We start from the raw sequence: 72,089 nt of genomic DNA on the forward strand, positions 1-72,089 counted from the left end.
TTCACACTAAAATCAAATTAAATAAAAAGAGGATAACAGAAATATTTTTTGTTTCTTCAGTTCTTTCTTGAAAAATCAGAAGAGAATGTAAGGAAGTAATACAATTCATATTATGTATTTTCAATGATTTAGATACTAAAAGATGGTAGCTGGATACAGTGGCACACACCTGTCATCCCAATGAGTCAGGAAACTGAGGTAGGAGGATTGTAAATTCAAGGTCAGCCTCAGCAATTTTTCAAGAACCTGTCTCAAAAAATAAAAAGAACTGGGGATGTAGCGTAGAGGTAGAGTGTCCCCTGTGTTCAATCCCCTATACCAAAAAACTAACTAACTAACTAAACTAAAAGATGTCTCTATGATTGATTATTTGAGAAGGTAAGACTTCAAGGTCATAGAAAATGTTTGGATCAGCACAGCCTAACCGAAATATAAGCCCCACAAATGTGAACTACATATGTAATTTTAAATTTTCTGTTAGCCACAAATTAATAGTAAGAAGAAATAGGAGAAACTAATTTTAATGATGTATTTTATTTAACTCAGCATATCTAAAATATTATGATTTCAATGTGTGGTCAACATAAAATGTTTATAATGTATTTCACATTTCTATATTAAGTTTGATCTGGCACAGACTCTATCCCTAGCACGTGGACATATCAATTTGAACTATCACAATTCAAGTACTCAATAGTCACATAAGGGTTAAAGTACTGGTTAATAGTCACATAAGGGTTAAAGTACTGGTTAAAGATTTAGAGGTGTAGAGAGAGCAGGAGAGAGATACAAATAAGTTTAGAATGGAAATTTAGTGATGTCTTTTATTGTGGAACTAGGGATTTAACCCAGGGGTGCTTCACCACTAAGTTATAACCCCAGCCTTTACTTTATTTTTGAGACAGGGTCTGGCCAAGTTGCTGAGGCTGGCCTCCAATTTTAATCCTCCTGCTTCAGCATTCAATGTGGCTGAAATTATGAGCATGTGCCACTACACCTGGTTTATACATTATAATAGAATGATAGGAAAAGTTATCTTTTTCTGGAGATGTAGTTTCTTCAACTATAAAGTGGGGATGATATCTTATGTGGCTCTGTTTTAAGGATCACACAAAAGGAATAGAAAATAACTAATGAGGCCCTTTTCAGTAAGTAGTATATACATTGATTCTTTTATTTTAAAAAAATTATTTACTTTCTAATACCATGTTGGCCACTATTGAGGGGATAGTAAAATGAGTGTCCTGACTTAAGTGGGCTTTCTGTATTCCAAAATAGAGTTGACTAGGTAAGAAGGATATTGGACAATTTAATGAGCTAATAAAGAGAAAAATGTGGTCTGGAGAGTGGATTAACAACCCTTGGTTTCAAGAATCAACTTTGCCCTTTACTTGTTAGAAAATTTCAGCAGGTCCCTTATATTTTATGAATTTGCATCCTGATCTACAAATCTGGAGATAATGAAGAACTTAATTCTAAGGGCTATTCTACAGACTAAAGGAGGTCACGTGAGAAAAAGCACTTTATAAGCTGTAAAGATTCACAAGGATTCTAAATATTATTAAGAGTTTTAATACAGAAATTTCAATTTTGTTGTTTTTGAACGCTTACCCATAGTCCAAGCCAACAGCAAGAATGTTAAGTTTCCTGAGGTTGGGGTCATCCTCTATCCTATAACTTGCCACTTTTTCTCTGAGGCCATTTTCTCTGAGCCAAAAAAAGTTGTTTGGGTCAAGAAATTAAAAAAATCATAATAACCTTTGGATTCAGCTTATATATTTTGTGTGCCTTGGGGAGGAAATTAATTATGTAAAAGCAGCATTGGAATCTCTCTGTTTAAGCCTGGTTTGATATCTTTTTACTCTAAGACAAGCAAACCATATGCTTGAAGACGTATTCCACAAGTGACATGAAGTTCACCAGGGCCCCTGTCCTTGCTTTCACTAGCAGGGCATCTGTCCTTGCTCTCGGAAGCAGCGCCTCACCAAAACTCCTCTGGAGAGATTTTGCTGATCAATTAAATTATGCTCCAGTCTCAATTCTCGGCTTCTTTTTTATCCAAATCTTAAGAAGTAAGGTTGATGGTACCTGTGATGACCACACAAGAGGTCTGGGAAGGGTGGGGGAAGCATATTTCTCATGCAAGTCCCTTTTTTTCATTGTTCATCAAGAAAGAAGCAAGAACATTTCTCTTTCTTGTCTAATTAAACAGCTAGCACATCAGTGATTATTTAACCAAAAGAAACACAGACCTGTCAAACACTCTCTCCCTCCTTGTCCTTCAACGTGGATTGTTGGGATTTCTGAGAAATGGTGTCAGGAGCAGATGCTCGCGGGGCTAGGGGGTGGCACTGGCTCTTCTGAAAGGTTCCTCAGGGAGCCCCCCATTGCCGCCAGCACCTGTACCCGTTCCTCAGCAGCTCTGTGGGGTCTAAATTTGAGCTGAGTTATTGCCAATTCAGAAGGAGAGTTGTACTATTAAGTCTCTAACAAGGAGGGCAGGACTGGGGCTTCTGTGCTATGAACTTGGCTTAGTGGGAGAAAAGTTAAGTGGGTTTTACTTCTTTGCTGAATGTAACAGGTAACTGAAGTTAAAGATGTATTAATAAATATCCAGATTCTAAAGACAGTTCAAAAGGAGTCAGACAGCTGTGGTCACACATTCCCTCAGACTTTATTAAAATCCAGTGGAACTCTTACCTTACCCGCCCTTGGGACCTAGAAAAGAGAGGGCAAGCCCAGGAGGTGGGCATGGGTGAGTAGGGATCTCATGGGTGGTAACTTATGTCCTCTTCCCTTGGAATCAAGTGATGAGAGAAACTTACAAGAGTCTTTTATAGAAATCAGAGAGCTCCTGTAAGAAAGGGAAAATTGGCAGAATATCTTTTGGAGACAAGAACAGTATCTCACCTCTTTCTAGATGCCTGTTCTTGGAGAAGTTAATTAAATTATCTGAGACTCAGTTTCTCAGCTCTAAAATATTAATCAAAACACCTGCCCAAGAATTGTTATAAAGGCAAATGCAAGAAAAATGCAAGCAAGCATGGCTATGGGCACATGGACGAATTTAATAAGCATACAGCACTTAACCCTTTGAGAGGGCCCAGAAGATGTAGCTCAAGCTGTATTTCCACTAGGATAACTTCAGTTATTTCCCCTCCTATCGTTTTCCTTATATAGACTATTCCAGAATCCCATTAATTCTCATGTTCTAATATTGTTCTTATTTAAATGAATCAGGAATCTACATATTCAATTCCAGGGCTGGTTCTGCCACTACCTACCCAGGGAATTGGACTCGATGGACCTCTGTGATACCCAGTGTTGGATTAAACACTAATCAGTGCCTAGAGTAGCTTGCAGTGATATATGGACTGTAGAGAATGTGACAACGAAGGAAATGAAGAGAGGAAGCCGGCCACTTTGTTTACCTCCAGTCTTTAAGTGAGAATCAAAGCAGTGTGACTGTGGTTAGAAAGTAAAAGAAAACGCTCATCAAATAACAGAAGAAACCCAACTGTGCCCTGGACAGGCAATCTTTCCTGTATATTTCCACTGTTTGTGGAAGCAGCGTGGTCCTCCATTGTATTCCCAGCCTGCTGCCTCAAAGGAGTGTATAAATAATAAAATGCCCAAGATCTATCCATAGTGTCCTCCAAGTTCTTTCTTTGGGATCGGTAAATGCTATGCTTGGGAAATCTGTACCCCTGGGGCTGAACATCTGATCTATAATTTTGTATACTGTATTTTATTTGGGCATTTCTTTTAATTGTGCATCTTTTAGTTCTATTAAACAAACAAAATGGGACCACATCATCTTCCAACTCCCTTCACACAAAAAGAGAAATAGCGAAAAGGCAAAAAAAAAAATAATAACCCACACCACTGAGGACACTTGAAGCCAAGCATGCCAAATGTAATAAGGGGGTTGCTAATCACCACACTCTGGCATTTCCTAATCGGCAGTGTTCCTTGACCTTGCCCTTCTTAACGTGAAGAAAGATCCCTGAAGTCATTCAGAGCTATTGCCTCACTCTTTGTCCCAGAACTCATTCTGATTCTGGGATCAGCATCCTTAAGTGACTCCACAGGTGGGCATTAAAGGCTTGGGGACTTGGAACTCTGGGATCCTGTTGTCCTTTCCAGTCCTGGACCTGCACTTCCACTCATCATTCAGCTGGCTAATGATCCCTTTCCAGCAGGTGTAAATGAGTTTTCACACTCCAACCTGGCTTTTGTCTAGCCTTTAACATTAGGAGCTAATGAGTGCCATTGCTTTGAGTTTTCTCCCCGCACAAGAAGGGTCTGTCTAACTAATGCTATAATGACAAGTGCATGCTAATGTTATTCTGTTTGGTGGTGCTGAAGAGCACTGAGAATTTAAGAAAGATGAATCCCTCAAACAAAGACTGACTAAAAAACGTATTAAGCAGAGCTGTGCTGACAGCCTAATTCCATTACTTCTACACGATCCTGAATCCACTCAAGCATAGCGAAGATACCTCAGAGGCAAGGGGGAAGGAGGCAATACCCTCATTAAAAATGCGAGCGGAGCCTGGAGGCTGGCCCAGCATGGTAAATTGGCCCTGCTGGTGAGGAGAAGCCAAGAAGGCGAAAATTGATCCGACCAAACATTGAGACTTCAGCATTTCAGGGCACGGAATAGCTCACAGGTTTGACACCCTGCCAAATAGGACTGCAAATGAATAATCTTCTCTGGGACTCTTGATGTTCTTGCTGTTCACCTCTCCCTGAACAATGATAACCTCCCAGAGTTTTGGAAACTGCTAAGCTCCAACAAAACAGTTTTATTCTCTTTGCAGTTGGCATGTGAGAGCCGTGTTTCAAATGCGATGCCATGTATTTTAAACAATACAGGTAATAATTCTGGAAAGTAGCATTAAAAAAAAAATAGCTCTATTACAATTTTCCGTGATTGTTATAAATAGCTCACAACAGAAATCATCCCCGTGATGCAGTAATGGGTGTCAGGGATTGGATGCCACAGCATTTCTTTTTTCTTGTTAGGAAGTAAAGTTTCCCATCTGACTTACAGTTTCCCCTGTGGTTTTTGTTTTGTTTTGTTTTTAAACATCTCAAGTGTTAGTTTTCTGTGTTCTCGTGTCCTCTGTACAAGGAATATGCTTTGTTTATCTGTGTAGATACCATGGACTGCCTGGGACAGCATAGTAACTCACTGTTGAATAAGAATAAATAATGGATGAATTAAATGATTATTTAATCCCAAAGTGAGCTAAAGCAGAAAATCTTACTGATACCTAAACTTATTGCTTCATTTGAATCAAAAGGAGAGAAGTTTTCATTCATTTGCAAGTTCTTGGACATGGGGTCAAGGGCTTTTTTTTGAGTAAATTACACCCAACAGACTTCCTCTTTTTTTTTTTCTTGCATAAAGCATGCCAATAACACATCTTTCATAATGTACAGTTTTGGTATATTTGAAGGGGAATGAGGACTTAAAACACATGCAAAGCAACTGGAGTGTAGAATACTTTTAGATTTTCACCCCAAATGTTTTACAACTTCTTTCTTCTTATGATAATTCAACAACAGTTTGTAAGCTTTTTTATGTTTTTTTTTTGTCGTTGTTTCTTATTGTTGCTGTTAAATTACCACTAACTTAGTGACTTAAAGCAACACAAATCTGTGTTACAGTTTTTGAGGCTAGAAGTGTGAAAAGGGTCTCACTCAACTAAAATTAAACTTGGTGGCTGGATTGTATGCCCTTCTGGAGACTGGGGGGTAGAATGCACATGTCTTGGTTTTACCAGCTTCTAGAGGCTGCCTGTGTCCTTTGGCCTGCAGCTCCCTCTGTCATCAATGTTGATTCTTCTCACATTACATCAGGATGGCTGACTCTAAGGCCACCCTCTTTCATTCTAAGGAATCCAATTATTATATTGTGATTAACCTAATTCTGACCTCTTGTGAAATGAGAAAAATAATTCCCTAGGATTCTTTGTTTCTTGCAGGCGAACATGTTACCAATTGCTCTAACAGATGCAAAAGTGCATGGACACACCATAGAACTGCCTAGGAACTAAGAGTATTCAGTGCGTCATGAGATGGGTTAGTAGGCCTGATGGAGAGAATGGAAGGCAGGAGTTAACCAAGAGAGTTGTTTAGGTGAAGGGCACATAAGGACACAGGACTATATGTTTACAAACTGGTGCATAAGCACAGTTGCCTTTCATGTCAAGATGTGGTGAATGTGGCTGGAAAATGTCATTGAATTTAGTTAATGTTCAAAAGAGAACAGGGTGATTGGGTTAAATATACCGTTCATGAGACTTTTAGACATTCTGCACACTGCTACAGGCCTGCCTCTGTAATCTTACCTCCACATCATTGTTCTACCTCTTTGTTCAATGGTCTAGTGATACTGTACTGTATTGTCTACAGAATACCCTGTGGAAGCTCATAGCTATATTTCTTTGGATGCATTGTTTCCTCTGTCTAAATTTCCCCTTCTTCCTTGACCAGATGGAAAATGCCCATTTCTCTTTTCAAGTGATACCTTTCTGCAAAGTACTTCTTCATTTCAAGATCCAGCACTCTCAGCTCTCCTCCTGAAAAAGTGAGTCAATGAATCACTGCTAAACTAACTTCAAATCTGGCCCATGCTTTTACTATGACCTTTGGACAAACCTCTTTCCCTGCTCATCTCCTCTACTTCCCAAGCCTTGAGATCCTATCTGTTCCTTCACATCTGCAACCTGGAATTTAAAACAAATCTGCATATTTAATATCTCCCTGATGAAGTTTTAACCATATTAAATTATGATCCAAACATTATTTGAAAAAAATAGATTTTCAAATAAGGTAAATTAAGTAGTAATTGATAATTAGTCACATATATTTCCCATTTTATAGCAAACATTCTTTCTCTCCTTCCCTCCTTCCCTCCCTTCTTTAATAGCAATTAAGTACTTTATATCAGAACTTGCTCAGAAGACCACCTGCTTGATATGAGCCCTTCCTGAACTATTTGCACATTTAGACCATGGGAAAATTATTTAACCTTAGGTTTCACATCTGCATAATGGAGATTAAAACGATCTACTCCATAGAGATCCTCAGAGGTTATAAAAGATGGCCCATTTACAGGTGTACATACATATGTAGCACAGTGACTGTTAAGCAGAGTCAGTATCCTGAGACAGCTAATGTTAAATTCCCCTAATCCCACCCCAAAGAATTTCTTGTTTATTTGGAAGTCTCCCATACCCAGAAATCATCTGCTCTTATCTCAAGCCCAGTGATTTATCTATATCCTGACAGTTATACTGTCTTAGCAAGTGTATTTATCTGTGCATATATGTTATTTCCCCTAGCAATATAAAGTAGTTGGTAAGGGCAGGGACTTTGGATGCATCCTATCTTCTTGTGCCACTTAAAAGATATGTGATGGGCTGGGGATGTAACTCAGTGGTAAAGCATTTGGTTAGTTTGTGTGAGGCCCTGGGTTTATTCCCTAGCACCAAAAAAACAAAAAACTACATGATGTTGGGAAAGTTAATTAATCTCTTTGTAGCTCAGTTTTTTTAATAAAACAAAGATAAAAATAGTATCTATTCATAAGTTTGTTGAAGTGATTAACTATGTTATCATATGTATCCTGTCTGGCGTGATACATGCATTCATTAAATGTTAGCATTGTTGTTATTACTAATAATGTAAATCCTAACATTGTGGATGGCATAGCCTCTATCTGGCATGTGCTTGGGTCTCCCACCATTTCTAGTGCTTGCTCGGTACATATTTGAATGTGAACACATGGATGGATGAATGAATGTCCTGGCTGCGTCAGTTAAACGCCTACCTGCCTCCACATCTGGGGCATAGCTCTGAACTCAGGTGTTTGTACCAAAACAGTTTTCCTTGCATCATGTGATACTGAAGATGCAGAACTGTAAGAGAGTGTGAAATCATCATGTAATTAAGGAGAAGGTATGTTTTCAGGATTAGTCTTAATGCTAATAAAATCTCACTTAACTTGAATTCATACGCCTTAGAGAAGAATAATGACATGCGGTGTCTCCTGAGGCCTTGTGAGAAGTCTTTAGCAGGTACCGTGCCTTTACTAACTAAAAAGACAATTAGGAAAGCTAAAGAAGTTGACTCTTGGTTTTTGAAACTGGGGGTCAAGGTGCTTTGTAGCTGCATAATATTTTTTTTCTGGGGATTATTCTTCACTTGCATAAATCTGAAGTAAGCCTTTTGGTTGGCTAATTTAAGGACTCCCTCAGCATGACAAAGAGAGTCTTCCATACCCAAGAGAACTTTGCAGTTACTGATTATCTGTTGCCTGGGCTCTGATCATATTGATCCCTGAAAATGTTACGTTCTTTTTTTTTTTTTTTTTGTGGTGTGTGTGTGTGTGTGTGTGTGTGTGTGTGTGTGTGTGTGTGTTTTGCTGGAGATTGAACCCAGGGCCTTATGCCTGCAAGGCAAGCACTCTACCAACTGAGCTATATTTCTCAGCTCAACAATGTCATGTTTTGTCAACCTTTTTATCTGTCCTAATGACCTTCTACTTGTCTTTCAAAACTCTACTCAGTGTACCTCTTCTGTCACTCTCCATTTCTCCCTACCTCTGCAATTCAGGGTCTCTCTCTCCTCCCTCCCCCCCCCCTCTCTGTCCCTCTGTCCCTCTCTCCCCCTCTGTCCCCTCTCTCCCCCTCTGTCCCTCTCTCCCTATGCTCCTCTGCCCCTCTGCCCCTCTGCCCCTCTGCCCCTCTCCCCCTCTCCCCCTCTCCCCCTCTCCCCCTCTCCCCCTCTCTCCCCCTCTCCCCCTCTCTCCCCCTCTCCCCCTCTCTCCCCCTCTGTCCCCTCTCTCCCCTCTCTCCCCCTCTCCCCCTCTCCCCCTCTCCCCCTCTCCCCCTCTCCCCCTCTCCCCCTCTCCCCCTCTCCCCCTCTCCCCCTCTCCCCCTCTCCTGGGAGCATGATGTTAATGATTTATTCATGTGTTGTCTCCTGGTAAGGCACGAGGCTCACTTCCCTCCCTTCCCTAGGACCTCTCCCACATTCTCTGGTGGTCCCTAAGGGAACATTAAGGACACTTACACTCTGTGGATCTTAGTGTTTGCCCAGATTCACAGAACAAGTGAACAGAGTAGCAGTTTTGGCAAACAGCATTTTCTTTGAGTCAGGGACCTTGGTAGAAGGTTTATGGTGGCACTTATTTGAGCAATGGGCCTGAGTGCAGTTGGGTAGCTGGCCCAGGTCTAGGGAGTGTGTGCCCAGTGCAGTGACCGGGATAAGAATCTGGACTTGGAGCTCCGTCATGTTCCTCTTGATACCACAGGGCTGCCCTCTCCTTCTCGCATCCCATTCTCTTCTGTGTCCTCCTTTATAGCCCCTGATTCATTGTGAATCAGGGTACTAAATATGTTGATCAATCGAATAGCTAATGCCTGCACATCCCCAATAAGCTTTTATCAATACCTCATTTAATACTATATTTCTCATAGGAGATATGAGGTTTGTGGTTCATTTGTAAACAATATAAATATCTACAAGTGAAAATTAGATGGAATTAAATATTGCCTTTACAATGATATTAACATAAGCCCTAATGTAACATGGGGAAAATATTATGCTATCATTTCCAGGGAAAGGAGGAGGATAAACACAAACACACACACACACACACACACACACACACACACACAAGATTTAAAACAGTGTGTATAATTTTACCTGCATTTATTTAAATTATACTACTACATTAAAAGTTATTAATTCTGGGTGTAGGGATTATAATGATTATTCTTTCTATATATGTGCACACACATATGTGCATATATACTTTTCTAAGCAGCTGTAAAACTTGATTTTAATGAGGTATGCATGAAGGAAATAGTCTCTGTAAAATTCTAATGATGTCTTTAAAAATGTAATGGATAACAGTCTCTTATCAATGCCTAATTGCAGAGGAAAAGACTGGTTAATTTTATTGATCTCTAGCTAAGTCAGAAAGTTTAAAAATCCTTTAAGGATTTTATAACAGAATAACAACCACAGCTTTTTGGGACACTGAAAATTAGGTCACATGGAGATGCATGATACTCAGATATGGTTTCTGACTATGCATGATTAAAGTCTTTATTTATACTCTTAACAACTGATTTTTCCAACCAGTATTTCAGCCTTGCTTACCCTTTTGCAGAAGAAAGATTACAGTTTTTGCTGACAGAGAAATAAACAAATCTGGTGACTTTTTCTGGAATTTACTTGTATTTATGTCATTTTTAAGCCTCTGGTTGGAATATTTACATAAAAGTGTTATGCCCATTTAGCAGATAGGGGCTCTACTTATCTCTTTGGGGGGGAATTTAAATAACTTATGTCAAAATAGTGTTTTTATCTCTTGAAATTTTTATACATGTTTGTAAGAACTTCTACAGCATACCATAAAGAGCTTCGGTTTCAGAGTTAGAATTCAGCTATCATACTATTCTCTTCATGAAGCCCAGGGGTTAAATGTGCCTATGGGACAGAAACAGACATAATGATACACAGTGTTTGTATTGTTAGCAAGATGTGGACATATTGGTTTCTAAATATAATTATCAACTTTATGTAAGACTCCAGAGGATGGAAGGAATTTTAACTCTTCAGGTACTAAAATTTAATTTTTAATGTAAAAAAAATGATTTCAATTAGTATGAACCTCCTTGCTGAATAAAGAATATTAAATATAATTTGTCCTTTCTGGGTGATGCGCAGTCCTCAGAAACTGTGTGGTATATGAATAGACTCAATCTCTCAGGGACTTCTGAATACCTACCACCCTTTGGTGCAAAGGGTCACAACTACTGCAGTTTTCTTGTTATTTGTGTCTGAGTTTTGAGGACTCTTTTGCCTCATCCCACATCTGTGCATGAACTGTTGATATCACTTTCTGCTGACAATTTATCTCATGCTAGCCACCTCTATCCCTGTTAATCTGTTGTTGACTAGGGAACCCAAGGGGATAGTAATTGAGATCTGAATGAAGAATGGCATTCACCATAGTAAGCTGCATGAAGTTAAATATATGGACTCTAGGACATTTATTATTCTGTGTGTGGATGTGTATTTATATGTGCCTAATACTTGGTTCTTGGATTTGTTGCAATTAGATAAAGTTGTTCATTAATGTGATTATCTGATGCATGATACTTTGTTACATATATTTTCATGAGAATAATTCTTTGAAGTAATTTTTAAATGTTTTCAAAGGGTTTTGAAAGTAGTGAAATGTATTTGCAATATAGTATTCAATATTTTGACTCCAATGGAACGAGTCTCGCATATATATGTGAGGACACACACACATATATAAATGCACAAACATGCATATATATGATTGTTCTACATAATTTCTTTAAAGAACAGAAAAAAGTAAAAATCTACTTAGTTATTTGCATATATATATATATGTATATATATATATAAAACAAAGGATACTGGTGACTTCATGGTGTAAAACAGTGCTTCTTAGAATGGCCACAGATGACACTCATAACTCAATAAACTGTCACTTGCACTCTGAGATTCTGCTTACCAGTGATTCATGCCCCCCCCCATATTTATATATTAGCAGATAGGATATATATATAGTACTAGGAATTGAACTCAGGGGCTCTTGGCCACTAAGCCACATCCCCAGCCCTATTTTGTATTTTATTTAGAGACAGGGTCTCACTGAGTTACTTAGCACCTTGCTTTTGCTGAGGCTGGCTTTGAAATCACAATCCTCCTACCTCAGCCTCCCGAGCTGCTGGGATTAAAGGCATGCAGCATTGTGCCCAGCAGTTATTCACTTATTCAGAGCTAGGTGTTATGGTTTAGATATGAGGCATATCCAAAAAGCTCACGTGAGACACAATGCAAGAAGACAATGCCAGACAATGTTAGAGGTGAAATGATTGAATTATGAGAGCCTCAACCTAACCAGTTGATCAATCCATTGATACGGATTAATAGGGTGGTAACTGTAGGCAGGAAGGATGAGGCTGGAGGAAGTAGGTCACTGGAAGCGTGCCTTCGGGGTATGTATTTTGTCTCTGGTGAGCAGAGCTCTCTCTGCTTCATGGTTGCCATGTCCTGAGCTGCCTTCCTCCTATGTGTTCTTCCCCCATAATGTTGTGCCTTACCTCTGGATCATTGCTATGGAGTCTGCTGACCATGGACTGAACCTCTGAAGTCGTGAGCCCCTAAATAAACCTTTCCTCCTCTAGGTTGCTCTTGTCAGGTCTTTTGGTCACAGCAATGAAAAACTAACTTAAACACTGAGGTAGAAATGTAACGAAGGGAGCTGCCATCTTGGAGAGCTGATGTAATGATCCCTGTTTTCTACTGATCTCAGCTCATTCAACTATGGAACAGGTGATTCCAGGCTGGTATTTGCCTGCGTCTCACAGACAGATCGCTCAGGCTCGGGACAGGAGAACCTGAGGAGAATACTCTTCGGGGCTCGCTCTTGGCAAGGTGGGCGCCGGACTTTTAGCGGCCGGATTCTGGTTCCCCGGGCTGCTTTAGCCCAGGGCGGGGGAACCTGCGGGGACTGCGTGCCGACGCCAGTTCCAAGTGGAACGTGCGCTGAGGGGCGGCGGGGCTCTGACTCCCGGAACAGTTTTGACCCGGGGCTGGGGAGCCCGCGGGGACTGCGTCTTTGACCCTGCTCCTAGCGGAGCGTGCACCGAGCCAGGAGAGTTTGGAGCGACTGGGCTTGGGCTTCCGGGGCTGCTTTGGCCTGGGGCTCGAGAACCCGCGGGGGTCGCTCTGTGGAGCCTGCTCCTAGCGGAGCGTGGCCGGGATCGGAGAGGCCAGGTTCTGGCTCCCGAAACTGCTTTAGCCCAGGGCTGGGGAACCTGCGGGGACTGCGAGCTGACGCCAACTCCAGGTGGAACGTGCGCTGAGGGGCAGCGGCGCTCTGACTCCCGGAACAGTTTTGGCCCAGGGCTGGGGAGCCCGCGGGGACTGTGTCTTTGACCCTGCTCCTAGCGGAGCGTGCACTGAGCTGGGAGAGTTTGGAGTGGCCAGGCTCGGTGTCCCGGGGCTGCTTTGGCCTGGGGCTTGGGAATCCACGGCGGTTACTCTGTGGAGCCTGCTCCTAGCAGAGCGTGGCTGGGGTCGGAGAGGCCAGGTTCTGGCTTCCGAAGCTGCTTTGGCCCAGTGCTGGGGAACCTACAGGGTCTGCTTCTCGGTCCGGGTCCTGCTGGGTGCTGTGGGGGCCTGGGGGGCAGAGTGGAACTGCCACCTGCGCCTAGAGCAGGCCAAGTGACCCGCTGGCGTGGTATCACGACACCCCAACTGTAGCTGGGGCCGAGGAGAGTAGCCGCCCACGCCTGGAACAGGACCAGCGACCCGACTGCGCGGTAGCCAAGTCACCCCATTTGGAGTGGGGGCTGTGAAGAGCTGCCGTATGAGCCTGCAAGGTAAGCAGACCTGCGACCCACTGGCAGGACAGGCCCGGCAGCCTGCCAGTGTGGTGGACAAGTAGCATCGAGGCAGTCACGTCACACTGGTTGGAGTGGGAGTTGAGCAGAGCCGCCGCCCGTATCCGGAAAAGGCCCAGCGACCCGTTGGAGAGGCAGTTAGGTACCCCCACTGGGAGTGGGGGTTGAGCAGAACTGCCGCCCGAGCCCGCAAGGTAGGCAGATCTGCGACCCACCGGCGGAACAGGCTTAGAGGCCGACCAGCGTGGTAGACACGTCACACCAATTGGAGTAGGGGCGGAGCAGAGCTGCCGCCCACATCCGGATCAGGTCCAACGACCCGAGGGCGTGGTAGTTAAGTCACCACAATTAGAGTGGGGGCAGAGTAGAGCCACCACCCGCGCCCGCAGGGTGGGCAGACCTGCGACCAACCAGCGTGGTAGATAGATCACCCTAATTAGAGGAGGAGCATAGCCACTACCCGCCCTGCAAGAGAGATCTCCCAACTATACAAGAGCAATATAAATAAATAGGGGGAAAATTTCAAAAACACAACAGTTTCACCAAGCAGAAAGAAACGCGAGCAGTATGAAACGACAAGGAAAGAAACGACCACAAGCAATGCAGGTCAACTCAACTTTAGAAGAGGTAATAGCTGCAGCAGATGGAATGTCAGATAAAGAGTTCAGGATATACACGCTTCAGATGATCTGGAGTCTCAAGGAAGACATGAGACAGCAAAACCAGACAATGAAAGATCACTTTGACAAGGAACTACATAAACAAATCCAGGAAGTAAAAGACCAATTTCACAGGGAGATAGATGTAATAAAAAACAAACAAATAGAAATCCTAGAAATGCAGGAAGCAATAAACCAACTTAAAACCTCAATTGACCATACTACCAGCAGAGTAGATCACTTAGAAGATAGAACATCAGACAATGAAGACAAAGTATTTCAACTTGAAAAGAACATAGACCACTCAGCAAGTCTGCTAAGAAACCATGAACAGAACATCCAAGAAATATGGGATAACATTAAAAGACCAAACTTAAGAGTCATTGGGATTCAGGAAGGCACAGAGCTCCAAACCAAAGGAATAAACAATCTATTCAATGAAATAATACGAGAAAACTTCCCAGACTTGAAGAATGAAACAGAATCCCAAATCCTAGAAGCCCACAGGACGCCGAAAATGCAAAATCATAAGAGATCCACACCTAGACACATTATAATGAAGATGCCCAACATACAGAATAAGGAGAGAATTTTAAAAGCTACAAGAGAAAGAAAGCAGATTACATTTAGGGGTAAACCAATCAGGATAACAGCTGATCTCTCAACACAGACTCTGAAAGCTAGAAGATCCTGGAATAACATATTTCAAACACTGAAAGAAAATGGGTTCCAACCAAGAATCGTGTATCCAGCGAAATTAAGCTTCAGGATGGAAGATGAAATTAAAATCTTCCACGATAAACAAAAGTTAAAAGAATTCGCAGCTAGAAAACCATCTCTTCAAAAAATCCTTGGCAAAACATTACAGGAAGAGGAAATCGAAAACAACATTGAAAACCATCAGTGGGAGGTAGGACACTAAAGGGGGGAAGAGGAAAGAGGAAAACAAATCAGGTTTAGTAACATTAATAAACAAATATGGCTGGAGGAACAAACCATATCTCAATAATAACCCTAAATGTTAATGGCTTAAACTCACCAATTAAGAGACACAGGCTAGTTGAATGGATCACAAAACAAGACCCAACAATATGTTGCCTACAGGAGACGCATTTGATAGGAAAAGATATACATAGACTGAAGGTGAAAGGCTGGGAAAAATCATTCCACTCATATGGACTGCGGAAACAAGCAGGAGTGTCCGTACTCATATCAAACAAAATAGATTTCAAGCCAAAGTTAATAAAAAGGGATAAAGAAGGACACTGCATACTGCTCAAGGGAACCATACACCAACAAGACATAACAATCATAAATATATATGCCCCAAACAATGGTGCAGCTACGTTCATCAAGCAAACTCTTCTCAAGTTCAAGAGTCTAATAGACCACCATACAATAATCATTGGAGACTTCAACACACCTCTCTCACCACTGGACAGATCTTCCAAACAAAAGTTGAATAAGGAAACTATAGAACTCAACAACACAATTAACAACCTAGACTTAATTGACATATATAGAATATACCACCCAACATCAAGTAGTTGCACAATTTTCTCAGCAGCACATGGATCCTTCTCAAAAATAGATCATATATTATGTCACAGGGCAACTCTTAGACAATATAAAGGAGTAGAGATAATACCATGCATCTTATCTGATCATAATGGAATGAAACTGAAAATCAAGATAAAAGAAGGAAGGAAAAATCATGCATCACTTGGAGAATGAACAATAGGTTACTGAATGATCAATGGGTTATAGAAGACATTAAGGAGGAAATTAAAAACTTCTTAGAGTTAAATGAAAACACAGACACAACATATCAGAATCTATAGGACACATTGAAAGCAGTTCTAAGAGGAAAATTCATTGCTTGGAGCTCATTCCTTAAAAAAAGAAAAAACCAACAAATAAATGATCTCATATTTCATCTCAAAATCCTAGAAAAAGAAGAGCAAAACAATAGCAAAAGAAGTAGAAGGCAAGAAATAATTAAAATCAGAGCTGAAATTAATGAAATTGAAATGAAAGAAACAATTGAAAAAATTGACAAAACCAAAAGTTGGTTCTTTGAAAAAATAAATAAAATTGACAGACCCTTAGCCATGCTAACGAAGAGAAGAAGAGAGAGAACCCAAATTACTAGCATACGGGATGAAAAAGGCAATATCACAACAGACACTTCAGAAATACAGAAGATAATCAGAAATTATTTTGAATCCTTATACTCCAATAAAATAGAAGATAGTGAAGGCATCGATAAATTTCTTAAGTCATATGATCTGCCCAGATTGAGTCAGGAAGATACAGACGACCTAAACAGACCAATAACAATAGAGGAAATAGAAGAAATCATCAAAAGACTACCAACTAAGAAAAGCCCAGGACCGGATGGGTATACAGCAGAGTTTTACAAAACCTTTAAAGAGGAACTAACACCAATACTTTTCAAGCTATTCCAGGAAGTAGAAAAAGAGGGAGAACTTCCAAATACATTCTACGAGGCCAACATCACCCTGAGGCCTAAACCAGACAGAGACACTTCAAAGAAAGAAAACTACAGACCAATATCTCTAATGAACCTAGATGCAAAAATCCTCAATAAAATTCTGGCGAATCAGATTCAAAATCATATCAAAAAAATTATACACCATGATCAAGTAGGATTCATCCCTGGGATGCAAGGATGTTTCAATATACGGAAATCAATAAATGTTATTCACCACATCAATAGACTTAAAAATAAGAACCATATGATCATCTCAATAGATGCAGAAAAAGCATTTGACAAAGTACAGCATCCCTTTATGTTCAAAACTCTAGAAAAATTAGGGATAACAGGATCATACCTCAACATTGTAAAAGCAATCTATGATAAGCCACAGGCCAGCATCATTCTGAATGGAGAAAAATTGAAGGCATTCCCTCTAAGATCTGGTACAAGACAGAGATGCCCTCTCTCACCATTTCTGTTCAACATAGTCCTCGAAACACTGGCCAGAGCAATTAGACGAAAGAAATTAAAGGCATAAAAATAGGAAAAGAAGAACTTAAATTATCACTATTTGCAGATGATATGATTCTATACCTAATAGACCCAAAAGGGTCTACAAAGAAACTATTAGAGCTAATAAATGAATTCAGCAAAGTGGCAGGATATAAAATCAACACGCATAAATCAAATGCATTCTTGTATATCAGCGACAAATCCTCTGAAACGGAAATGAGGACAACTACTCCATTCACAATATCCCCCCAAAAAATAAAATACTTGGGAATTAACCTAACAAAAGAGGTGAAAGACCTATACAATGAAAACTACAGAACCCTAAAGAGAGATATAGAAGAAGACCTCAGAAGATGGAAAAATATTCCTTGTTCATGGATAGGCAGAACTAACATCATCAAAATGGCGATATTACCAAAAGTTCTCTATAAGTTCAATGCTATCCCAATCAAAATCCCAACAGCATTTCTTGTAGAAATAGATAAAACAATCATGAAATTCATATGGAATAATAAAAGACCCAGAATAGCAAAAACAATGCTAAGCAGGAAGTGTGAATCAGGCTGTATAGCGATACCAGACTTCAAACTATACTACGAGCAATAGTAACAAAAACAGCATGGTACTGGTACCAAAACAGGCGGGTGGACCAGTGGTACAGAATAGAGGACACAGTAACCAATCCACAAAACTACAACTATCTTATATTTGATAAAGGGGCTAAAAGCATGCAATGGAGGAAGGATAGCATCTTCAACAAATGGTGCTGGGAAAACTGGAAATCCATTTGCATCAAAATGAAACTGAATCCCTTTCTCTCGCCATGCACAAAAGTTAACTCAAAATGGATTAAGGAGCTCGATATTAAATCAGAGACACGGCGTCTGATAGAAGAAAAAGTTGGCTATGATCTACATACTGTGGGGTCGGGCTCCAAATTCCTCAATAGGACACCCATAGCGCAAGAGTTAACAACTAGAATCAACAAATGGGACTTACTCAAACTAAAGTTTTTTCTCAGCAAAAGAAACAATAAGACACATAAACAGGGAGCCTACATCCTGGGAACAAATCTTTACTCCACACACTTCAGATAGAGCCCTAATATCCAGAGTATACAAGGAACTCAAAAAATTAGATAATAAGATAACAAACAACCCAATCAACAAATGGGCCAAGGACCTGAACAGACACTTCTCAGAGGAGGACATACAATCAATTAACAAGTACATGAAAAAATGCTCACCATCGCTAGCAGTCAGAGAAATGCAAATCAAAACCACCCTAAGATACCATCTCACTCCAGTAAGATTGGCAGCCATTAGGAAGTCCAACAACAACAAGTGCTGGTGAGGATGCGGGGAAAAGGGTACACTTGTTCATTGTTGGTGGGACTGCAAATTGGTACAGCCAATTTGGAAAGCAGTATGGAGATTTCTTGGAAAGCTGGGAATGGAACTACCATTTGACCCAGCTATTCCCCTTCTCAGTCTATTCCCTAAAGACCTAATAAGAGCATGCTACAGGGACACTGCTACATCGATGTTCATAGCAGCACAATTCACGATAGCAAGATTGTGGAACCAACCTAGTTGCCCTTCAATAGATGAATGGATAAAAAAATGTGGCATTTATACATAATGGAGTATTATTCTGCATTAAGGAATGACAAAATCATAGAGTTTGGAGGGAAATGGATGGCATTAGAGCAGATTATGCTAAGCGAAGCTAGCCAATCCTTAAAAAACAAATGCCAAATGACTGCTTTGATATAAGGGGAGTAACCAAGGACAGGGTAGGGACGAAGAGCTTGAGAAGAAGATTAACATTAAACAGGGATGATAGGTGGGAGGGAAAGGGAGAGAGAAGGGAAATCGCATGGAATTGGAAGGTGAGCCTCAGGGTCATACTCAATTACATATAAGAGGAAAGGAGGGGTAAGAGAAAAATAATACAAGTGAAGAAATGATTTACAGTAGAGGGGGTAGAGAGAGAAGAGGGGAGGGGAGGGGAGGGGAGGGGAGGGGAAGGGGGATAGTAGAGAATAGGATAAACAGCAGAATACATCAGTCACTAGAATGGCAATATGTAAATCAATGGAAGTGTAACTGATGTGATACAGCAATCGGTATACGGGGTAAAAATGGGAGTTAATAACCCACTTGAATCAAATTGTGAAATATGATATATTAAGAACTTTGTAATGTTTTGAACGAACAACAATAAATTAAAAAATAAATAAATAAAAAGTAAACTAAAGCATAAAAAAAAAAAATGTAACGAAGGACCTGAGGACATTCAGGTACTTTCCAAGACTAAGCAATCAAGAAAATCAAAGGGGCAAACACAAATATTACATTAACATTTTTTAATAGGAAAACTTATAATTTGAGAAGATTTGGGTTCAAAGCCTTTTCTTGCTGATAGATGTCACCTTTGTGTTTAACTCAGTGTGGTTTTGAAGTGGGCAGTTTCAATTAAACTTTCCAAATTAAGCTTCCCCAAACTATTTTTTTGAAACCTAGTTTTCTTTTGATAACTTAAAATTTAGGCAACAGCCACTCTGGACGTGCCTCCTGTTTCTCAGGTTCGTTGGCATACAATATTTTATTCCTTTGAGCTGGATGCCATTATGTGTATTTTAACATGGAGGAAAAAGGGGCCCTCCAAGGTCTGCAGACCTGTTCAAAGTCTCACTGCGAGGAAGGAGGCCCATGTGATTTTGACTCCTGTTTTTGGTTTATATCTCAGTTCTCTTTCTGTTGCATAACAGCCTTAGGCCAAAAGTCTGATAACAGAAAACCAAAGGTGTACTGAGTACCATCTAGACAACCAGTCTTATAGTATGAGGCAGTGTCTGACAGCCGTGATTATAGATCTTCTGGGGAAGATTGATGTTGGCCTGAAGGAAGGTATTATGAGATGGGAGAGATGGGCAACATATTGAATAGCAGGTATAGAATGGTTTTGGAATGGCTGCCTTTGAGATGATACAGTCATTGTAGAAAAGTCTGGCTCTGTTGGCTAGGATGTGGGGCTAATGGGGGTTTGGATCTTTGAAAGTCACTAAGGACTGCAGAATTACACTTCCGATAACTGTTTCTCAAACTTCAGGATGCAGAGAAGTCATCTGGGCAGTTACTGATGAAAGATAGATTACTGGGCTCCATCCTGGTCACTGAGATTTAGTACTCAGGCAGTTGAGAACTTAACCAGGTAATAACAAATAAAGAATACTAGTGACTTCATGGTATAAAACAGTGCTTCTTAGAATGGCCACGGATGACACTCATAACTCAATAAACTGCCACTGGCACTCTGAGATTCCGCTTGCCAGTGATTCATGCCACACAGATAGAAGAGAGCTTGATACATAAGAATTATGCATTTTAGATTTAAATTCAAAGATGCAGAAACTAAACTTCAAATATGTGAGATTGGACAAGGTGACGCTCCAAGTTCAAATAACCAGTATTAATTTATGTTTTACTCCTATTTCTTACAGTTTTATGCTCCTAAAGTTTACTCTCTATTTAGCAGAGAATAAATGAGAAGTGTGTAAGTGGGAATAATAATGGAACTTTTTCCCAATTTGCACATATTATATTTTTTTTCTTAGATTTAGTCATTTCATTTCTTGGGTAGGTACCACATGAAATACGACTGTAAAAAGTAATGATTTAAACTAAGCTCTTTGGCACACAGTCAGGCACTTAAATAATGGTGAACCATATGCAGACAGTGACTGGGGCATCAAACACTCCAAATTCCTGGAAACCTGGAAAGATGACTTTGAATATACTCTCTGACAAGTCATCTTTGAGCTGCAACAGGACAATTTACTGCTTTTACTTGTAAATCATCATAGAAGGGAAGAGAACAGGGGCATAATCTTCCATAAAGAAGAAGACAATTTATTTCTTGGAGAACAGGAAGAGGGCCAGACTACCAGGCTACTGCTAGGAGTTTTTTTTTTTTTCCAATTCAGAGGATGGCTGTATCTAGGTTTATAATGAATTTTTCAGGGAAGCAGCATAGAGCTACTCTCTGGAACTTTGCAATATTAGTCTAGCCCTCAACCAGCTTTAAAAATGATAAATCTTTGTCCCTGAAATAGCATCTTTTATGTTTAATTTATTTTCTTTAGCTTGAACAAAGCCTCCCTATTTATTTTCTGTGGCCCCCAGGGTTAATAATTTATTTTCTTCAGCCTCAAGAAGGTCATCTTCATTTATTTTGCACAGATCAAGAGAGAAACTTTGTAAATGCGGATCAAATGGTAGACCTGATCATATGAGCTGGGGGACAGAGCAAGTAGGGAAGTTTTTCCTCAGTCCCATGAATTTTTCTACCTCTGGCAGGTGCATATTAGGGTTAATGTGTAGTGATAGAGACAGCTGAGGTTACAGACACCTGTGACAAATTGTCACTTGTTTTGAAGATGCCATGATGGTTTGCTAGAGCTGGTTTGCATGGGCCTGTGAGGGCAGATTGTGTACAACCAAATCTAACTCTGCACTCAGTGACAACATGCTGATAGTGTGAAATTGGTCATCATGGGAGAATTTATACCTTAGGAATTGGCAAAAGTCATGAATCAGATCTTTTTCTCATTGAAAGAGATGATTGGGTTTTTGTTTGATTATTTTTAGTTATACATGACAATAGAATCCATTTTGATATAATTATTCAAGCATGGAATATACCTTATTCCAATTAGGACCCCCTTCTTGTGGACGTACACCATGGTGAGATATGATATGGTTGTTAAACAAGTTCTAGCATGCTACTATCTCTACACATGTGCATGTGTGTGTGTGTGTGTGTGTCTAATGTAATTGAACACACACATTGTTTCTATATGCAGCAGACATTAAAATCATAGCTGTCTTCACAGTGATTTTGTTTTTTAATATAGTCAGTTACCAAGAACTATTAATTTGGGAACTGATAACTCAGTTATAAAGTTTCTAGACTGTATTCCTCCCACAGGCTTTTAAGTAGTCAAATTTACCATTGCTTTTAGTTGCTAAGACTTAAGAAACTTCTGAATGGTAGGCATAAAGAATTATCATTTTATCTTAATGTCCTATTTTCTAGCACAAATGTCTTCAAATATGCATTCAGTAGAGAATCTCCAAATCAGATTTTCCTATTCTTCAATCTCTGTACCTTCTCTCCCTCCTGACCACCACCACAGCTTCCACCACAACTTCAGGCAGAAAGATAAAGTCTTTGGCCAATAAACAATATTTGTAGTTATTGCTAAAACAGAATAGTTTAACGTGATTTCATTAGGGAAAAAAAAAAAAAAAACAACTAAGGCATCCAAACAATAGTATTTGCATTGAAGATGTATCTAGAATAACATCTTAAATTTAATTTCCAATTGACATATTCAGAAGAGAGGGACCAAGTTTAATAACTGACTGATAATCATGTCATATGAGGGAAATTTGAACCAAAGGAAATGAGAACCCACATGTTCTGCAGTAGATGCCAGCAATAGGTTGGATACGAGAAACATCCAAACATGGTGTGGATCATTCTGGGAAACAGAGATAACAGGAATGTTTATCTACCTTTTCTAAATGAAGAGAAAGTTGATATTATTCAATTCTTGCTAATTATGAGCAATGACAGAAATAAAAATTAATAGTAAATAGGGAACAGTAATAGTAAAAAGAGAAAAATATCTTCTTAACAAATGTAACGTTAAAATTGAACATTTGTATTCTATTTTTTAAAAAAATAATTTTCCATGGCAATATATTTTTTAAATAATTCTTTTAGTTGTACACAATGCCTTTATTTTTATTTATTTATTTTTATGTAGTGCTGAGAATTGAACCCAGGGCCTTACACGCACCAGGCAAGCGCTCTACCGCTGAGCCACAACCCCAGCCCCTGGATTCTGGTTTTAAAGAGGGAATGCTACCCAATGTTGATAATTTTAGTGAGGGCTAGGGATGTGCTTCAGAGATAGAGCACTTGGTTTTAAAGAGGGAATGCTACCCAATGTTGATAATTTTAATGAGGGCTAGGGATGTGCTTCAGAGATAGAGCACTTGTCTTGTATGCATGAGGCCCTGGGTTTGATCCCCAGCAATGGGGGGGGGGAGAATTCACATGAATGGATATCTTCATGTGTTGCTGGTGAAGGAAACTGAGAAATATTTTGGCAATGCACACCAAAATCTTAAATATTGGCATGCTTTTAGATTTCATTCTATGGCTTTTGTCCTGTATGTGAGCAAGTAGGGTTGGTATATACAAAGATTTAGATGCAGAGGTATTGATTAAAGCATTTCATGACATCAAAGGTTAGAATAACAAAGGTGTCCAAAAACTGATCACCATTCAAATAAAGATACAACTATTAATTGGTACAATGCTACTTAAGTAGCTTTTGAACTTGTACAACTCAGGTCCTACTGATTCTGTCTCTACTTAGTATATATTAGAAGCTAATATCCATATAGAGTTGTGTGAGGCCACTGTTCTAGTATTTTACATATATTAACTCATACAGCAGCATTATGGAAGAGTGCTAATGATTTGAAGCCCCTAGAGATCTAGAGACTCAGTGACTTACCTAGATGACATAGCTGGCTAGTGTCATAGACAGGCTTCTGTCCAAGATCACTTGCCTCTACCTCCTCCTTATGTTGCCTATCTTTCCCATTTATCTCACAGAACTGGAAGGAGTATGTGAGATATGAATTCAGCATTTCCAGGTACTCAACATTATTTTCAATTAAAAAATAAAGGTAGTTTGAACTAATTAAGAACTTGGTCAAGTCTAAACAGATCAGAAGCAACACAATTGCAAAGGGAACTTGAATCAATTGGAAAGTTTCTCTAGGAATTGTGTGTGATTTAGATGTGTAAATGGCTCCTGGGTAGCACTGCTGGACAGATTTGGAATCGTCCTAAAGCTACTGTAAAGCCTTGATGTGGCTCCTGTACAGTAGAACCTTTGAGGAATAGAAAGCAGGAACAGAAATTACTGAAATACCAGAAGAAGGAAGCAACCCTAAGGAATCACGGCAGGCAGTTAGGAAGCGCTGTTCAGCCAAGGCAGGAAGTGGGGAAACTGCTAACAGAGCCATTGATATTTATTGGCAATGAGAAACAACATCAGGCTGGGAGGTAAAGAGAAGCTAACCACTTACAGGGTAGGGATTGCTGGATGCTGGGGGTTCATTCCAGGCCGAGCAAGAAGTTCCAGAGCAGAATTGGGAAATTTGTTATCAGGTATCGATTTCTTTCTATCTCAACACCACAACTGTTTGGTAGAGTGTTGATATTCAATAAGCACCCATAGTAAAAAATAAGTCCAAAACAATTATGTTGCCAAGCTATTCTTAGTTGAAGCTTTACTAATATATGAATTTTGAGGTCTTTCAGTTAATACTTGACCAACATTAAATTTATAGTTTAACTTTTGTATCCAATAGAAACTCTTCAAATAAGTCTTCACTTATTAGGGTCCTTTGGTCCTGGGTTGAAATTATTGAACTTGACTTTTATTTGAAAGTTTTGTTGTGCACCCACACAAATGCATTTTATACATTCACATAGATTTTTTTTTGGGGGGGGATATAATGAAGCCCTAGCAAAACATAAGCCTGCTTTTCTCGTGGCCTTAAGTATCAATGTGTTTTTACCCTCTTTCATAATGTGTATTTTATCAGTAATATTAATCCATTTCTACTAAAAATCTAGCTGTATTCACACCAAAATGTATTGTTATATGCTGAGAGCCATAGCGGAGTCTGAATGATGCATGCCATTTTTGCCAGAATGGAGTGGTTGAGAGGTGATGCCAGCAAGCCATTGAGATGATGATGGTTATGTTAAGCTGTGTATATTAGATCCCTGCTGTCGGCATTGGCCTGCTACTTTGGAGTTCTTGCAGGGATTCCCTGAGAGTTCGCATTGGTTGGGGAAGTGCCAGAGGTGGGATTTCCGGTTGGTGGTTCCTGGAGGAGAAAGTTCCCAGGGAGCGTGTGTGGAGTGTGCTGGTGGAGTTCAGAAATAAAGTTTGTTCCTGCTTCAGTGGCTCATGATTTGTGCCCAGCCAGACTGCGGCAGTTATATTTTCTTTATTTTTAAAATTTAACCACATCATGAATGTATGCTTATCAATTAAAAAATCAAATGATGCAAGTGTTTTTTAGGTTTTATACTTGACCATGCATATATCAACCTTGTACTTGGTATTTCAAAGTAAGTCCTGACTCTCTCAGTTAAATTTGCTGAACCAATAAGTTTACATACTTATATGTGAACATTTACATTTTAAAATATTTACTTACAAATGTGTTTTATATTAAAATTATGGAGGCATTTGCAAGAGTACAAAATATTTTACTATTTAAGAGCCAACAGTGGCTTCTAGTTAAAGACGATGATTTGAATGCATGCTTCATTTGGTGTCTTCTGAAATTCCATCACAATGATGACTTGTAAAAAAGCATCAGCACACAAGTGTAAAGAACAAGACAGGAAACAATAGCAATAAGCTTTGGAAACTGGAAAATAGATGGACCAGTGGTGACTGAATTAACCTACTCAAGGAAACCAAAATCTAATTTGGAATTGCTAGTAGCTCACTAGCAAGTTAATTTGTTTTTCAAAACCTCACAACAGAAATTAAAGTCATGGAGTACCTCTGAAAGTGGTGGTGAAGATGAATTTTCGGTTCTACTTGAAAGATTCCTTTAAGTTGTTAACTCCCATATTCCTTGTTATGACTTAGATATGAGGTGTCCCCCAAAAGCTCACCTGTGAGACAATGCAAGAATTTTCAGAAGTGAATTAATTAGATTATGAGAGGCATAACATAGTGGATTAATCCACTGATGTGGATTAATTTGGGGGTAACCATAAGCAGATAGAGTGTGTCTGAAAAGAGTAGGTTACTGTGAGGGGTGGTGCATGCCTTTGGGGTAATATTTTGTGCCTGGTAAATGAAGCTCTCAACTCTCTGCTTCATGTTGCCATGACCTGGGTTGCTTTCCTCCACCATGCCCTTCCACCATGATGTTCTGCCTTGCTTTGAATCCACAGCTCTGGAGTTGGCTGTCCATGGACTGAGACCTCTGAAACTGAGAATAAATAAACGTTTTTTCCCCTAATTGCTTTTATCAGGTCTTTTGGTGACAACAATGAAAAAGCTGACTGAAATATTCCTTCCTCCTTCTTGGCCCTCATCCATGCTAGTGGAAGACTAAGTGGGAAGGAAGGTCACTTTCTGGAAAATTTCAGATTCTCGTGGTCATGGAAATCTGAGCACAACTGAGGATGAGAATAAAGTACTAAATTCCAGGGATTTTCATAATGCTATCAGCTAAAATTACTTCCGCAGGTAGCAAATTGATCTTTCCTAAGGATTCTCCTGTATCCAGAAAATCTTACCTGAAGATCACTTCTACAAGGAAACCTCCTGTCAACAAGTCCTAGTCATATTCAAAGAATGCCCAAAGATCTTTTTATTGTCATATTATTCAATTTGATTAGGCAACCAAAAATCAGACTGTTAGAGATCTGAAGAAAGTCTTTAATGTGAAAGACAGGAACCAGTATGAATAAAGTTACAATAAAACTTAGAGAACTCTAAGGTCATGCAGGGAGATTAAAAACAAGAATTTGAAAAACTATTAAGATCTTCAAAAAGATAAAATATTTTACTTTCATAATGCAAACAAAGTATGCCTCAGAAAATGTCTTTAAGAAAGAGAGCATGTGTTATGGTTTAGATGAGGTGTCTCCCAAAAGCTCATGTGTAAGACAATGCAAACATTTTCAGAGGTAAGATGATTAGATTATAAGAAGTGTTACCTTGTCAGTGGATTAATCCACTGGTATGGATTAACTGGGTGGCAACTGAAGGCAGGGAGGGTGTGATTAGAGGAGGTAGGTCACCGGGGCATGCCTTGGGGGTTTATATTTTGTTCCTGGTGAACAGAGCTCGCTCTCTCTCTCTGCTTCTTGTCATTATGTCCTGAGCCACTTATGTCTAACATACTCTTCCACCATGATGTTCTGTCTCACCTGGAGCCCCAAGGAATGGAGCCAGCTTTTTATAGACTGAGATCTCTGAAACCTTGAGTCCCCAAATAAACTTTTTCTCCTCTAATTGTTATTGTCAGGTCTTTTGTCATAGCAGTGAAAAAGCTGATTTAAAACTAAGTAAATTTAAAATATGAGCAACAATGAAGAGTTAATGGAAATTTTAGAAGATAAAGAGGAAAATATCCTAGAAAAGGAGAGCTTAAAAAATAGATAATATAAAAGGAAAAATAAAGCAAGAGATCAATCCAAGTGAATCCATGCTCAGATACGAGAACTTTAAAAAGGGAAAACAATAAAAATGGAATGGAAAAAATCATGAATAAATAATTTAAACAATACTTTTTTTAACATAGAAGAATATTAGACCCTTGATTAAAATGCCGTTGAATGATCACAACAAAAAATGAAAAGAAAATTCTCCAAAGTACATAATCTTGAAATAAAACTGGCAACCCACTTCTCCCAAAAATAGTTAAAAGGAAACATCCAGAAATTAAAATAGGAGCACAGTAATGCAATATGAACAAATGACAAGGAGAATTAGAACTGAATGGAAACTCTCAACAGTAAAGTCTTTAATCTCCTGTTGGCAAGTTATCTCTAATCTGAAAATCAAGATAAAGCCAAACCAGCTATTGAAATGTGAGGGGTTAATTTCTAGAAAAAAAAAATGGCTTGTATCAAATTCATCTTTCTGCTAAGAACAAGGAGAACATTTGGATAAGATACTTATTTATGAGTTATTATTTTATTCATTTTTTATTAGTTCATATTAACTCTATATAACATTAAGATTTATTTTGATATAATTATAAACACTTGGAATATGATTTCCTCCAATTCAATCCCCAGTAATTAACCTCACCCAACTCTCTCTCCCTTATCCCTTTACTGATTCTTCTGTTTGGGTAAGAAGATGCTTTTTAAAAACTTGTAAGAAGGCATTGGAAGCTACTAAGGCAGTTGGTGTTCAAAGGACCAAGACCCTGGAGGGAGGGGAAATCCAAGGAAGTATGACTGCCATTATCTCTCTTTCCCTTTACATCCTTAAGAATTCTAAAGAGTGCGATGAGAGACTAAAAATGTAAATTAAAACCACAAAAAGGAGAATGAGAAGCTGAGCAAGTAGTAAGTACTTTCGTGGGGGATAAGAAAAAAAATGGATTTTGGTCCCTTCAAGGAGAAGGAGTCAAGATAAACACATGAAGTTTTAGTTGATACACCTACAAGGTCACCACTTAAAAAGGGGAATAAATAACAAATAGACAAAGAAATCACAATGAATGGATACCGACTGAATCAACTCAATCTCACTATATTAATATGATCAGTTCCTATCCTAATTGTCTGCCATTAATAAAAGTAATTGCTGTCTGGAGGCAGCAGTATCATTCATAAGTTCAAACTGTCTCCTTAATTTTCATGTTAAACATATTGTGCTCTATAAAGGAAAAAATAGGAATATAAAAGACAAGAATAAACTAAAAATTTACAGAGAAAAAAAACAGAAAACAGTAACCAATTCATAGGAAATTCAGATATTGGTGGTATTAGACACATATTTTAATAGCTATGATTAATATGGACAAGAAATTAATGATACCATAATTTCAACAGAGAACTTCAGACAATACTCTAATCAAATATATATTCTGGAAGTGGAAAATAAATACAAGTAATTATTGAATAGTAGAATCAACTTGGAAGTGAGCATAGAAGACATTATCTGTGTTGAAGCAAGAAAAATGTAAAGAATAAAACCCTGGTACCACTCCCTCCCCACCCCCCCACCTCCCCCCCCCAAAAAAAAGAAAAAAGAAAATAACAGATATACGGAACATAGTGAAATAATCTAACACACCTATAATTGGAGTTACAGGAGGAGAGGAGAAAGAAAATGGAACAGATCTATTATTTTGCAGTCTTGAAGATATAATGATCTAGCATTTCCCCAAACAGAAAAAAATGTGTCAAATAGTGTTTTGTAAACTACAATTAAGATAAATACAAAGAAAACCAAATACAGTTATATCCTAGAATGTTTCTGAAAACCTAAGACAAAGAGACCGTCTTTAAAAATAAGCAGAGTTAAAACGATTATCTTAAGAACAACATTAAGGCATGTGAAGAAGTCAACCAAGAAATGGGAGGACTTGGAATTCAAGGGAAATGTGCTGCAGCCCTGGAGATTGATGAAGGCTATTCTGAGATTGTTACTGACAATCAGTAAATCAGCTGTGCTCTGACCTAGAAATGAACGTCCCCAGATTAGGGAAGAGGAAGGACAATGGACATCCAACACATTGCCAACTTTCCATGGCATGTCTTCTATAATTAACATATGCCAATAGGAGATACTGCAGTGGAATTGGACTTTTCTTTCTTTTTTTTTTTTCCATTTTCAATGGGAAGGAACAGAAGCCATGAACAGCAGAGGCCAAGTAAATGGTGGTATGTAAATATTCAATATAGGAAGGAAGCAATATTTAACACAATAAATTCTGGAAATACAGTGTCTCAACATGCAGAGGTCTTAGCAATGATTAATTTAACATAACATAGACTAATTTAACAATGAGTAATTTAACATATTAAATTGAGAAATTTAGCAGCTGGACCTATCAATGTGCTATTTGACAGATTAAACAACAAGTTTTGTTTTTTTTTTTAACTTGAGTAAGTGGAAACCTGGCTGGAATCAACCCAAAGTAAATTAATGGCCTTCTATCCACTATGAAAGTCGTTTTCTCAAGGAAATTGATCTCCTTGTCAGATGCATTTTGTTTCTGTGACCTGCTTATTTCTTGATCACATGAAAAAAGTGAGTGGCTCAAACAACAAATATTTATCTCCCAGATCTGGTGGTAGCTGGACCTCCAGGGTGCTGGCATGGTCTGGTCATTGGTGAGGGCCCTTTGGCTTCAGATGTCCTCACATGACTTTCTTAGTAAGTGTGTGCTCAGAGTGAGTTAGCTTTAGTCTCTTTATTTCCTTAGAAGAACACTAATCGTATCATGGATGACCCACTTTCCTTCTTTAATTTTACCCTAAGAGGCCCATCTCCTAATACTATATCCCATTGGGGCTTAGAATTTCAACGTATGACTTTTGGGGTATTACAAACATGAGTCCACAATAGCATACATCACAGGTATATAAGCAATTCTCCATTCAGGCCCTTTCCATAGGGAGATCTAGAGCATTAGAATACCTTGCCATCTAAATTGACTAAACTACCCTGGGTGTTATCTACTGGATTATAAAAATCATAATTCAGAGCTGCATTCTATCACTGAATACATATGGGACTTAAGCCTGAACAGGTCTAGGCAAAGAATAAGAGGGGATGCTAACATGCAAAAGGGCTACACAAATATGAAAAATTTCTACCTGCCCTTCCAAATCCTCTTTCCATAACCATCTACCTCCATACCCTGGAATTATCTGGCTTGCAGCTGGGTTTGCCAACAGGAGGCACCAGCAGAGGATCAGGTAAAGAAGGAAGGAGAATGATGTTTAGCTGTTCCTTGGGCTCCCGCCCTGTTGATCAGCTGATTGGCAAAGGTTCTTTCTCTTTTAAAGGCCACACTTCCTACCTGCAAGCCCACTCCTACAATTGCTAAAGGTATGGTTCTATTCTTTGTTTCCATAGTCTTCCCTTGGCCCTTCAGACTAGGATGGTAAAGGACCACACTGTTTCTAACAAAATGGTGCTTTTCTAACCCTCCTAATTCTCCTTAACCCCACTCATACCCTTGAAAATAGTCCCTTTATTAAAATTTCTTCAATTATCTCATTTGGCAGTGCCATCTGCTTCCTGTCAGGACCCTGCCTGATGTAATTTCTAATTTAAAATGAAAACTTTATCATAGTATTTAATTATCATATATATGAGTCTATTTCTGGACTCTATTCTCTTCATTGACATGCTTAAATGTTCTCATACCTATTGGTACAATAATTAGTATTATAGGGTAGTTTTATATCTGATGGAACAGCAGTTCCTAAACTTTTTGACCTCAGGACTCCCTTGCACTCTTAAAATCATTCAAAGAGAAGTCCAAAGAGCTTTTGTTTATGAGAGACAAAACTATAAAAAAAATTTAATAATAGAATTAAGCTGGAGGCATTGAAGAATAATTGGTAATGCAAGCAATAATAATAATAAATCCATTATGTGTTAATATGTTATAGAAAAATAACTGTAGTTTCTAAAAATTTTAATAAGTATTTTATTGTTTTAATTTTTCAAATATTTTTAATAGCTGGCTAACAAAAATTCATAGCATCTCATCTGCATGTACATTGATTGGTTGCAGATTCTTGTTTTATTTGCACCTTACACATATATGTAGTTGGAAAAAGAAAGAATATTTTAATAGACTTTTTATTTTATTTTTTAATTGGTTGTTTACAACATTACAAAGCTCTTGACATATCATATTTCATACATTAGATTGAAGTGGGTTATGAACTCCCAATTTTTACCCTAAATGCAGATTGCAGAATCACGTCGGTTACACATCCACAATTTTACATAATGCCCTATTAGTAACTGTTGTATTCTGCTACCCTTCCTATCCACTACTATCCCCCCTCCCCTTCCCTCACATCTTCTTTCTCTACCCCCCATCTACTGTAATTCATTTCTCTCCTTGTTTATTTTCCCATTCCCCTCACAACCTCTTATATGTAATTTTGTATAGCAATGAGGGTCTCCCTTCATTTCCATGCAATTTCCCATTTCTCTCCCTTTCTCTCCCATCTCAAGTCTCTGTTTAATGTTAATCTTTTCTTCCTGCTCTTCCTCCCTGCTCTGTTCATAGTTGCTCTCATTATATCAAAGAAGACATTTGGTATTTGTTTTTTAGGGATTGGCTAGCTTCACTAAGCATAATCTGCTCTAGTGCCATCCATTTCCCTGCAAATTCCATGATTTTGTCATTTTTTAATGCTGCATAATACTCCATGGTGTATAAATGCCACATTTTTTTTATCCATTCATCTATTGAAGGGCATCAGGGTTGGTTCCACAGTCTAGCTATTGTGAATTGTGCTGCTATGAACATCGATGTGGCAGTATACCTGTAGCATGCTCTTTTAAGGTCTTCAGGGAATAGTCCGAGAAGGGCAATAGCTGGGTCAAATGGTGGTTCCATTCCCAGCTTTCCCAGGAATCTCCATACTGCTTTCCAAATTGGCCGCACCAATTTGCAGTCCCACCAGCAATGTACAAGTGTACCCTTTTCTCCACATCCTTGCCAGCACTTGTTGTTTGACTTCATAGTGGCTGCCAATCTTACTGGAGTGAGATGGTATCTTAGGGTGGTTTTGATTTGCATTTCTTTGACTGCTAGAGATGGTGAGCATTTTTTCATGTACTTGTTGATTGATAGTATGTCCTCCTCTGAGAAGTGTCTGTTCAGGTCCTTGGCCCATTTGTTGATTGGGTGATTTGTTATCTTATTGTCTAATTTTTTGAGTTCTATGTATACTCTGGATATTAGGGCTATATCTGAAGTGTGAGGAGTAAAAATTTGTTCCCATGATGTAGGCTCCCTATTTACCTCTCTTATTGTTTCTCTTGCTGAGAAAAAACTTTTTAGTTTAAGTAAGTCCCATTTGTTCATTCTTGTTATTAACTCTTGTGCTATGGGTGTCCTATTAAGGAATTTGGAGACCGACCCCACAGTATGTAGATCGTAGTCAACTTTTTCTTCTATCAAACACCATGTCTCTGATTTGATATCAAGCTCCTTAATCCATTTTGAGTTAACTTTTGTGCATGGCAAGAGAAAGGGATTCAGTTTCATTTTGTTGCATATGGATTTCCAGTTTTCCCAACACCATTTATTGAAGATGCTATCCTTCCTACATTGCATGCTTTTAGCCCCTTTATCAAATATAAGATAGTTGTAACTTTGTGGATTAGTCTCTGTGTCCTCTATTCTATACCATTGGTCCACCCGCCTGTTTTGGTACCAGTGCCATGCTGTTTTTGTCACTATTGCTCTGTAATATAGTTTGAAATCTGGTATCGCTATACCGCCTGATTCACACTTCCTGCTTAGAATTGCTTTTGCTATTCTGGGTCTTTTATTTTTCCATATGAATTTCATGATTGCTTTCTCTATTTCTATAAGAAATGCCATTGGGATTTTGATTGGCATTGCATTAAACCTATAGAGAACTTTTGGTAATCTCGCCATTTTGATAATGTTAGTTCTGCCTATCCATGAACAGGGTATATTTTTCCATCTTCTAAGATCTTCTTCTACTTCTCTCTTTAGGGTTCTGTAGTTTTCATTGTATAAATCTTTCACCTCTTTTGTTAGGTTGATTCCCAAGTATTTTATTTTTTATTGAGGATATTGTGAATGGAGTGTTTTTCCTCATTTCCGTTTCAGAAGTTTTGTCGCTGATATGCAGAAATTCCTTTGATTTATGCGTGTTGATTTTATATCCTGCAACTTTGCTGAATTCATTTATTAGTTCTAGTAGTTTTTTTGTAGACCCTTTTGGGTCTTCTAGGTATAGGATTATGTCGTCCGCAAATAGTGATAATTTAAGTTCTTCTTTTCCTATTTTTATGCCTTTAATTTCTTTTTCTGTCTAATTGCTCTGGCCAGTGTTTCGAGAACTATATTGAATAGAAGTGGTGATAGAGGGCATCCCTGTCTTGTTCCGGATTTTAGAGGGAATGCCTTCAACTTTTGTCCATTCAGAATGATGCTAGCCTGAGGCTTAGCATAGATAGCTTTTACAATGTCAAGGTAAGTTCCTGTTATCCCTAGTTTTTCTAATGTTTTGAACATAAAGGCATGCTGTACTTTGTCGAATGCTTTCTCTGCATCTATCGAGATGATCATATGGTTCTTATCTTTAAGTCTATTGATGTGGTGAATAACATTTATTGATTTCCGTATGTTGAAACATCCTTGCATCCCAGGGATGAATCCTACTTGATCATGGTGCACAATTTTTTTGATGTGTTTTTGTATTCGATTCACCAGAATTTTATTGAGGATTTTTGCATCTAGGTTCATTAGAGATATTGGTCTGTAGTTTTCTTTCTTTGAGGTGTCTTTATCTGGTTTCGGAATCAGGGTGATGTTGGCCTCATAGAATGAATTTGGAAGAGTTCCCTCTTTTTCTATTTCCTGAAATAACTTGAAAAGTATTGGTATTAATTCTTCTTTAAAGGTTTTGTAAAACTCCGCTGTATACCCATCCGGTCCTGGGCTTTTCTTGGTTGTTAGTCTTTTGATGGCTTCTTCAATTTCATCCATTGATATTGGTCTGTTCAAATTGTGTGTATCCTCCTGACTCAGTATGGGCAAATCATATGACTTAAGAAATTTATCGATGTCTTCACTATCTTCTATTTTATTGGAATATAGGTTTTCAAAATAATTTCTAATTGTCTTCTGTATTTCTGTATTATCTGTTGTGATATTGCCTTTTTCATCCCGTATATTAGTAATTTGAGTTCTCTCTCTTCTTCTCTTCGTTAGCATGGCTAAAGGTCTGTCGATCTTATTTATTTTTTCGAAGAACCAACTTTTAGTTTTGTTAATTTTTTCAATAGTTTCTTTTGTTTCAATTTCATTGATTTCCACTCTGATTTTAATTATTTCTTGCCTTCTACTACATTTGCTGTTGTTTTGCTCTTCCTTTTCTAGGGCTTTGAGATGAAGTGTGAGCTCATTTATTTGTTGGTCTTTTCTTTTTTTTGAGGAATGACTTCCAAGCGATGAATTTTCCTCTTAAAACTGCTTTCATTGTGTCCCATAGATTCCGATATGTTGTGTCTGTATTTTCATTTATCTCTAAGAATTTTTTGATTTCCTCCTTTATGTCTTCTGTAACCCATTGATCATTCAGTAACATATTGTTCATTTTCCATGTGATGTAGGATTTTTCCTTCCTTCTTTTATCATTGATTTCCAGTTTCATTCCATTATGATCAGATAAAATGCATGGTATTATCTCCACCCCTTTATATTTACTGAGGGTTGCCCTATGGCATAATATATGGTATAATTTTGAGAAGGATCCATGTGCTGCTGAGAAAAAAGTATATCCATTTGATGATGGTTGATATATTCTATATATGTCAGTTAAGTCTAGGTTATTGATTGTGATATTGAGTTCTATAGTTTCTTTATTCAACTTTTGTTTGGAGGATCTGTCCAATGGTGAGAGAGGTGTGTTGAAGTCACCCATAATTATTGTGTTGTGGTCTATTTGATTCTTGAACTTGAGTTGAATTTGTTTTATGAATGTCGCAGCACCATTATTTGGTGCATAAATATTGATAATTGTTATGTCTTCTTGGTGAATGGTTCCTTTTAACAGTATATAATGACCTTCTTTATCCCTTTTGATTAACTTAGTCTTGAAGTCGATTTTATTCAATATGAGGATGGCCACCCCTGCTTGCTTACGAGGACCGTGTGCGTGGTATATTTTTTCCCATCCTTTCACCTTCAGCCTGTGTATGTCTTTTCCAATCAGATGTGTCTCCTGGAGGCAGCATATTGTTGGATTTGTTTTTTTAATCCATGATACCAGCCTATGTAGCTTTATTGGAGAGTTTAAGCCATTCACATTTAGAGTTACTATTGATATATGGTTTGTACTTCCATCCATGTTTGAATGTTTATCCTTTTTTAAAAAAATTTAGTTTGTTTCTCCATGATTATCTTTCCCCTCACCCTCTGTCTTTACTGAGGCACTTCCCACTGATGGTTTTAGTTATTGTTTTTCATTTCTTCCTCGTGTAGTGTTTTGCTCAAAATGCTTTGCAATGCTGGTTTTCTGGCTGCAAATTCTTTTAACTTTTGTTTATCATGAATGATTTTTATTTCGTTGTCATACCTGAAGCTTAATTTTGCTGGATACAGAATTCTTGGTTGGCATCCATTGTCTTTCAGTGTTTGAAATACATGTTCCATGACCTTCTTGCTTTCAGTGTCTGGGATGAAAAATCCATTGTTAACCTTATTGGTTTACCCCTGAATGTAATCTGTCTCCTTTCTCTTGTAGCTTTTAATATTTTCTCTTTGTTCTGTATATTGGATATCTTCATAACAATGTGTCTTGGCGTTGGTCTACTGTGATTTTGTGTGCTCGGTGTCCTGTATGCGTCTTCAATTTGTATATCTGTTTAATTTTTTATTTCTGGAAAGTTTTCTGTAATTATTTCATTCAGCAGGTTACTCATTCCCTTGGTTTGAATCTCTGTACCTTCTTCTATCCCGATGACTCGTAAGTTTGGTTTTTTTATGTTATCCCATATCTCTTGGATGTTTTTCTCGTGATTATTTACCAGCCTTTGTGAGTTGGCTAGACTCTTTTCAAGATGATATATTTTGTCTTCATTATCTGACGTTCTGGCTTCTACTTTCATCTATTGAAGGGCATCTGGGTTGGTTCCACAGTCTAGCTATTGTGAATTGTGCTGCTATGAACATCGATTGGCAGTATCCTTGTGGTACGCTCTTTTAAGATCGTCAGGGAATAGTCCAAGAAGGGCATAGCTGGGTCAAATGGTGGTTCCATTCCCAGCTTTCCCAGGAATCTCCATACTGCTTTCCAAATTGGCCATACCAGTTTGCAGTCCCACCACCAATGTACAAGAGTACCCTTTTCCCCACATTCTCGCCAGCACTTGTTGTTGTTTGACTTCATAATGGCTGCCAATCTTACTGGAGTGAGATGGTATCTTAGGGTGGTTTTCATTTGCATTTCCCTGACTGCTAGAGATGGTGAGCATTTTTTCATGTACTTGTTGATTGATTGTATGTCCTCCTCTGTGAAGTGTTTGTTCAGGCCCTTGGCCCATTTGTTAATCGGGTTATTTGTTATCTTATTGTCTAATTTTTTGAGTTCTTTATATACTCTGGATATTAGGGCTATATCTGAAGTGTGAGGAGTAAAAATTAGTTCCCATGATGTAGGCTCCCTATTTACCTCTCTTATTGTTTCTCTTGCTGAGAAAAAACTTTTCAGTTTAAGAAAGTCCCATTTGTTGATTCTTGTTGTTAACTCTTGTGGTATGAGTGTCCTATTAAGGAATTTGGAGCCTGACCCCAAAATATGTGGATCGAAGCCAACTTTTTCTTCTATCAGACGCAGAGTCTCTGATTTGATATCTAGTTCCTTGATCCACTTTGAGTTACCTTTTGTGCATGGCGAGAGGAGTGGATTCAGTTTCATTTTGTTGCATATGGATTTCCAGTTTTCCCAACACCATTTGTTGAAGATGCTATCCTTCCTACATTGCATGCTTTTAGCCCCTTCATCAAATATAAGATAGTTGTAACTTTGTGGATTAGTCTCTGTGTCCTCTATTCTATACCATTGGTCCACCCGCCTGTTTTGGTACCAGTGCCATGCTGTTTTTGTTACTATTGCTCTGTAATATAGTTTGAAATCTGGTATCGCTATACCTCCTGATTCACACTTCCTGCTTAGAATTGCTTTTGCTATTCTGGGTCTTTTATTTTTCCATATGAATTTAATGATTGCTTTCTCTATTTCTACAAGAAATGCCATTGGGATTTTGATTGGCATTGCATTAAACCTATAGAGAACTTTTGGTAATATCACCATTTTGATGATGTTAGTTCTGCCTATCCATGAACAGGGTATATTTTTCCATCTTCTAAGATCTTCTTCTACTTCTCTCTTAAGGGTTCTGTAGTTTTCATTGTATAAATCTTTCACCTCTTTTGTTAGGTTGATTCCCAAGTATTTTATTTTTTTTGAGGATATTGTGAATGGAGTGTTTTTCCTCATTTACGTTTCAGAAGTTTTGTCGCTGATATACAGAAATACGTTTGATGTATGTGTGTTAATTTTATATCCTGCCACTTAGCCGAATTCATTTATTAGTTCTAGTAGTTTTTTTGTAGACCCTTTTGGGTCTTCTATGTATAGAATCCTGTCATCCACAAATAGTGATAATTTAACTTCTTCTTTTCCTACTTTATGCCTTTAATTTCTTTCCTCTAATTGCTCTGGCAGTGTTTCGAGAACTATATTGAATAGAAGTGGTGATATAAGGCATCCCTGTCTTGTTCCATATTTTAGAGGGAATGCCTTCAATTTTTCTCCATTCAGAATGATGCTAGCCTGAGGCTTAGCATAGATAGCTTTTACAATGTCAAGGTAAGTTCCTGTTATCCCTAGTTTTTCTAATGTTTTGAACATAAAGGGATGCTGTACTTTGTCGAATGCTTTCTCTGCATCTATCGAGATGATCATATGGTTCTTATCTTTAAGTCTATTGATGTGGTGAATAACATTTATTGATTTCCGTATGTTGAACAATACTTGCATCCCAGGGATGAATCCTACTTGATCATGGTACACAATTTTTTTGATGTGTTTTTGTATTCGATTCGCCAGAATTTTATTGAGGATTTTTGCATCTAGGTTCATTAGAGATATTGGTCTGTAGTTTTCTTTCTTTGAGGTGTCTTTATCTGGTTTCGGAATCAGGGTGATGTTGGCCTCATAGAATGAATTTGGAAGAGTTCCCTCTTTTTCTATTTCCTGAAATAACTTGAAAAGTATTGGTATTAATTCTTCTTTAAAGGTTTTGTAAAACTCCGCTGTATACCCATCCGGTCCTGGGCTTTTCTTGGTTGTTAGTCTTTTGATGGCTTCTTCAATTTCATCCATTGATATTGGTCTGTTCAAATTGTGTGTATCCTCCTGACTCAGTATGGGCAAATCATATGACTTAAGAAATTTATCGATGTCTTCACTATCTTCTATTTTATTGGAATATAGGTTTTCAAAATAATTTCTAATTGTCTTCTGTATTTCTGTATTATCTGTTGTGATATTGCCTTTTTCATCCCGTATATTAGTAATTTGAGTTCTCTCTCTTCTTCTCTTCGTTAGCATGGCTAAAGGTCTGTCGATCTTATTTTTTTTTTTCGAAGAACCAACTTTTAGTTTTGTTAATTTTTTCAATAGTTTCTTTTGTTTCAATGTCATTGATTTCCGCTCTAATTTTAATTATTTCTTGCCTTCTGCTACATTTGCTGTTGTTTTGCTCTTCCTTTTCTAGGGCTTTGAGATGAAGTGTGAGCTCATTTATTTGTTGGTTTTTTCTTTTTTTGAGGAATGACCTCCAGGCGATGAATTTCCCTCTTAAAACTGCTTTCATTGTGTCCCATAGATTCCGATATGTTGTGTCTGTATTTTCATTTATCTCTAAGAATTTTTTGATTTCCTCCTTTATGTCTTCTGTAACCCATTGATCATTCAGTAACATATTGTTCATTTTCCATGTGATGTAGGATTTTTCCTTCCTTCTATTATCATTGATTTCCAGTTTCATTCCATTATGAACAGATAAAATGCATGGTATTATCTCCACCCCTTTATATTTACTGAGTGTTGCCCTATGGCATAATATATTGTCTATTTTTGAGAAGGATCCATGTGCTGCTGAGAAAGAAGTATATCCATTTGATGATGGTTGATATATTCTATATATGTCAGTTAAGTCTAGGTTATTGATTGTGGTATTGAGTTCTATAGTTTCTTTATTCAACTTTTGTTTGGAGGATCTGTCCAATGGTGAGAGAGGTGTGTTGAAGTCACCCATAATTATTGTGTTGTGGTCTATTTGATTCTTGAACTTGAGGAGAATTTGTTTTATGAATGTCGCAGCACCATTATTTGGTGCATAAATATTGATAATTGTTATGTCTTGTTGTTGAATGGTTCCTTTTAACAGTATATAATGACCTTCTTTATCCCTTAGTCTTGAAGTGTTTTTTATTTGATATGAGGATGGCCACCCCTGCTTGCTTACGAGGACCCTGGGCGTGGTATATTTTTTTCCCATCCTTTCACCTTCAGCCTGTGTATGTCTTTTCCAATCAGATGTGTCTCCTGGAGGCAGCATATTGTTGGATTTGTTTTTTTAATCCATGATACCAGCCTATGTCGCTTTATTGGAGAGTTTAAGCCATTCACATTTAGAGTTACTATTGATATATGGTTTGTACTGCCAGCCATGCTTGATTATTTATCCTTTTTTTTTAAGTTTAGTTTGTTTCTCCATGATTATCTCCCCCCCCCGCCCTCTGTCTTTACTGAGGCACTTCCCACTGATGGTTTTGGTTATTGTTTTTCATTTCTTCCTCGTGTAGTGTTTTGCTCAAGATGCTTTGCAATGCTGGTTTTCTGGCTGCAAATTCTTTTAGCTTTTGTTTATCATGAAAGATTTTTATTTCGTTGTCATACCTGAAGCTTAATTTTGCTGGATACAGAATTCTTGGTTGGCATCCATTGTCTTTCAGTGTTTGAAATACATTGTTCCATGACCTTCTTGCTTTCAGCGTCTATGATGAAAAATCCGTTGTTAACCTTATTGGTTTACCCCTGAATGTAATCTGCCTCCTTTCTCTTGTAGCTTTTAATATTTTCTCTTTGTTCTGTATATTGGATATCTTCATAACAATGTGTCTTGACATTGGTCTACTGTGATTTTGTGTGCTCGGTGTCCTGTATGCATCTACAATATGTATATTATTTCCTTTTTTATTTCTGGAAAGTTTTCTGTAATTATTTCATTCAGCAGGTTACTCATTCCCTTGGTTTGAATCTCTGTACCTTCCTCTATCCCGATGACTCGTAAGTTTGGTTTTTTTATTTTATCCCATATCTCTTGGATGTTTTCCTCGTGATTTTTTACCAGCCTTTCTGAGTTGGCTAGACTCTTTTCAAGATGATATATTTTGTCTTCATTATCTGATGTTCTGGCTTCTACTTGCTCCACTCTGTTAGTGATACTCTCAATTAAGTTTTTAATTTGGTTTGTTGTTTCCTTCATTTCTAGAATTATTGTTTGATTTTTTTAATAATCTCTATCTCCTGATAAAGATGCTTAACTTCTTCTTTTATCTGTTTATGTAATTCGTTTTCAATGTGTTCTTTCACTGTTTGAATTTGCTCTCTCATATCCTCTTTTTTTTTTTAAGAGAGTGAGAGATGTAGAGAGGAGAGAGAGAGAATTTCAATATTTATTTTTCAGTTATCGGCGGACACAACATCTTTGTTTTGTATGTGGTGCTGAGGATCGAACCCGGGCCGCATGCACACCAGGCAAGCGTGCTACTGCTTGAGCCACATCCCCAGCCCCTCATATCCTCTTCAAGTTTCCATTCCATCTGTCTAAGGTGTTCCTTGAGTTCTTTATATAACCATTTTTCTGATGACTCTAGGTCCTCCTGAATATTTAGGCTGTCCTGCATTGTTTGTACTCCTTTTCTTCCTTGCTTTTTCATGCTGCTCATGTTACTTCTTGTTCTGTTTGACTGCTGAGTTACTGTTTACTCCTATAAATTTATTTGATGCTTGGGAGGAAAGGTATTAGAAGGGAAGGGAAGAAGTCACTAAAGAGAATGAGAGTAAGCAGGTAGAATTCAAGGAAGGGGGAATAAGAAAATTGAAAAGAAATGAAAAGTCAAAAGAAGAAAAAAATAGGAAATAAAAAAAGAAAAAAAAAAGTTTAAGAAAAAAATAATAATAAAAATAAAAATTAAAATTAGAAGAAAAAAAATAAAAAAAATTAAAAAATTTAAAAAAAAAAACAAGAAAGAAAAATGATAATGAAAAAAAGAGAAAAAAAACCCAAATCAAAAAAAAAGAAAAAAAAAACTAATAAATTCAGTCTTAGAGTTTGATTAACTGTTCTTCCAGTAGGTGGAGCTGTGCACACCAGGCCAAGCTTCTCCTGTCAATATGTGGGAACCAATCACTGTGCAGCAGTTCCTCCTCCCAGACTGGGCAAGTCTCCAATCCTGAGTGCCTAGGGCCTCCTCTTGTGTCTAGTCACTTCCCACTTTTCCTCTAGCCAGGCCCCTCTCACGGGTGCCGCTCACCACAATACTGGCTACACCCCAGGTCTGCTGCTCCCGGGAGCCCTATTTTCATGAACGACTGGGCACACTCTCCCTGTTTGCCATTCCCTCAGACCCTAAGTTTGTAGAGCTTGGGGGTGAGAATCCTCAGCGAATTTTACTTGCCCTCCGGTAGCCACGCCCCCAGTAGCTGGTGCAAGAGACCTCAGTTGTCAGCACTGGTGGGAACGGTAGCCGAGAGTTCCGAGCCACTTCTGATTACCTCCATCTGGCTATCGCGCTCACGGGAGAGCTGGGAGGGGCCCTAAAGGTTTCCCCGATGTGTGGAGAGGGAAGGCTAGGGAATTACACACCTGTAGCCACAGGTTTCAATGAAGTTATCTCATCCGCCACAGTCTGGTGACATCAGTTCTCTGCCGTGGTGGTATCTCTTGCAAATGGCGACAGTTCATTTCCCTTTGCCGGGTGACCAATTCAACAGGTGGTTCCTTACTGTCTCTCCCAAGCCCTGTTTCAAACCTGTGGCCACTACCTATGAAGGCTCGGTAGGCATTTACCTCCATAGGATCAGAAGGGCTGACCAGTTGTTTCAGCCGGATGGATTAGTGCTGAGTCACAGCTGTTTGTCTGCAGGAAGCAGGCAAACGGGAGCTTGAATTCAGCCAATCTAGGCTCAGTGTGTGTTCTGAGAGGCCCAGACTGTTTGCCCCAGATCCACATCAGCTCAGCATTGTCTAGTGATCCTGAGAAAACAGAAATTAGAGTGTTTATGACTCCCTATGCCCGCATAGCTGAAGAGGTCAGAGACTTGATCTCTCCGCGCCCGCCACCATGTTGGAATCTAGAGTTTTTAGATAATTGTGGATATCCTTGAATCCTCTACCAATTTTGACATACAGTAGTCACTTAGAGATTCTTTGTGATGTGAGTTCTAAAACCACATAAATTAATTTCTTATATTTAAAATCTACTCTTCTATCTTTCACTCAACATGGATCTTAGTACACAAATATGATTTTTTAACATTATACATTGGCCATGTGGAAAATATTGATTTCCTAAGGTATGTAAATCCAAATATAAAAACCAAAACACAGTCCATGTCACCTTGGGTGTAACCAGAAAAGTTCTGAATGTTGGGAAGCTTTCCAAGCTCATGGTGGCAGAAACAAGCTTTCCAAAATTTTTAATTTTCACTTGGAAGTTTAAATTATATCATTTTCAATAAATAATAGCAGTTGTTTGCCTTGATGTGACAGGTTTACTTCATTTATTTTTTGAGGAAAATATCTGTTAAATTACCCAGGCCTGAATAAGTATTCTTGTTCACTTTTAGAGAAAAAAAAGTGTGACTAGTTCAGTTCACAGCTCAACCATCCCATAAGCCATGTTCCTCAAGACTGTGTTATTTTACTTCAAAGGTCAAGATTGACTCAAATGTCAAGACTTAATAAAATTAATGGTATATACTAATTTACTCTGGACATTCTTAAGCAAAACTGGCTTTTGGAGGGGTAAATGTGTAATGTGAAGAATGTAGCTTCTATTTAGTGTGTTTGTGTGTGTGTGTGTGTGTGTGTATATATATATATTTAAATATTTATTTTAAATATATATATTTTATATTTTAATATATATTTTTAAATATATATTTTTAAAAATATATATTTTTAACCTCCTTTTATTGCTCGATGTGCCCACCATGTTTCTGCATCTTCAGGGTGAAGAGTACCACAGTGAAGATGGAAAATAGAATCTTTACATTTTTATGAAAAGAGGTTTGACTTTATAGACTCTAAAAAGGATTATAGAGAACCTCAGAGTAACTGTTCTGTGCCATGCTATAAGACAATAGATAATGTAATATGAAGAACCAAATTCTGAATTTACTACTTATTTTGGACATGTAAATAACTCCTGGCCACTCCTACCCTGCAGGATACAATAAATCTGACACCTTTGAATCCTGCAAGCAGGTGCCTGATAAACTTTCATTGAACCGACTGTATTAATGACTAACTAAGGGCAAAATGTTTTTATGTCTCTATAGTCAACTATACACCAAAGGGTCCAGTATTCTTAAGGCAAGATAAAATATACTTCTGGGGCATTTTCTTGAGTCTTCCTTTCACTTCAAGGTATAACTGTTTTCCAATATGTCTGAAGTATTCTGCATGTGTGTCTACTCCAACAGTTTTGGACATGGTTATATTTTGATTCATAGTATTTATTTTTTCCCTGACTGAAGTCGAAGCTCCTTGTAACCAGGAATAAGTGGTTTTTTGATTCCTTTGTTTTGCTTTTGTTTTTTCCTTTGTTTTACTATTTGCAATTGGGATTCAAAAGTTGTTGAAGTGGGCATTCAATGAGTGGTAGCTGCATGAAAGATAGAATGAAAGAGAAGAGTTGTCCTTGGGATCCCTTTCTGATTCATTTTATGTATCATGGAGAAGATAGAATAGAATTGTTTCTTAAAGACACACTTTAATGTGGTGAGAAGATTACAGTGGTATCTGTTCTCCTGTGTGCTGAACACTTTCAGTATATACATATGGATCTGAAAGAAGACTCTTTTTGAATGCTTTGTAAAAAATCACATTTTTAAAACTTTTACCAAAGATTGAACAACAAATAATATATAGCATCTTTCTAAAGAAAGATAGTCAAATGTCCAGGGGAGGAATAAAATTATTTCTTCTGGTTGCCATTTTCCTAAAGAACAACTATTTTTTTTCTTTTTGCTTTTTTTCAAATAACACAGGAGATATTTAAATGAGAGTGTCTGAAATTATCTTCTGAAATCCAAGAGTAAGAAGTGTTCTATGTGCTATTTCCATCTGTCCTTTAGTGTTAATTGGGTCCCGATAAGAACAATACCACACGAAAGTGTTTTTGCAGGAAACTATGCTCCATAGAGATGGATTTGAAGAGGTATGTCTTCCTTGCTATTATAATGGAGTGTAGGGTGACTGAGTGGAAGGCTGCAGGGATTTCTAAATTATCATTTTTCTTTCTCTATTCTTTTCTTTTAAGAATAAAGCATATAAAGCCCAGTCACCATGACACTGGTCTATAATCCCAGGTACTCAGGGAGACCAAGGCAGCAAAATCACAAGTTCAAGTTCAAGTCCAAATCAAGCAACTTAGTGAGGCCCTATCTCAAATAAATAATAAAAAAAATAAGTAAAGCAGGGGATGTGGTTCAGTGGAATAGTGTTTTGGGGTTGAATCCCCAGTATGGACTAAAAATTAATAGAAGAGGCAGATATCTAAACAAGGTAAGTAAGGTTTTTTTTTTTTTTTTTTTTTTTTTTTTTGTAGAATCAGCACATGGTGAGCTGGTGAGTCCACCTGGGAAATATCTCCCTTTAACCATCTGCCATCTTGTCTGAGGGAGGCCTGATGCTGCAGAATATAAGATATAACATTGCTACTTCCAGCTTTTAATTTTTGTGAGCTTTCAAGTTAAAGCCAATGCCAATTGATATTCATTCCTCCAATTTAGAAAAAGCAATTTCAAAACTCCAGTGACTGAAAGGACATATTTCACTTCTTTTTGGCATGCCCATCTTATTGGATTTATAGTATTCAAATCAAAATATAATATCTTCTCCAGTCTGTGTCCCCTAAGTGTTCTTGGAAATCTCATTCAATCAGGAAACAGTTTCATATTTCAATCATATAAATCCAACTTTTTGTTGTTAAAAATAAAAGTGAGCTCTGAGTTCTGAATAAAAGGAAGTGTAAACATAAGTTAAACTTTTAAAATGTCAGACATGGAAGGATTTTAGAGATTGTTCGAAAAGTTCAGTTCCCTCGATTTGACAAATGAGAAAACTTTCTGAAGAGAGGTGAATGAGTAGTTCCTCTGAAGAGAGGAACTACTTTTATTGTCTACTTTTGGGGAGCCAACAATTATGTTAAACACTGTGCATTCATTTTATCCTGTAATTCTAAAAATAACCTTTATGGAGAGGTGAATATCTGTCTTATAGAAGTGGAATCTAAGGCCCAAGGAGCCTAAATATTTGGCCCATGTATCACATCTGGTAAAAAAAAAAAAAAAAAAAAAAAGTCAGGATCAGAATTTGATTCCAAGTCTGTCCACTTGACATTCTAACCCATGTCAGAACTCTGAGATGAAGTTCTGGGGAACATCAGAAGAAGGTCATTAGCTGAATAGAGTGTGTGCTTTTAAGTTTATCTCTTAGTTGCTGGAAATTGGTAGAGATTTATGATGTCAACTAATGAGGTGATAATTGTATTTTTGGCTTGAGTCACAATGACTGGGAGAAGGTGATTTATTTTTCAGTACCTGTGTCAACTTAAAAATTTGATGTTGGGCAGCAGTCTCAGCACATCTCCTTGACCTAGTATAGGTTGAGCAGTTCGGGAAAGAACAGGATTGTTCCAGACATCTCCCATTCTCATGGGGTATTGGGGATGACATGTGCTCCCACATGCATAGGCTGTCTCTGTATGATTTGGGTACATAATTCACCTTCCTATCTGTATCTGAACGGTAGGTACAAAATTGTGATTAGAGTTTGACGAGAAGATATTACACTGTAATTTTTTGAAAATCTCTTTTGGAGAAATAATAAAAACTAAAGCCATCTGTAACACATACCATGCTTTTTCTCCTCTCTATTTCCAGGATATCTTGACTAATAATTTGGAAGCCTAGAGAGATTGTCCAGATAGACTCCAAATCTCTTTCCATGACATAGCAAAAGCATACAAGCTGCAATAGTCTCATCTATTTTTTCCATCTTGTTTATCTTATGTATAATTTTTTTTATAAGCTAACATCACCTTTTTCAAAAGTGAATTGAAATATAAATAAAACAGTAAAATACATTTTATCATAATATATCGGTAATTGGAAGATTATAAAATTTTGTGCTGAAAGGATCAAGTAGCAGAATCAATGCCTAAAACTTAAGTACCTTTAAAATCAAACCATAGTCTTTCCATCACAACCCCCTCAAAACCTCAAATTTCATCATTAATTGCCTTCTAGATTTTGTACACACTTGTGCATTAGAAAGAAAATCACTGCCTTGGGCCAAGACAATTGGATCCTGGTGTGGGAACAGATACTACCTTTTTGTATGAACATGTAAACCAGTCTTTATTTGGATTTTGGAATATATGCTAATGTTCCAAATCCTTTCTGGGCTTTTGTTTTCTCATGGATCAGATGATGAGCTTGGATTAACTGGTTTTTAATGTTCCTGCATTTGTAGCAATGTGTAATTCAGTACAGCTAAGACCAGTGGGAATTTGAAAACCAGAAATTCAGTTGTAAAATCCTATCAGACAAAATTTTGTTTGTTGTTTACATTCTAGAATATAATACATTAAGTATACCTTTTGAGGAAGGTTAATTGCTGCCTATGAGGTTAAAAAAGATAGATCATGACTTCCTAGAAAATTAGTTAAATAGAATTCCTTCAGTGTTGCTGGGCATAAAATTCCACTTGAGAAAAATGGAGATTTCCAAATTTTATCCCTAAAGATTCCATTAGATTATGCCTGGGCTACTGTTTAGAATCCTTCATTATACATATGTTTCATGTTCCAATTGGTGCTGATGCTAATGGGTTTACCGAACACATTTAAGAAACAATGAATTTGGAAAAAAAAACTAAAATTCAATTAAAAATATATATATATATTCCTCTGATGGACTGAAAGTAATGGATTACATTAAGATTTACTCCTTTGAATAAGTTGACATACAGAGCAATACTTTTCTTTTTCTTTTTAAAAATATTTATTTATTTATTTTAGTTAGGTACATATGACCGCAGAATGCATTTTGATTAATTGTACACAATTGCAGCACAATTTTTTATTTCTCTGGCTATACATGATGTAGCATCAGACCATATGTGCAGTCATACATGTACCTAGGGTAATAATGTCCATCTCATTCACCATCTTTCCTACCCCCATACCTCCTTCCTTCTCCTCCCTCCCCTTTGCCCAAAGTTCCTCCATTCTTCCCATGCCCTCAACCATTACAGATCAGAGTCTACTTATCAGGGAGAACATTTGTCCCTTGGCTTTTTGGGATTGGCTTACTTTGCTTAGCATGATATTCTCCAACTCCATCCATTTCCCTGCAAATGCCATAATTTTAAGGCTCTTTTAAGGCTTAAGAATATTCTGTTGTGTATATATACCACAGTTTCTTTATCCATTCTAGGTTAGTTCCACAGTTCAGTTATTGTAAATTGAGCTGCTATAAACATTGATGTGGCTGCGTTAATATGGTATGCTGATTTTAAGTCTTTTGGGTATAGAAGTGTTGGGATAGCTAGGTCAAATGGTGGTTCCATTCCAAGTTTTCTAAGGAATCTATATACTGCTTTCCAGAGTGGTTGCACCAATCTGCAGTGCCACCAGCAATGTATGAGTGTGCCTTTCCCCCCACATTCTCACCAACACTTATTTGTATTCTAGATAACTGCCATTCTGACTGGCATGAGATGAAATCTTAGAGTAGTTTTGATTTGTATTTCTAATTACAAGAGATGTTGAACATTTTTTCATTTGGTGATCAATTGTATATCTTCTTCTGAGAAGTGTCTGTTCAGCTCTTTAGCCCATTTTTATAAAGAATTCAAAATACTTTTCTCTCTTTTAATCATGTTCTGAGTGGGTGAAAATTATTTGGTTACCTAGGAAATTGCAAATGTATATAGCATTTGTTTGGGTGGGTTAACAAACTACAACAAATGATCTACATCCTGGTCAACCAACAAAGGCAAAGAAAGGATACCAATTATTCCATTTCTAAATGCAAAGAAAACATTATTAGTGTGGGCAAGAATGTTCAGCTGAGTTTTGAGACTTTCTCATGGTTAATGTCAATGCATTATCAACTTCATTGTTGTAAGTGGGATTCCAGGCTAGTGTTGGTCACAATTCTACTTTGGCATAGTCATTTAATATCTCTCTGTGTTTTTCCCCCCTTAGTTGTATTGGATAACCAAAGTGATTTCCAAATTTTATTTTAATTGGAAAGATAGTTGTTATTTTCTTAATATTGACTTATTAGTAGTTTTTCATATAAACAAGATACTCTGTGGCTTGTCTTTTACTTATGGTATCTTCACTAGAAGTTCTTTTTTGGGGGGTGGGGCATACTGGGGATGGAACCCAGGAGTGCTTAACCATTAAGCCTCTGAATTGCTTAGGGCCTTGCTAAGTTGCTGAGGCTGATCTCAGACTTATAATCCTCTTGTCTCAAACTCCTGAGCTTCCAGTATTATAGGTGTGCAACATTATAGGTGTGCCTGGCCTTGACTGGAAGTTCCTAATTAAGAAAACAAATTTATCCTCTCTCCATTTATGATTACTATTTTGGTTTCTCTCTCTCTCTCTCTCTCTCTCTCTCTCTCTCTCTCCTTCTATGAGTGTGTGTGTGTGTGTGTGTGTGTGTGTGTGTTGATTAATAAATTTTTTCCTAACCTGAGATCTTGCAAATATTTTTTAGAGCTCCATATTTTTTTCCATATTTTGAATTTTACACAGAAGTAGGAGTTTAATTTTATTTTTAATTTTTAAAATTAAGCCCAAATCTTTTGATAACATGCTCAAATATTATTTGTATAATTTAGTAAATCTTGAGAAATATTTACATGTTTATATAACCAGGAAAAAAACCATATATACTATAGAATTTCTATTATTTCAGAATTTTTCTCTGTAGTTTCCACAACTTTGAGGTTAATGAACAAATATAAATTGCACATATTGACAATGGACAAAGTTTAGTTTTGGTAATGTATGTACATTGTGGAATTTTTACCACAATCAAGCTAATTAACTTCATTCTAGACAACCCCAGCACCTACTTAACTTAATATTTTTATTATTAAATATTATTCACTAAGTCCTTCATTACTTCCTGGAAGTCAGAGTTTCCATTTGATACGATTTCTACTCAGGCTAATGACTCTCTTATCATTTATTATACTATAGGTTTATTGCAATAAATTGTAAGTCTTACTTTTCCTTAAATTGTCTGTATTTTGTTGTCATTTTTGAAGGACATTTTATGGGTCACAGAATTTTTTATTGTAGTTGCTTTCATTTGTATTACTACAGACAATGTTGACTTTTACCAAGTCCTATGCTCCTGGAGAATAACAGTTATAAGAAATCTCCCTATTCTTTTGCAAAGAACCACCCTTTCCTGTATGATCTCTATAAGGCTCCTGGATGCTTCCCTCCACCCCATGATTTTTACCTCTGACTAGAAGACCAGACAGGGGTCATTCACATTCACACTCTTGCTTCCTAAATGCTTAACCCAACTGCTGTCCCACTGATCAATCAGAACACAATGCTTGTTAACCAAACTTGAATATGAGTCTCTTCTTTTTTCTACGTTCCTGAACTTTGACTCCCCTTTATGCTGTACTAGCAGCATACAATCCATTTTAAGATTTTCTACTGGAAAATAAGTTGGACTCAGGGTAAAATATTCTTCAATCTTCTGACCAGTTATAACACTTTTTTTCCCCTACTTTCTTACATCTAGTTCTTTCTAACCTTATTTATTCCTTTCTAGGAAAGAAAAATCCTTTGCCTGCAGATCTTAAATCCAGTGCTCTCTCTACTCCAATAATCCCTCCCTCCTCACAGTAATCCTTTTGAGTAAGATGTCCCATACTAAGACCAGATTAATTTTTTTAAAATTCCATACTGTGTAACAATCCTGAAATTTAATGGCTTAACAACATTTTAATATACACTGTGAGCATCCCTAATCCCCAAATCTAAAATCCCAAATGCTCCAAAATCCAAATATTTTGAGAGCCAATATGACATTACAAGTGGATAATTTTATACCTCACCTCATTAGATAAGTGGCAGTTAAAATATAGTATGCTAAATATAGTGTATAAAATTACCTTAAGCTATATGTATGAGTTATGTTAAACATAAATGAGTTTGATATTTAGACTGTTTCCTATCCCCCAAATATCATATATATATATTCCAAAATCTGAAAAAGTCATAAATCAGAAATACTTCTTTTCCCAAGCATTGCAATACAGAATATTCAACCTGAATATCTCATGGTTTCATGGATCAGCTGCAATTATCTGGGTGGTTCTGCTGCTTCTTGTGAAGTCAGTCAACCTGCACTACTTGGACTGAGCCATGACCAGCACTGGAATTCCCAGGCCCAGGCAGGCCCAGGACCACCTGCCCACCTGCCAACCAGTACTGGAGCCCAGGCCCTGGACCCACAATGAGGAGAGTGGAGGACAATGCTGTAGCTCTCTAACATATGGCTCCTCCTGGTCTTCCTCCATCTTAGGACACTGTAGCCATCATCACAGCCCTCCCCACATAGTAGCCTCCATCTTGGGACAATGGACAGGGAATGGAGGTAGCTGCCTCCTGCAGCACCATATATTACAGCACTATATTTCTGAACAGGCCACCCAAAGCTATCCCATGGCTGGCCCTTTCAGCTGCAACTCTGAAAGTTGTCATTTCCATCTTGGGACACCTCCACTGCCCTATTGGGTTACCCCTGTCCTCCACCAACACCATCATCTTCAGTTGTGATGGCTTCCATCTTGGAACACTGTGGAGGACTGGAAGCCCAGCACCAAGGTACATACAGGTTTGACACTGTCACCACCAACAACTAGCCACTTCCATCTAGGGACAACAGCCAGGACCCAGAATTCCATCATCAAGGTCCCTGCAGGCTTGATGACACCAGAGGTATCCCTACTAGGTGTGTTAATAGCCACCATTTTGTTGAAGAGGTAAGAGAGAGCCCTACACAGGGTTACCTCTTTCTCTCTTTTCTCTTGTTAATAGCCAACTTCTTTTGATTCATCTTCCACTCTGCCTATATACCTCTATATTCTCACCTCCTACCTCATAAACATCACACCCTACACCCCCACCCTGCTTCTGTCTTTGTCCACAAGTAGAAATTGTAGACCCTTCTGCACACCTACTGTTTATATTGCAGATAATAAATGCATTGTTTGTTATGACAAAACTGTAATTGTCTAAACGGGAACTAGTCGGTTTAAAGATATATATCATTTGCATTGGGAGCTATTACTATTGTCTCCCCTTAAAGGCAAGACACCAGAAACCTGAAGTGACACTTTAAGATTATAGGGTAGAAACTGAAACACCTAGAATCTGTACTGCTAGAGAGGAAATACATGGGAAGCATAAAACTACAAGGGAAGAAAGTTCCCAAAGAAACCAAAATGATACAATAATAGAACCTTTTGATAGCACAGTAAATGGAATGTCAGAGAAGGAGTTCAGAATGTGCATAATTAAAATGATCTGCAAATCACATAATGACATAGCAAATATAGGCAACAATTGATCACTCCAACAAAGAGGTAAGAGCAAATACAGGTAGCAAAAGATTACTTCAAGAAAGAGAATCTGAAAAAAAACACCCAGAAATCTTTGAAATGAAAGAAAAAATGAACCAAATAAAAAATTCAATAAAAAACATCAAAAACAGACTAGACCACTCAGAAGATAGGACCTCAGACAATGAAGACAAATTATACAATCTTGAAAATAAAGTTGACCACACAGTGAAGATGGAAGAAACCATGAACAGAAACTCTAAGAATTATGGGATAACATCAAAAGACCAAATCTAAGATTTATCAGGATAGAGGAAGGCACAGAGATACAAACCAAAGGAATGCACAATCTTTTCAAAGAAATAATGTCAGAAAACTTCCCAAACATAAAGAATGAATTGTAAAACCAAATACAAGAGGCTTATAGGACACCAAATATAGAAAATTACAACAGGTCTACACAAAGGCTCATTATAATGAGCCTTTGTATGCCTAGCATACAGATAAAGATAGAATTTTAAAAGCTGCAAGAGAAAAGTTTCAGATTACATATAGGTGTAAACCAATTCGGATCTCAGCAGATTTCTCAACCCATACCCTCAAAGCTAGGAGATACTGGAATAACACATACTAAGCTCTGAAAGAAAATGGATGCAAATCAAGAATCTTATATCCAGCAAAATTAAGCTTCAGGTTTGATGAAATAAAAACCTTTCATGATAAACAAAAGTCAAAATAATATGCAATGAGGGGCTGAGGTTGTGGCTCAGAGGCAGAGCGCTTGCCTGGCATGCGTGAGGCACTGGGTTCAATCCTCAGCACCACATAAAATAAAAATAAGTTATTGTGTCCACCTATAACTAAAAAAAATAAATCTTTTTTTAAAATAATATGCAAGGAGAAATTCTGCACTATATAACATCCTGGCAAAATATTCCATGAGGAAGAAATGAAAATAAGCCATGAAAATCAATAAAAGGAGGAACTACAGTAAAGAACAAGGCAATCAAAGGAGAAACCAAATCAAGTTAAAAAACAAAAAAGACCAAAATGACCAGGAATACCAACCATATTTCAATAATAACCCTGAATGTTCATGGCCTAAACTCATCAATTAAAAGACATAGACTAGTTGATTGGATTTAGAAAAAAAAAACAACCCAACAATATACTGCCTTAAAGAGACTTATCTTGTTGGAAAAGACATCCACAGACTGAAGGTGAAAAGATGGGAAAAAAATACCCCACTCACATGGACCATATAAACAAGCAGGGGTTTCAATCCTTATATCAGATAAGGTGGACTTCAAACCAAAGTTAGTCAGAAGGGATCAAGAGGGATATTTAATACTGCTTAGGGGAATTATACATTAACAAGACATAACAATTGTAACAATGGAGCATCTATGTATATCAAACAAACTCTTCTAAATTCCAAGAATCAAATAGACCACAACACAATAATAATGGGTGACTTTAACACACCTCTCTCACCACTAGATAGATCTTCCAAACAAAAACTAAACAAAGAAAATACAGACCTCAATAATACAATCAATAATTAGACTTAACAGTCATGTATAGAATATTCCATCCATCAATGAGTGAATAAACTTTTCTCAGCAGCACATGGATTCTTTTCTAAAGTAGACCATATGTTATGCCACAAAACAAGTCAGCAAATACAAAAAAGTAGAGATACTACTCTGCATCTATCAGCCCATAATGGAATTAAATTAGAAATCAATGATAAAATAGAAAATAGAAGCTATTTCAAAACCTGGAGACTAAATCATACACTATTAAATGATGTACAGATAATAGAATACATCAGGGAGGAGATAAAAATAAATTCTTCGAGGTGAATGAGAACTCTGATATAACATACCAAAATCTCTGGGATACTATGAAGGCAGTGCTAAGAGAAAAGTTCATTGCATGGAGCTTATTTATTCAAAGAAGAAAAAAATCAACAAATAAATGACCTCATGCTACATCTCAAAACCCTAGAAAAAGAAGAACAAATCAACACTAAAATTAGTAGAAGACAGGAAATAATTAAAACCAGGGCTGAAATCAATGAAATTGAAACAAAAGAAACAATTGAAAAAATTGACAAAACTCAAAGCTGGTTCTTTGAAAAACTAAATAAAATTGATAACTCTTTAGCCACCCTAACAAAAAGGAGAGAAAAAAATTAAAATTATTAAAATTTGAGATGAAAAAGGAAATATCATGATAGAATCTTTTGAAATACATAGATAATTAAAAACTCTTTGAAAATTGTGCTCCAATAAAATAGAGAATCTCAATGGTACTGACAAATTTCTAGAGAAATAAGATCTGCCCAAACTGAGTTGGGAGGACACACACAATTTAAACAAATCAATTTTAAGCAATTAAATAGAAGAGGCCATCAAAAGCCTACCAACCAATAAAAGCCCATGACCAGACAGATTCTCAGCTGAGTTCTACAAGACCTTAAAAGAAGAATTAATACCAACCAATACTCCTCAAATTATTCCATGAAATAGAAAAGGAGGGAACTCTTCCAACCTCATTTTATGAGACCCGTATCCCTTTGATACCTAAACCAGACAAAGACACATCAAGGGAAGAAAACTTCAGACTAGTATCCCTGATGAACATAGATATAAAAATTCTGAATAAAATTCTGGCAAATTGCATACAAAAATATACTAAAAAGATAGCCCACCATGATCAAGTGGGATTCATCCCAGGGATGCAGGTTGGCTCAACATACTGAAATCAATAAATGTAATTCATCACATCAACAGACTTAAAGATAAGAATCATATAATTATCTCATTAGATGCAGAAAAAGCATTTGACAAAATATAATACCCTTTCATGTTTAAAACCCTAGAAAAACTAAGGATAATAGGAACATATCTCAACATTGTAAAAGCTGTCTATGCTAAGATAGAGACCAACATCATTCTAAATGGAAAAAATTGAAAGTATTTCCTCTCAGAATGAGTCGGGGATGCTCTCTCTCACCACTACTATTTGACATAGTCCTTGAAACTCTAGCCAGGCAATTAGACAAAAGAAATTAAAGGACATGAATAGGAAAAGAAGAATTCAACTATCTCTATTTGCTGATGACATAATTCTATACTTAGAGGACACAAAGAACTCCACCAGAAGACTTCTAGAATTAATAAATGAATTCAGCAAAGTAGCAGGATATAAAATTAGTACCCAGAGGTCAAATGCATTTCTATACATCAGTGATGAACCCTCAGAAAGAGAAATTAGGAAAGCTACCTCATTTGCAATATCCTCAAAAAAATGGGCAAATAATTTAACAAAAGAGGTGAAAGACCTCTACAATGAAAACTACAAAACACGAAAGAAATAAAATTAAAGAAGACCTTAGAAGATTAAAAGATCTCCCTTGTTCTTGGATAGGCAGAATTAATATTGTCAGAAGGGTCATAGTACCAAAAGTCTTGTACAGATTTAATATAATTCCAATTAAAAACCCAACAACATTCCTCATAGAAATAGAAAAACCAATCATGAAATTTATTTGGAAAAATAAGAGACCCAGAATAGCTAAAGCAATCCTTAGCAAGAAGAGTGAAATAGGAGGCATCGCAATACCAGACCTTAAACTATACTACAGGGCTACGGTATCAAAAACATTGGCACCAAAATAGACATGCAGACCAATGGTACAGAATAGAAGACACAGAGACAAACCTACATAAATACAGTTATCTCATACTTGACAAAGGTGCAGATAACATACATTGGCAAAAAGATAGCCTCTTTAACAAATGGTGCTGGGAAAACTGGAAATCCATAAGCAGCAAACTGAAATCAAACCACCATCTCTCACCTTGCACAAAACTCAACTTAAAGTGGATCAAGGACCTAGGAATTATACCAGAGACCCTGGGCCTAGTAGAAGAGAAAGTAGGCCCTAATCTTCATCATATCAAATTAGGTCCTGACTTCCTTAACAAAACTCCTAAAGCACAAGAAATAAAATAGAGAATTAATAAATTGGATAGATTCAAACTTAAAAGCTTCTTCTTAGTGAAGGAAACAATCAACAAGGTGAAGAGAGAGTCTACAGAGTGAGAGAACATCTTTACCACACACACACACACACATCAGATAGAGCACTAATTTCCAGGATATATTAAGAACTCAAAAAACTCAGCACCAAAAGAATAAATAACCCAATGAATGAATGGGCTAAGGAACTGAACAGACACTTCACAGAAGAAGATATACAATTAATCAACAAATACATAAAATGTACAACTTCTCTAGTAATTAGAGAAATGCAAATCAAAACTACTCTAAGATTCCATCTCATGACAGTCAGAATGGCAATTATCAAGAATATAAGCAAGAATAATTGTTGGCAAGGATGTGGGGAAAAGGCACACTCATACATTGCTGGTGGCACTGCAAACTGGTGCAACAACTCTGGAAAGCAATATGGAGACTCCTTTAAAATCTTAGAATGGAATCACCATTTGATCCAGTTACTTCACTGCTTGGTCTATACCCAAAGGACTTAAAATCAGCATACTTTAGTGAAGCAGCCACATCAATGTTTATAGCAGCTCAAATCACAAGAGGTAAACTGTGGAACCAACCTAGATGCCCTTCAATAGATGAATGGATAAAGAAGCTGTGGTATATAAACACAATGGAATATTACTCAGCCTTAAAAGAGAATAAAATTATGGCATTTGCAGGTAAATGGAGATGGAGAATACCATGCTAAGTGAATTAAGCCAATCCCCCCAAAAGGCCAAAGGCCAAATGTTCTCCCTGACACTTAAATGCTGATCCATAATGGTGGTGGGGGCATGGGAAGAATTTGATTGGGCAAAGGGGCCATGGGGTAGGAAAGACGGTGCAGTGAGATGAACATCATTACCCGAGGAACATGTATGACTGTACATAAAATGCCACTCTATATTGTATACTACCAGAAAAATGAAAAGCTGTGTTCCATTTGTGTACAATGAACTGATATGCATTCGGAAATGCATTCTTCTGTCATGTATAACTAATTAGAACAAATTAAAAATACTGCACTACTCTGGGCACTTAAAAGGTTAAAAATTTGAAATAACTCGTTTATGTGGTTAGCAGTCAGTGCTCGCTCTTTGGACTATGGATTGCAATGCCAGACAGGATATCCATCAGTGTGGGCTTCTTATAGTATGGCAGCTGAGTTTGGAAGGGGAGAAAATATTCCAAGAAAGAGACAGCCAGACCTGCCAGTTCTCTTGATGGCTTGGCCCAGAATTAGCACAGCATTGCTTCAACCACATTTTAACATTTTAGTAGACACTGACTCAGTGTGCATTCAAGAAATTGAAATCAACTCACTCTCTCCTTGAAAAGAATGATGATGAAGGAGTGGATGCTCTCACTCTTATGTCAGGTGCTCTCTTGAACAAAGTGTGCTTCCTTCTCCTCTCATTATTACAGGTCACTGGAATTGGGGCCATGGTCCCCGGAGAGAGATTCTGCCAGGAATGTCCATAAGGATTTCACTAGACCTAACACTACACCTCTCACCTGGCCATTTGGGACTCTTTAGTCCAGTGTATTAACAGTAAAACTTTGGAGTTCCTAGTTAATAAGAGTAATTGACCTGATTAGAGGAAGATACGCTGACGCCCCAGAGTAGCAGTGGGAATAAGTATCATCGGAATTTAGGAGATTTACTTGGCTGCCTCATGATGCTTCAATGCCCACTGATAACCAGACACAGGAAATTGAGGTAAACATAACCTGGCAAGGGCCCAGAGCAGAGACTCAGATCTGTCAGGGATAAAAATATCAATACTGTCTCAGGACCAACCATGGTTCATTGAAGGCACTCCCTTCAATTTTAGAAACTGTAACCAGCCATCCCTTCAAAGAATTGGTCACAGGACAGAAACAGCCTCACATGGGGCATGTGTGGATCTGAGCAGTGCAAGGTATTGTCTGTAGCAGACGCTATGGTGCCATGATCATGTTGCACCAGCTCTTCCATTACTACAGTGCACGCTGATTCAGCCCCTGCATGCCAGCATTCAAATGGCTTCTCCTGAGGATTTTATTCTGGTCATCAGGTTCTGCTCTGTGGATTCACATGGTACTCTTGAGAGGAATGGAATTAATATCCTCTTCCCAATGGCTAGCAGGAATTGGTGCATGAACATTCCAATCCCCTCATGCCTTGGGTGGGGGTAACTCTAAGGTGTGTATTTTATACCACATCCCAGTCCTCATCAGTTGGATGAAGCTCCAGTTGCCAATAATAGTTTCTTCAAAAATTCATTATTTTTTTATTGCCTCCTAACTTCCATCCTTCTCATTTTCTTCTCTATTTTTCTGCCCATTCTTCCTGAAATCACCCCTCTAATAAACTATTCTCATAGCTAAAACCTAGTCTCATAGTCTGCTTCTATGGAGAATCCAAACTAGGTCAACTTCTTCATTTCCTATTTTGGGGAGCTTCAGGATTTTATAGATTTCTTGATGGAAAATCTGCTTGTACATTAGGCTCAGATCTGTTCCTTCTTGCTTGAGGGGATCTTGGCATCTCAAGTCTCACATTTTGTCTCATCAGTGCAGTAAAACTGCCAAAATGCTCTCCTGGTTTTCCTGCCAATACCCACTCTCCCACCCGCGACTCTTTCCTGTTCCTCATCTACATCAGCAAATGGATCCAGCAGAAAAGCAGCTGCCCCATGTCACTTCTTTTCTCTGCAATTTTTTGCTCTCTGGAATCTTATACCCTATCATCCTGATGACCTTAACAGGTATCCAGTGCCTTTACACAGACGTTCTCATTTTATCTGAAAGCTTTCACTCATTCTTTATTTTGATACTGGGGATTGAATCAGGGCACTTGACCACATCCCCAGTCTTATTTCCTATTTTATTTAGAGACATGGTCTCAAGGAGTTGCTTAGTGCCTCGCTTTTGCTGAGGCTGGCTTTGAACTCAGAATCCTCCTGTCTCAGTCTCCCGAGCCGCTGGGGTTACAGGCATGCACCACTGCACCCAGCTTTCTCACATTCTTAATTAGAGCATTATTTTATCATGAGCTACTTCATTGTAGCTGGAAGTCCATTCATCAAATAATTACATTTTAAATTCTAGAAATTCTAGGTAGTTCCTTTTCAAATCAGCTGGTTGATTATTTGTAGTGTGCTGTTTCCTACAGAGTTTTCAAGATGTTTTTTAATTTGCTTTGAACATATAAAGCAAGACAATTCAGTAGAATGATAGCATCTTAGTTCTCTGGAAACTTGTTTCTCTGATTATTCTTATTCTCATACATGGTCCTTTGTTTCCTTGTATACTTAATAATTTTTTTTTTCAGCATGATGAACTTAATTTCCTTGGAAAATTTTCTGTACTTGTGGGCAGACTTGGAAATCTTGATTCTGAGTTTCTTCTTTCAGAAGAGTTTTGTTTTTGTTTTAGCCTAATGCTTGGAACATTACCGATATGGATGGCTCTTGACCAAGTTCATGCAGTGAAGTTTTTTGGACCGCCTGAGTAAAGTGAGTTTGGCCAGAAATTTCCATGAGAGATAACTGTTTTTATAATTTTCTTAGGATAGTGTCCTTTAGTAGGCACCAAGGCACTTTCTCACCAAGAGAGAGACCCTAAAAGGGACAGATTCTGCATTTAGATTTGGGTTTTGTCTTCAGCTGTCCTCGCTGCCTCAGTCTCTGTTCCTACTGCAGATGATGTATTCATCATCATTATCAAATATTCATATTCATTATCAAATCCTTCAGATTTGATAAAAATTTCCAGGGTGAAAGCATTCTATAGAATTCCACACACATGCTGAGAGCCATAGCCAAGTCCGAATGACGCATGGCATTTTTGCCAGAATGGAGTGGTTGAGAGGTGAGGCCTGCAAGCCATTGAGATGATAATGGTTATGTTAAGCTGTGTATATTAGACCCCTGCTGTCTGACTCGGCCTGCTACTTTGGAGTTCTCGAGGGATTTCCGGAGAGTTCCCATTGGTTGGGGAAGTGCCGGAGGAGGGATTTGCAGTTGGTGGTTCCTGGAGGAGCCGCGTGAGTGGCATTCGGGAGAGTTCCCGGGGAGTGTGTGTGTGGAGTGTGCTGATGGAGTTCAGAAATAAAGTTTGTTCCTGCTTCAGTGGCTCGTGATTTGTGCCCAGCCAGACTGTGGGGCGCGTGCACGCGCGCGCGTGCGCGCGCACACACACACACACACACACACACATTTTAGTTGTTGATAAACCTTTATTTTATTTATTTGGTGCTGAGAATTGAATACAGTGCCTCACTCATGCCAGGCAAGTGCACTACTGCTGAGACACAACCCCAGACCCTCACATTTAATTTTTTTAACTTACATATGTAATTTGGTATATTAAATTATTTACTTTTTTGTTGCCAGTTGATACACTTTTCCTATACTTAGAAGTCACCCCCTTCTCCCCCCCCCCCAAAAAAAAAAACCTCCTTCAAATGACTTCTAGAGTTGATAAACAAAATTCAATGAAGTTGCAGGATACAAGATCAACACATGAAAATCAACACTTCTCTTATGTTCCAATAATGAATTCACAGATAAAGTAATCAAGAAAACTGTTCCATTCACAACAGTCTAAAAAATAAAATAAAATACTTGGGAATTAATCTAACTAAGGAGGTGAAAGACCTCTCTAATGAAAAGTACGAAACACAGAATAAATTGAAGAGAACCTTGCTAAGGGGAAAGACCTACCAAATTCATTGTTATAGGCAACATCTTCCTTAATAAGACTCTCAAAATTCAAGAAATAAAACAAAAAAAATCACCAAGTAGGATAGCATTAAATTAAAAAGCTTCTGCACAGCAGAGGAAGCAATTAAGAGTGAAAACAGAAAGCCAAGCCTCGCCTAGCCAATTGGAAAAAATCTTTGCCAGCTCCTCTTCCAACAGGATAAAAATAACCAGAATTTATAACGAACCCAAAAAACTTCAGACTAAAAACCTAATAGCCCACTCAATAGATGTGTGAAAGATCTGAAGAGGTATTTCTCAAAAGAAGAAACACAAATCACCCACAAATGCATGAGAAAATGTTCAGCATTCTCGGCAATTGGCGATGCAAATCAAAACTACACTGAGATTTCATCTCACTCCAGTCAGAATGGCAATTAGCAAAAATACAAATAATGATAATTGCTAGCAAGGATATGTGGGAAAAGGTACATTTGCGCATTATTGATAGGACTGCAAATTAGGACAACCCCTTTGGAGAGCAGTATGGAGATTTCTCAAAAGACCAGAAATAGAACCACTGTAGAATCCAACTTTCCCACTCCTTGGTATTTATCCAGCATATCTAAAACCAGAACACTATAGTGATATGTGCATACAAATGTTTATAACAGCATAATCCACAATAACCAAGTTATGAAACCAGTATAGGTACCCATCAGCAGATGATTATATGAAGAACATGTGGCATATATATTCAATAGCTTTCTACTCAGCCATAAAGATGAATGAAATTATGTCAAGTCAGACTCAGAAAATCAGGTATCAAAGGTTTTCTATCATTTGTGGAAGCTAGAGAGAAAAAAAAAAGAGGAGGAGATCTCATGAAAATAGAAGAGAGAATTGCAGAATAGAATCAGGGGACTGAGGGTGAGGTAGGAGGGGAGACAAAAGGAATAAAGTTGACCAATTTATGCTATGTTCATGTATCACAAGACATTCCAATTTTACATATAGGTGTAATGCACCGGTGTAAATAAATAGAAGGAAGACCAATAAAATAGAGGAAGGGGATCAGAGGGAGGGAGGAAGTATTAGCATTTGGAATGGATAAAACAATAATGTCAAGTTCATAACCCACTTGAATCAATCTGTGAAATATGGTATATTAAGAACTATGTAATGTTTTGAACAACCAACAATAAAATAATTAAAAAAAAACAATAATGTCATATGCTTTTATAAGTATGTTAAAATGAACCCCAGAATTTTGTATAACTACAATGCACTAAAATAAATAAATATTTAAAATTAAATAATTTTCAAAACTATAATTTGTTCAGCATTTAAACTTTTTTTTCTCTAAGAAGGTAGACTCAAATATCAAACCGGACCTAATATTGGACACATACTCACTTAAAAAAATCTTCTGGAAATATAATCTTCATTTGGTTAAACTGAACACACACACACACCCTTTAAGTCAGTAGGTGGATTGAGACAAATTCTCATTATAACATTTACTAGATTACCTAAATCCATGTAGTTAGCTAGCTATCCTATGTCCCACTCATTTTTCTCCCTTTTTTTCTTTATTGCAGCAAATTCTAAGATGATGATGAAAGAATGAGGACACACTTATTTTAGTCAAATATCAATCAATCATATAAACTGACTTGTGTTCCTAATCTTGATCCACTGAGTCAGGGAAAATAGTCTCAAGTTATCTGAACACAAACTTTGTCTTTGAAATCAAAGTAGGAAAATCTTACAGAACTAGGTCTCAAGGATGCCAATCTTCCATTGGAAACTAAGTCTTCTCTGTTTTGTGAGACTTCATTAATTTTTCTGGGTATTGAACTTGGTGGCTACCTGGCAGATAGTGGGTCTTGCCACCCCCATAATAGTATGAGTCAATTACTTATAATAAATATCTGTCTCCCCCGTCTATATATACACCATACTAATCCTGTTTATTTATCCTATTGGTTCTGTTTCAGTGATGAGATATGACTAACACACATGTTCGTACCAAGGATGGTTCTGAAGGAAAAAAGCTATAAGAATGAGATTTCTAAACTGGTTCTGGGGTTTCTGGAATTAACCCTCTAATCTAATTAGATTTAGCAATGCTAATGACTCTACTCTTGAGAATAGAGTACAGTTGCTCTTTGATTTAAAATGGGGTTATGACCTGTCAAATGCCTCATAAATTGAAAATATCTTAATTTAAAAATGCATTTAATATACCTAATCTACTCCATATCATAGCCTACTTTAAATATGCTCAGAACATATTAGCTTACCATTGTGCAAAATCATCTAACACAAATCCTATTTTTTATATTAAAATATTTAATATCCATATAAATTATTAAATACATGTATGTAAAAAGTGCTGGCAAAACAGTACACTATAGAGTATCATCTCCACTCCTTATGATTGAATTATGATATTATATTCCCCCTATGATGGGGAGTTGGTACTTTGTATAACTGCCCAGAATCATGAGAGAGTATCATACAGCATAATCACTAGCTTGGGAAAAGAACAAAATTCAAAGTATGGTTTCTACTGAATGTGTATCACTTTTGCACCATTATAAAGTAAAAATTTGTACATCACATCATTATAAGTTGGGGAACATCTGTACAAATAGTCTATGGCATGATTTGGTAAGAGAGAAATGCAAAAATATCACAATTGGGTATTCCTAATCAACTACTTATAAGTACTAAGGTCTGCATGATTGTATATATGATGCTTCCAAACATTTCCATCAAGTCAATGGGTATAATGAAATTGTTTGTTTGTTTCTAATGTCACTGGACAAAATCGGGAAAGTTTGATCCCATGGATTCAAATTCAAGTACTTATAAATGACCTAAAATGACCTCCTGTGTGTGCACTTAAGGTAACATTTGTCTTCTGTAGTTGAAGGGTTGAGATTGCTGAAAAATCAAACACATAATCGTATCCTCTGGTAAATTAGGGTGCATATTGAGCTCTCAGTTTCACAAGATTATAAAGTCAAGTCTCTCAGAAGGAATAAGATCCTAAAATTGAAATGGGGATGTATGATGAAGCTAGGGGAATTAGACCCCTAAATTCTGTTGAACCTTTGTCAATTTGTAAGGAACATATCTATGTACAATGGAAGAAGCCACTGTATTCCCTGTATCAACCTCTACATTGCCTAAAGGAACTATAATAGCCTCCCTTGAGGTAGTCGTCATCTTGTAAAATACAATAATTACTCTCAAGATTCACCCTCATCATCCTCTCTAGTTCTAGACATATGATTGGACTCAAGTCCCAGAAGGTTCCCTAGAGGTGTGGTACAAGTGTGACCCATGAGAAGATATACTACACTCTACAAAAATTACTTGAGTATTCTTATTTATACAGACAGATATCTAGGAAATGTGTATGAAACAGATAATATGGGTGGGATGATGGTAGAAGGAACATAAAATCATATCAGGCAGAATTCATTGCTATGGGATCATTAAGCAGAGATTCTGCATTCAATGGTGTGTTTCAAGGAGTTAGAAAAAAAAAACTGTTTGCTTGAATGAAAAATAGACCAAAATGTGACTTATAGTGAGTGAGTTAGAACCGTCAGACCTGCTTTGATTTAATGTAAAGGAAAACATTCAAAGGTTTAGGGAGGTTGGAATATTAGAGTGGATTTATCATTTAAGATCTACTTATCCTCCCTGGTAGGGCTCTAGAAACACATTTCACCAAGATTATGAAAAAGAAATGGGTGAAGGAAGCCCCAGAATCTTTTAAAGTTGTGTGATTACTCTCCTCTGGAAGCTAGGCCCAACAGTAACACCTATGAACACTGAAGTGGGAAAACTAAATGTAGTAAGAATTATTAGATAGCATAGTAAGAGGGGACAAATGGAAGCATACAAATACTAAAGGCAAGGTAGATATAATTAATGGACAGAGAAGTCTGACTCCTGAAGATCAACAGCTTTGTCTAGTTGTTCATAGTATTTCTAGAAGTGAGATAGTTAGGATGCCTACTAAATATTAAATTCCCCCCTCTCTCCCTCTCTCTCTCTCTCTCTCTCTCTCTCTCTCTCTCTCTCGTACTGGGATTGAACCCAGGGGTGCTTCAGCACTGAGCCATATCCCCAGCCCTTTTTTATTCTTTACTTTTAAATATAATATTTCAAAGTTGCTTAGGACCTCAATAAGTTGCTGAGGCTGGCTTTGAACTTGCAAAGCCTCCCAAGCTGCTGGGATTACAGACGTGTGCCACCACATACAGCCCTCTAAATTCTTACTTCTATATAAGTAGGACAGTTCTAGGTCAAATGTTCCAAAGTCTAACCTGACAGGCAGTCACAGCCCCTCATTCAACTCCCGGATTTGAACCAGTTTAATGAAGGGGTTATACCGTTTGAAATGTATGTATCATAGTTATATCATGTTAGGTGGAATTGTAACCTTGTTCTAATTAATTGTTATTTGGAGATGGATATGGGTGACAAGTTGACATGGGGTGAACTTGGGATACTTAATTTTATGTATCAATTTGTTTGAGCCATGAGGTGCCCAGATAATTCAGTCAAATATTATTCTGGTTATTTCTGTAAGGATGTTTCTTGATGACATTCACATTTGAATTGCTAGACTGATTAAAGAAGATTGGCTTCCAAAATGTAGTTAGGCCTCATTCAACTTGCCAAAGGTCTGATTAGAAGAAAAATCTGGCTCTTTTATGAGTACCAGAGAGTTCTTCCTACTTGATTGCTTTCAAACTGAAATATTAGTTTCTTTCCAGCTTCTGGACTTTGAAATATAGATAGCATCAGCTCAAGCTCAAGACTTGAGTCCATAGCATTGAAATATGAAAAATACCCTTGGCTATCTTGATTTTCAGGCCTTCAGACTGAGATTGGAACTAAAACATTGGCTCTCATGGGTCTCCAGCTTGTGGACTCCCCCTGAAGATATTGGAACTTGCTTGCCAAATAATTGTGTGAGCCAATTCCTGAAAATAAATCTCATTTTAATACAAATATCTTCACACACACACACACACACAGACACACACACACACACACACACACACACACACACACACACATATATATATATATATATATATATATATATATATATATATATATATATACTGGCAGATTTTTTTTTCCCGAAGAACCCTAATATTGACCCAATATAAGTACTATGTATATACAGATAATGAAAACGTAGTGCCAATCACTGAGGAAGTTGTTTTTTAATAGGTTTGAGATGTTTGTCAGAGAGTGTAAGGCCCAAATTGTTAGTTTTTATATCTTTAAATTAAACATGCTAATTATACATGGAGGACCATATAAATATATGAAAAATGTAAGAAGAATAAACACCTTGAATCTAGTTGTTACACAGCATATTCAAAGACAACTAAATATTATGCAAAGAATCAATGAAGGAAGATTATCCCAACACTATAAAAGAACAAGGCCTTACAGATCAATGAATTGATGAAATGAAATGGAAGATGTTGTGTTCAATACAGACACAGTACTGCCTACCTAAAGAAAGTGAGAAGGGAAAGTTCAAATTTCTTTTTTTCTTTTAGAGAGAGAGAGAGAGAGAGAGAGAGAGAGAGAGAGAGAGAGAATTTTAATATTTATTTTTTAGTTTTCGGCAGACACAACATCTTTGTTTGTATGTGGTGCTGAGGATCGAACCCTGGCAGCATGCTTGAGCCACATCCCCAGCCCAAGTTCAAATTTCTTAAAAGTAATAATAATAGTAATAAAATAATTTTATCCCCAGATTTCACTTACTGGAAAGTTGAATCCCATTAATCCAGATAATGCTGATTATTAGAAAAAAAAGTTATCTGAGAAGACAGAGGATCCTAAATATCCTGATGTGTCATTTTGAAAAAGTGGGAAAGAAATTTTCCTCCTAAACTCCAGTTTGTGAGCTTCCTTTAAAGCTGCAGTGTTTTTCAATTATTGTGTTATTAATTCTCATACGTATTATCTACATTTTCCAACTGAATGGCCTTTTGTTTTAATTGTGTCTTCTATCTTCTTTGTCCTGATGAGAAATTATTTTAAAGACATTTTAGTCTCTTCTGTAAAAACAATTAGGGAAAAATTATTTCCAAATAGTAACAAACAACTAAGTTTGTGTTTCATTCAATCTAACATTTAGCTGACTTCCTATGCAATGAAAGAAAGCAAATGCTATAGTAAGAAGGAACAGCTGTTTCTTCCAATATCATGCGTTTCATACATCTCTTCTTATGAATAAAATGCAATCATCCCCTTTATTTCCAAAGGTAGGGAGATCAGCTTGGAATAATGACAATCAAAAACAAAGGTGACTAACAATCTCCTCCAAACAAAGTGAATATGTATATGACCCCCAGTTGCCCACTTCTCGAGTCTCCTTTGGAAGAGAACAGAAGATAGTTGGTTACAATAACAGTAATATTCTTTCAAATAAGGATCCCAGATTTTGAAAAGTTCTTCCTTACGATGTCAGCACTGAAGAATAGGTTCAAATTGTCACAGCTCTTTGCAATTGATATTGCAAGTAAATTTTAACAATAGGGAAATCAGTTTGTGTCAAAGCAACTTAGGCCATTAGGGAGGACCATTTTCTCCATCTGTCAAACAAATAGCAATGAACTTCTTTTGAGCAGCTGTTCAAATTAGCATGAGCCCACAGGCCTGAGGCCTAAAAATGTAATTTGGCTGACCCTAAGAGTAATTGCACCTTACCAAGAGAGTGCTCATGAAAATACATGCTGCTTCTGGCTGTGTTCTGAGCATTTGTGCCGTTTTTCTACTTTTGCAACTTGTGATGATATTCTCTTTTTCATGCATTTCCCCCTTTCTTTGATATCTGCTTTGACTTAGACCTTTAAACTCATTTTTGGAAGCCCTTACTCATAATAGCCTTAGCTAAACCATTAGTTAGCTTTTTTAAAAAATAATCTATTTGCTTATAATAAAAACAAACTCAAATTGTCTAATGCAAAAGTTAGCATATTTTACCTTTGGAAAAGTTTACTCTCAAGGCCATTGTTCTATTCTTAAGATTTTATACTGAAAACTAAAAAACAAACAAACAGCAACAACAAAAAACCTCAAAGGCAAGAATCAGAAAGGAAAAAAGACTACAGCATCAGTTCCAAGCTACCAATTTACTGTCTTCCATTGGGCTCCATTCTAGCTCTGGGGTATGAAATTCTTTTCCTGTAAGGGAAAAATACATGAAGGTCAAACATCATGAAAATACAAGAATCTGCAAAGAGAAAAGGAGAGACTATGAGACTGAAGACCAAAAAAAGAGGTGAAGTGGGAAGTGAAGTGGGAGAAAATGCTACGAGAAATCTAAATCCAAAGCGTTTACACTTTCTATCAACACACTAACCATTTCCACCTTCCCCACTCTTCAGAAAGGTCTCTAGTGCATAGAATGAGGTTGGAACATAGCACACTGTGACAGGGTTCCAGGAACAAATTCTTTAGAGGTTTGAACTATTGACGCAGTTCATGTTGGAAATCTTTCATATGACAGTGTTTCAATAATTGCTAAGTAAATCAATATATTTGTGTCAGTGATAGAACATTTAAACAAATTAAATATATTCATGCTATTTGTAGGGAGATTAAGTCAAAAGAATGAATCTTTAAATGAATACACTGATGATTTGTAAATGTTCAGCTCTTGCATAGACACATCCAAAAAAAAAAAAAATGCCCTGGGGTTAAGCAAGGAAGACTTTATTTAAAACTATCTTTGGCTATTTATTTGTTTTGCTAATTGGCATTTATTAAAGTCATGAAGTTGTATCCTTATCTGTCCACACACAGACTGGTGGACAGGAGGTTTTTTTGTTTGTTTGTTTTTTGTTTGTTTTTGTTTTTGTACTGGGGATTGACCACAGGGGTACTTACAACTAAGCTACATACCAGTCCTTTTTTTACATTTATTTTGAGATAGGATTTTGCTAAGTTGCTGAGGATTGCATTAAGTTGCTGAGGCTGACCTCAAACTTGCAATCGATCTCCTTGCTTCAGCCTCCTGAGTCACTGGGATGACAGGTGAGGGAAATCTGGGCCCTATCTTTCTTGAATGATCACATTTAAAAGGGATAGTTTCCAGATTCTTGAGAAAGACATTCCTGGACTGGGAAATGGGAAAGAGGCTGGGAGAAGATTCTGATTTCCAAAAGGGAAGGTATTGACAATTTTCAAAGCAAATGCTCTGTGAAAAGGGGAACTACAATCAGAAGCCCACTTTAAAGTGTAGTCAAGCTGAGGGAAATATTAAAGTCATTTTCATTAGCCCTGAACTATGAGTTGCTACTCAAGATTTCCACAGGATGGCTGACTTGTCCAAACTGATTTCCACGAAACCATTCTTCCTGCAACCTCCCATCCTCAGTAAATGATAACTCTCAGTGAAATTTTAGAATCATGCTGGTCTCCACTTAAAACATCCAGAATCTGATCATTTCTCTCCATCTCCCCTGCTACTTGTATGGAATATTAAAAAATGGGTCATAAGTGGTCTCCCTGCTTCTGACCTTAACCCTCTCATTTATTTTTAACTCAGCAGCCAGAGTGATCCTTTTAGACCACAAATTTGATCGTGTTTTTAGCCGTTGATGGCAACTTTCCACTGGTTTCCATCTCAGGATAAAATGCAAAATTCTTACAACAGCCTTCAAGGGCCTATGTTTCATCTCACTCCCCCTTGTTTCTGTGGCTTCTCCTGTGACTCTCTCCCTCTTGCTCCAGGCACACAGACACCTTGCTGTTCTGGCAACACGGCAGGACTTCGTAACCTGCTATTCACTTTGACTGGGATGCTTTCCTAGGACATCCAGATGGTTGGCTTCCACAGCTCCTCCAGGTCTCTAATCAAAAGGCCTTTCTCAATAAAGGCTTCCATACCTCACCGAGAAGCTGGGATGCTCTGATACTCCCTATCTTGTTTTCTCCTTTAGCTTTCTTTCTAAATGTACTGCCAACGAGCTTACTGCATGTAACATTTATCCTGCTTTGGTGTTTGTCTCCTTCAGTGAGACCCTGTTGTTGACCACCATATCCCCCCCACACTGCCTAACATGATGCCTGACATATGTTAGATGCTTTAGAAATCTTGGTTGAATGTTAAATGAATTACCAACACACACACACACACACACGCACACACACACACACACACACACACACACACACACACAGGCATAGATAATACAGACCAAATATTATCACTACACTCTCTTCTAAATTCCCCTATACATCCCTTCCTTTCTGAGTTGGCATTAGAGTCTGTCAATAAGAATCCTCAGGTGATTTGTGGGGAACATAAGAGATTATCCCTCTCTGACAGGAGTGGATCCACCTGTAGGGACAGAGTAGATGTAAGGTTTGCATCTTCCTGGGCATTCTCCTGTGATTCACCTGCTTCAGGACCTGGCCAACAGCCTATTCACCTGCTCAAGGCCAGTGGCTATTTCTCTGACCTGTAGTTTACATTTATCAACACACAGAAAAAAAATACACAAATCTATTGGAATCTTCAGCCATGAGCATCACTGTCTCCAGGATCAAGTTTTGGTCTGATCTTTAGTTTTACCAACCAATTTCCCTGTTGAAAGACTGCCAGTTAGAGCAGTTTAAGAAGAACGCTTGTAACTTTACTAATGTGGGCATGATCCTTCTCTTTTTCTTGGTCAATTCAGTAAATAAGAAACAGGCTATAGCCAGGCAGCGTGGAGCATGCTTGAAATCCCAGGAGGCTGAGGTAGGAGGATAGCAAGTTCAAAGTCAGCCTCAGAAACTTAGGCTCTAAGCAACTTGTCTGAAAATAAAAAAAAAGGGCTGGGGATGTGACTCAATGATTGTCTCTGGGTGCAATTCCTGATACAAAACCAATCAAACAAAAAATAAGCCCTACAACAACAACAACAACAACAACAACAACAATAAAACATCCCAAACCAGAATATATATATTTAAATCTTGTCATTCGATATTTTTGCATTTTTATTTAGAAGGTTGATATTTATGACATTAAAAATTTCTAAATGGTTCTGTCCTGAGGGTTGTGCTAAGAAAGACCCTTTTATCTAAGGTTTATATAGAGGTTTTTCTATATTTCTTTTAATCATTTTCTTTTATCTGAAATTCCACTAAATATTTTTTAAAATATTACTTCTGACCTTTCAATTCAGTTCCACTGAACTAGGTATAAATTCTATTGCTAACTCATCTGTTTTAATTGCTTTCACATTAGTTTATATTCATATCTCAAAATGCAGGGTCTCCTTTATAATTTTTAACTTTCAACTTTTAAAAATTCTTCTGCCATATTCTGTATTATACAAGGACCTAAGGACCTTTATTTGAAGTTCCTAAATCATTTTCTCAAATATGAATTAGAATTTCAAGATTGATACATAGATTTACTAAGACTAAAAATATCAATGATTATAGGTTATATTAATAATTATTCCTTCCCTTAACTAATTCATGTTCAATATATGTTATGTTTTGGAAGAACCATATTTTGGTTTTATAAAATCTAATTTCTTTTTATACAGATGTGTTCACTCCTGGGTTCAAATTTCCTAATCCATCCATTCTGCTTTGTTTGGGTTTTTTTTTTTTGTTATTATTTCTTTCTAACTTCTCTTGATGAATCTAAATCTAAATCAATAACATTTTATTTCAGTAATAGAAACATGCAGTGTTATAAATTATTTGGAAATAGCAGATCATCCCTTGCAATTTGATATGTAACTTTCATTGTTGTTTTACAAATATTTTTGTAATTATACCCTC

The sequence above is a fragment of the Spermophilus citellus genome (genome assembly GCF_964194105.1).
Source record: "Spermophilus citellus genome assembly, chromosome: 17".
Taxonomy (NCBI): Eukaryota; Metazoa; Chordata; class Mammalia; order Rodentia; family Sciuridae; genus Spermophilus; species Spermophilus citellus.